The sequence below is a fragment of the Xenopus tropicalis genome, chromosome 9 (assembly GCF_000004195.4).
Source record: "Xenopus tropicalis strain Nigerian chromosome 9, UCB_Xtro_10.0, whole genome shotgun sequence".
Lineage (NCBI taxonomy): Eukaryota > Metazoa > Chordata > Amphibia > Anura > Pipidae > Xenopus > Xenopus tropicalis.
In genome coordinates this window covers 2037183-2106349 of record NC_030685.2, presented here as the reverse complement: position 1 = coordinate 2106349, position 69167 = coordinate 2037183, and the positions used below count along the sequence as shown (strand labels likewise).

Here is a 69167-nt window from a genome sequence, read left to right as displayed (position 1 = left end):
GAATTCTGGGAAATTTAACCTCTGGAAATTGTACATTTAGAAATCTTTTTTTTTTTTTCTTGAATTCTTCGTTTTGGGTTCAGTTCATAAATTTCAAAAACATTCAACTTTTACCCATAGAGAAATGAACTGATTTATCTTTTTTTGAAAAAAACTGAATCAAAAAGAGACTAAATGAATTTTTGTGAGAACTTACCCTTTATATATAAGCAAAAATTGCACTAGTTTAATATAACTGTCAAAAAATGATGAATTTGCCATTAGCGCTATGTAAATATGGGGCTATTTATCCAATAAATCATTTTTTCATGACGTCTCACAAAGGAAGGAACCACTTCTATGAATCTTCGAGTCTTTAGAGGCAGGTTTCCATGGCAACTGTGTTGGAGTCGATAAAACTCAGTTTTACAGTCGTATCCAAAGAGATAAATACAGATTTATCAGATTCATTCATTCCATAGTTGAACCAATCGGAAACAATCAGAAGCGCAGGTCAACCAATTAGAAGTGTAGGCAGAATGTCGTCGACGTATTGCTCCAACCTCTTAGGTTGTTTACAAACAATTTACATTAAGGAATCTTCCAAGGCCTAAACCATAAGTGCACTAGTGATCACCATTGGGTCCTTTGGGAATGACCCCGCCCACACAGGTTCTGATGACCAAGGGGTGCTGTGGAGATTGTTCTGTCCATCTGCATAGTGGTCCATTTGTGCTGTTGGGGAGTTGTCCTTAAAATGGACCATTGGAAGACCCCCAAGGACAAGCTGAAAGCAACTCTTTTTAGGGAGCAGTCAGTACCTCACTCTGTGTCATGGGCAACTCTTCTAAGTCTTCTTCAAGTCATTGCTTTGGCTTCTTCTTCAGTAGGCGATTCTGAAGTTCTTGCATCATCTGGGGATGCGGGACCCCAAATCTATTGGCAATAGAAAAAAAAGCTATAATACCATATCTATCACATGCAATATTATCCCTTCAGTCTATTATTCTGTCTTACCCAGCATGCCTTGGCATCACTTTCTTGGGCTGCACGGCTAATCCCTCTGTGGGAGGCTTCTCTTCTTTATGGACTTCAGCAGGAGGTGGTGTAGGTTTTGGGTGTAAAGGGGCAATGATTGGAAGCTTCACTGGGAAAACTGGCACTCCCATTGCTAATGGCCTGAAGACGGGAGGAGGAGGTTGCTCGATGGTCTCAGGGTCAGGAAGGGTCTGCCGTGGTCGCTTGCGAATCGAGGTTTTCCTACGTAAAATTACCCTGCTCTTCTGTGCACTCAGGTCCAATGTGTTGTGGGGAAGCTATGCAGGGACACACAGGGGCAAATAGTTAGATTTATGAAGTCACTGAGGGGTTCTGCAACCATTTAAAGGCACAAGCCAACTGGCTGAGTGGTTTCATATGGTCATGGATCTAAGAGGTGACTTCTAATATACTCATGACAGACGTTTTAACGAATCATACGACACTACGACTACGACGGCTTACGACTAAGCACCATTTATAATTTACAGAAAACTCGTGCCTCTCTCTCTGTATATATATATATATATGGAGGCTAGTGCTACAATTGTATGATTATAAATGTACGTACAATAATAATTCTAGGAATACAGATCAGTCGCTTACCAGTGTGCCCTCTTCTTGATCACTGAGTGTCTCCTTTGCCTTCAGATCTCCCCCAACCTCTGACAAGAGGTCGGGATTAGCTACAAGAGACTTTTCAGGGACTGATAAAATTGCTGCTTCCAGATGCTCTCCTTTCTGATTAGTGGACATATGGACAACATCATTACCATCAATGGCATCTTCCTCTGAAGAACATTTCATTTCTGACGAGTTCTTGTCTTCTGAACTCTCGTGATCTGTTGTGATAACAATTCCGACCAACGGTGAGACACTCATGATTCCCAGAGTATCCTTTGTGGCTCTTTCAGAACCACCTCCTCTTGAGAGACTGTCTGGATTGTCCAGTTCAATGGGCTTTACATCTGGTATTAAGATAAATTCAGCTTTAGGTAAGAGATCACTTACACTAACTTCTCCCTCTTCTACTGGTGCATCTTGATCTTCGATATAACCTTTGAAGGAGTGTGTTTGTTCCATGGCAATGGCTTCCATGATGGGTTCTCCCCAATCATGTGACTTCCAAGCAATTACATCTTCTGCTGTGTGACTCTGAGTAACGTTTGTATGAACATCTGATACCACGTATAGTTCTTTCTCTGAGATATTATCATCTAATTTAAGAACATTTCTTTCCTCCTGTGAAGTTTGCTCAGTTTGATCATAAAGCCTTTCTTTTTCATTATCAATAACAAGAGAATTAGCCACTGGGAGAAATAATTCTTCTGATAGGTCCATGAAAATTTCACCTGGTATCACTATGGTTTTTGTTTCTTCTAAGTTATCACTGGGCTGAAGGTTCTCTTCAACTTGTATCTCAGAGTCTCTTTCAATAACTGTTGGTTGATCTTCTGAAGTTGATTTATCTGTCTCTTCAGAAATATTTTCCTCTGAAACACATGGTTGTGACTGGCCTTCTGGTTCTTCTTCCAAAGTAGCCTGTTCCACATAAGTTTCCTTACAATGCTCTGCTGGATAATTTGTAGCAATGTTTGGTAGCACATCTGACAAAAGATTCAATTCTTTCTGTGATCCATGGAAATCTGTTAAGTTATCCGCTGGTGTGATAATGTCTTTCTCTTCTTCTGGGGGATGCTCAATAATGTCTTCTGTTTCATCTTCAATTTGAGAACTAATTGAATTAAGATGTAATTCTTTTGATGGGTCAATAAAATGATCATTTGAAATCTCAATAGATTCCATTGCTTCGGTGGTATTAAGGGTCTTGTCCTCTTGTGTTGAGTTTGTTAGGATTTCTCTTTCATTGACTTCTGTGGGTTGATCTGTTGGTAGACTCTTCTCTTCTAAAATATCTTCTTCTCCAACGAGTGATTGTTCTGATGTGCTTAACGATTGAACTTCTTCTAAAGTGGGCGGCTCTTCATTAACTCTGTTGGACAACATATCCAGCTCATTCTCTGATTCGCTGATGTCTCTTAGGTTGTCCTCTGGTTCGATACTCCCTCCCTTGGGTTCTGATGGTTCTGTGCAATGAGCGTTTATGTAATGATTTTCTTCCTTTTGTAAAATATCTTCTTCTCCAACAAGTTGCTGTGACTGGCCGGGTATAGTAAAATATTGGCTTCCCTCCCCAGTGGTTTCCCTGACATCTTCTGAATGATTCACAGTCATCTCTGTCTGAACATTCAATAACATGTTTATTTCTTTCAGGGATTCCTCCAGGTCTTTTATGTTACTCTCTGTTTCATCTTCCATTGGAGAAATATTTAATTCCATGACATTTTCATCTGATATCACAACGTGTTTTGTTTCTTCCAAGTGATGAGTTGTGTGAAGGGTTTCTTTGTCTTGCACCTCTTTTATTGATTTTAATAGGATGTCCATTTTGCTGATTTCAGTTTGAGGTTCTTTTGAAAATGCTGCAGCTTTCTCTCCATCTTGTTCTTCTTTTCCAACTTGTAATTGGTTTGTCATGGTAAAAATTTGACTTTCTTCTAAAGTAGCCAGTTTATTGGCATCATCTAGTGAGTGAGTCTGAGTAATCTCTGGTTCCACATCTGATAACTCACCCATGACTTTCATTGACTCTCTGAGATCATCAGCTGGTTTGATAATATTAATCTCTTTATGTAAGGGCTGCATAACCCCAACAAGATCACTACCTCTTTCTGTTTCTTCATCACTGAATGGAGACCTGGCTGAACTGAGATGTGATAGGACTCCAACGTTTTCCTTTGATATCACAATGAATTCAGCAGAGGTCTTACAAGTTTCTTCATCTTGTGTTGGAGAAACTGATTTTGGTAAGGTCTCTATTTCTTCTGATGGTTCACCTGTTGAAGCTGTGAAATCAGTTTCTTCTTGAATATGTTCCTCCCCCAGTCGATCTGATGTGATGTTAGATCTATCTTCTTCAGAAAAAGCCACTTCATTACCACTGTTCATAAAATCAAGGTCAACATATGTGTTAAGTAGTTGAGGTTTTGGAATCCAATGTAATTCTTGATGAGTTTCACTAGATCCTGTTGTGTTGGGTAACTTGGCGGTGCACCTTTCTTCTGTATATTCTGCATTTTCTCCAGAAAATGTTGACTGAATTTGACTTGTAAATGTATCTTGTGTTGAGATATCATATGTTCCCCGGCTTTGTTCAACTTTATTGCTATGGTCTATTTGTTCAAAGGATTCTTCCCTCTTACTATCCCTATAAAAATCTACCATTGTCTGAAAATGTATGTCTTCTTCAAAGGTTTGTGACTGAAACTTTTCTACAAGGGAAGAATCATGTAATTCTGTTGCAAGATGTGATATATGTTTGTATATTTCCCCAGCAGAGCCTTCCTCATTCTGTGTTTTGTAAAGTATCTGATCTTTTTCACCTTTACCACTTGTTAAATCCTCCTTTGGAGTAAATGTTTCTTCATTTAATGGGTATGCCTGTAGGTCCTCATCTTCTAGTTGTGGTAAGCTTTGCTCCTTTACAAATATCTCTGTCAAGAAACGGTTTGGCTCTTCAGACTGAGCTACATTTCTTGGTTGGTCTAGTGACAATTTTTGTTGCAACAATTCCATTGACTCTTCATCATTTGATATCACAATGAATTCAGCAGAGATCTTACAAGTCTCTTCATCTTGTGTTGGAGAAACTGATTTTGGTAAGGTCTCTATTTCTTCTGATGGTTCACCTGTTGAAGCTGCAAAATCAGTTTCTTCTTGAATATGTTCTTCTCCATCTGATGTGATGTTAGCTCTATCTTCTTTAGAGAAAGCCACTTCGTTGCCACTGTTCATAAAATCAAGGTCAACATATGTGTTAAGTAGTTGAGGTTTTGGAATCCAATGTAATTCTTGATGAGTTTCACTAGATCCTGTTGTGTTGGGTAACTTGGCGGTGCACCTTTCTTCTGTATATTCTGCATTTTCTCCAGAAAGTATCTGATCTTTTTCACCTTTACCACTTGTTAAATCCTCCTTTGAAGTAAATGCTTCTTCATTTAATGGGTATGCCTGTAGGTCCTCATCTTCTAGTTGTGGCAAGCTTTGCTCCTTTACACATATCTCTGTCAAGAAACGGTTTGCCTCTTCAGACTGAGCTACATTTCTTGGTTGGTCTAGTGACAATTCTTGTTGCAACAATTCCATTGACTCTTCATCATTTGTTTGATCATTGTTCAGTTCAGTCTTTTGTAACTGATCTCTAAGATTCAAACATTCTACCTCCTGAACATTATTTGGCTCATCTTGATTAAGGCTTTTTTCTGCTTCTCTAACTAATATTTCCTCTTCTGTAGGTCCCACTGCTGATAAACTTTCTCTTTCTACTGGCAACTCCTTTGCTTCTTCTATAGAAGGATCACTTTTTTCATTATATATAACATGGGTTAGTTGGTCATTTTCTCCAACACTGGACTCTGCAGGCAACAACGATGTTTGATGTTGACCAGCCAAACATAAGCCTTGCAAGACATCTTTAATAAGATTAGCTGAGAAGGCAATTAGTTGTTCTTCATCTTGTAATTGTTCATTTAGTTTCTGTAATGTGTCAGTGTTTTGCTCCTTAGTTTCCTGCATAGACTCTGTTGTTAACTGAGATGTATCTTCTGGGGTTTGAAGGTCCTTATCATTACCTACTTCCATCTCATATTTATCATACCATATGGTTTGCTTTGATTCTTCTAAGCCTTCTCTTATGTCATCCTGTAATGACCTAGGGATGTAATTGGAATTTCCTTCAATTATTCCATCAATTGGTTCCAACTTTATTTCTCCATAAATCATAGGATGGCCTGCTTGCATCTGAAATGCACCTACATTTAGTTCTTGACATTCATTAGCATGATGGTCACCCATATCAATCCTTGGTTGTTCTGTCTCCAGTCTTTCCAGTCCAGACTCTGCCATCAAGTGACCACTGCCTTTTTCATCTGCAAATTGTCCTTTAGTTTCCAAAGTACAGTCTTCTCCTAACATATCTACCAAACTTAAAACCACGGTTTCTTCTGATAAAGATAAAACTGGAACTTCCAGAGATATGTCTTCAGAGGAAGCAATTTTAAATCTACTGGCCTCTTCATAAGACTCCTCAGCTCCTAAATCTTCCAGGGTAAACAAATTTGTTTTTTCATCATGTAGATGTTCTCCCACTTCAAACATTTCTTTTTGAGCCAAATTAGATTCTGGGGTACTTTGTGAAGTCCACACTGAGGTTATGGGCTCATCTTTTATATCTTCCTCTGGATCATTTTGAAAGGTTCCCTCCGTTAATTTGGTTTCTTTCTTTATATAATCATGGCTGGGGTCTTGCTTATTTGTCCCAGTGTCTGGGCTCTCTGTATATATCATAGAATGGGTAACAAGAATGGATAAATCATCTTTGGGCTCAGTAGTTGACAGAATGTCCACCTCAGCTAATTCTGCATCTGATGGAACTTCTTGGTGGTCTTCCTCCAGACTTAGTCCTTCTCTCTGTGCCGTTACTGCACATTCAGAATCTACTGATGACCCCTCGTATGCGTTACATGAAATGCTTTCCAGACCACTCGTTTCTACATTTCCAGAATTCAGTTCCCGTTTATTGGAGATTTTTTGAGGAGTTGGATCCTCGCTCAGTTCTTCCTTGTTAGTTGCTTTGCCAAGTTGGTATTTGTCATTTGAGAAAAACTCCACTTTTTTTTCCTTGTGTTGATCATATTCTGAGAAAGTGACGCATTTTCTTATCTTTTTGGCTTTAAAATGATCATATTTCATCCCCATGGGCTTTCCATAAGGGCTGAATTCTTCTCTGGGCAGACAAAGATCTCTGATTGGTCCTTCATCATAAGCTTCATTCTCCAAGCCGCTCTTTGCTCTGTTTCGAAGCTCCATCTTAATATTTCGCTCTTCTGTGACTCCTGTAATAGAGAAAAGCCAAAACATATAAATATATATTAATAATCATGTATTTTGTCTTAGATCCATGACTTCCTCAGTAAATTATTTACATTTTATTCCCTGGATGCCCTGGCAACAACTCCAGCTATGTTTATTTCTTGCAAAAATATTTCTCTTGCTGCTTAGTATAAAGTATAAAGGGTAACTAAGAATTTGTAAACTTACATAAAATATGGAGCCAGTTCTATTGAAATCGATTCATAGGAGGGCTCATTTACACCCGCAAATACTGTGACCAAAGTGCAATTTCACTTACTATTGCCCCAGACACAAGTGCAAAACTATTAATGATAGTAACTATTCCTCTTTATGCTTATGTACATAGTCAAGGCTAGGAATATTACAAATCAAGGAAAATGAAGGCCAGTTGGAAACAAAGTCTGTCAGAATAAGCAACATCCTCACCTGCATGAACTGCGTCTGTTTGTTCAGAGTCCCTCTCAGGAGAGGGGTCCCCTTCCTCTGATCCTGATGGTGGATCCCTTTCCTGTAGTCCTGATGGGAGGTCCCTTTCCTCTAGTCCTGATTGTGGATCCTCTTCCTCTAGTCCTGATGGTGGGTCCCTTTCTTCTAGTCCTGATGGTGGGTCCCTTTCTTCTAGTCCTGATGGTGGGTCCCTTTCTTCTAGTACTGATGGTGGGTCCCTTTCCTCTAGTCCTGATGGTGGATCCCTTTCCTCTAGTCCTGATAGTGGAACCAAAACTGTGTTGTCTTCAAGGGGTGTGAGGTGTTCATTTATCTAAAAGCAGAGGCCCAGTGGCACATCATTAAGGTGCAAAATGGCAGCAGATGTTGTCTAAGTCTAAGGACGGTTGGAGAACCATTCACCAGATTACTAGTAATGAAGTAGAGTACAGGGAAGAGCGACTAAGCTGATAAAGGGAATGGGCTCAGTTATGGGGAAAGGCTGGCCCAGTTGGGATTGGTTACACTGGGGGGCAGTTAAGGGGGGGTCACTATATATAAATATATAAGGGGGGGCAGTAATGAAATAGAGAAAGTACAGGGAAGAGCGACTAAGCTGATAAAGGGAATGGGCTCAGTTATGGGGAAAGGCTGGCCCAGTTGGGATTGGTTACACTGGGGGGCAGTTAAGGGGGGGTCACTATATATAAATATATAAGGGGGGGCAGTAATGAAATAGAGAAAGTACAGGGAAGAGCGACTAAGCTGATAAAGGGAATGGGCTCAGTTATGGGGAAAGGCTGGCCCAGTTGGGATTGGTTACACTGGGGAAGGGGCAGTTAAGGGGGGGGGGGTCACTATATATAAATATATAAGGGGGGGCAGTAATGAAATAGAGAAAGTACAGGGAAGAGCGACTAAGCTGATAAAGGGAATGGGCTCAGTTATGGGGAAAGGCTGGCCCAGTTGGGATTGGTTACACTGGGGGCAGTTAAGGGGGGGTCACTATATATAAATATATAAGGGGGGGCAGTAATGAAATAGAGAAAGTACAGGGAAGAGCGACTAAGCTGATAAAGGGAATGGGCTCAGTTATGGGGAAAGGCTGGCCCAGTTGGGATTGGTTACACTGGGGGGCAGTTAAGGGGGGGTCACTATATATAAATATATAAGGGGGGGCAGTAATGAAATAGAGAAAGTACAGGGAAGAGCGACTAAGCTGATAAAGGGAATGGGCTCAGTTATGGGGAAAGGCTGGCCCAGTTGGGATTGGTTACACTGGGGAAGGGGCAGTTAAGGGGGGGGTCACTATATATAAATATATAAGGGGGGGCAGTAATGAAATAGAGAAAGTACAGGGAAGAGCGACTAAGCTGATAAAGGGAATGGGCTCAGTTATGGGGAAAGGCTGGCCCAGTTGGGATTGGTTACACTGGGGAAGGGGCAGTTAAGGGGGGGGGGTCACTATATATAAATATATAAGGGGGGGCAGTAATGAAATAGAGAAAGTACAGGGAAGAGCAACTAAGCTGATAAAGGGAATGGGCTCAGTTATGGGGAAAGGCTGGCCCAGTTGGGATTGGTTACACTGGGGGGGGGGGGGGCAGTTAAGGGGGGGTCACTATATATAAATATATAAGGGGGGGCAGTAATGAAATAGAGAAAGTACAGGGAAGAGCGACTAAGCTGATAAAGGGAATGGGCTCAGTTATGGGGAAAGGCTGGCCCAGTTGGGATTGGTTACACTGGGGGGGGGGGGGGCAGTTAAGGGGGGGTCACTATATATAAATATATAAGGGGGGGCAGTAATGAAATAGAGAAAGTACAGGGAAGAGCGACTAAGCTGATAAAGGGAATGGGCTCAGTTATGGGGAAAGGCTGGCCCAGTTGGGATTGGTTACACTGGGGGGGGGGGGCAGTTAAGGGGGGGTCACTATAAATATATAAGGGGGGGCAAGTTGGGATTGGTTAAGCTGGAGGAATGGTGCTTAAAGGAGAAGCTAAATGTACAATTTACCCAAGAGAAAGCTAATAGGAATGAATAACACAGTTCCCTAATACACAGTATGTACCATTGGTAGAGAGTCACAGTTGGCATTTACCTTGGTGCCGTGGGTATCGGCCCCTTGCCCATTAGTCGGCGCAGGGGTCTCGGAGCTGTGGGTCGGCTGGGGTGGAGCGGTGCCGAGGGCCACGTGCCTCTGGGCATTCCTTTCATGCTGACGACTTGGTGGGGGGGCTCCAAATATCTGTGCAGTTACAGTTCCCAGGTAATTCTGTGGGGGGGGGGGAAACAGAACTCTAGGGTCACTTCCCTTCAGTATCTCCTGGGTGGCACCCCACCCTATGCCCTACTGAGTGGCACCCCGCCCTATGCACTACTGAGTGGCACCCCGCCCTATGCACTACTGAGTGGCACCCCGCCCTATGCCCTACTGAGTGGCACCCCATCCTATGCCCTACTGAGTGGCACCCCACCCTATGCACTACTGAGTGGCACCCCGCCCTATGCACTACTGAGTGGCACCCCGCCCTATGCACTACTGAGTGGCACCCGCCCTATGCACTACTGAGTGGCACCCCACCCAATGCACTACTGAGTGGCACCCCGCCCTATGCACTACTGAGTGGCACCCCGCCCTATGCACTACTGAGTGGCACCCCACCCAATGCACTACTGAGTGGCACCCCGCCCTATGCACTACTGAGTGGCACCCCGCCCTATGCACTACTGAGTGGCACCCCACCCAATGCACTACTGAGTGGCACCCCACCCTATGCACTACTGAGTGGCACCCAGGGGGGCCCCGGGGAGGAGGAGACCTGCTCCTATGTAAATATATATAATAACGTCACAATACTGATATCAGCCAGTAAATGTCTCTTGTTGCAAATATTCCTGTCCAGCCGGCTACATGTTCCATCAAGCTTTGTTATTGGTGGGTTTCATGTCTGTATCCCCCTCTATCCCTGACTGTACCTCCCTGTATCCCCCTCTATTCCTGACTGTACCTCCCTGTATCCCCCTCTATTCCTGACTGTACCTCCCTGTATCCCCCTGTATTCCTGACTGTACCTCCCTGTATCCCCCTCTATTCCTGACTGTACCTCCCTGTATCCCCCTCTATTCCTGACTGTACCTCCCTGTATCCCCCTCTATTCCTGACTGTACCGCCCTGTATCCCCCTCTATTCCTGACTGTACCTCCCTGTATCCCCCTCTATTCCTGACTGTACCTCCCTGTATCCCCCTCTATTCCTGACTGTACCTCCCTGTATCCCCCTCTATTCCTGACTGTACCTCCCTGTATCCCCCTCTATTCCTGACTGTACCTCCCTGTATCCCCCTCTATTCCTGACTGTACCTCCCTGTATCCCCCTCTATTCCTGACTGTACCTCCCTGTATCCCCCTCTATTCCTGACTGTACCTCCCTGTATCCCCCTCTATCCCTGACTGTACCTCCCTGTATCCCCCTCTATCCCTGACTGTACCTCCCTGTATCCCCCTCTATTCCTGACTGTACCTCCCTGTATCCCCCTCTATTCCTGACTGTAGCTCCCTGTATCCCCCTCTATTCCTGACTGTACCTCCCTGTATCCCCCTCTATTCCTGACTGTAGCTCCCTCTATTCCTGACTGTACCTCCCTGTATCCCCCTCTATTCCTGGCTGTAACTCCCTCTATCCCTGACTGTACCTCCCTGTATCCCCCTGTATTCCTGACTGTACCTCCCTGTATCCCCCTCTATTCCTGACTGTACCTCCCTGTATCCCCCTCTATTCCTGACTGTACCTCCCTGTATCCCCTCTATTCCTGACTGCACCTCCCTGTATCCCCTCTATTCCTGACTGTACCTCCCTGTATCCCCCTCTATCCCTGACTGTACCTCCCTGTATCCCCCTCTATTCCTGACTGTACCTCCCTGTATCCCCCTCTATTCCTGACTGTACCTCCCTGTATCCCCCTCTATTCCTGACTGTACCTCCCTGTATCCCCCTCTATTCCTGACTGTACCTCCCTGTATCCCCCTCTATTCCTGACTGTACCTCCCTGTATCCCCCTCTATTCCTGACTGTACCTCCCTGTATCCCCCTCTATTCCTGACTGTACCTCCCTCTATTCCTGACTGTACCTCCCTGTATCCCCTCTATTCCTGACTGTATCCCCCTCTATTCCTGACTGTACCTCCCTGTATCCCCTCTATTCCTGACTGTACCTCCCTGTATCCCCCTCTATTCCTGACTGTACCTCCCTGTATCCCCCTCTATCCCTGACTGTACCTCCCTGTATCCCCCTCTATCCCTGACTGTACCTCCCTGTATCCCCCTCTATTCCTGACTGTACCTCCCTGTATCCCCCTCTATTCCTGACTGTAGCTCCCTGTATCCCCCTCTGTTCCTGACTGTACCTCCCTGTATCCCCCTCTATTCCTGACTGTAACTCCCTCTATCCCTGACTGTACCTCCCTGTATCCCCCTGTATTCCTGACTGTACCTCCCTGTATCCCCTCTATTCCTGACTGTACCTCCCTGTATCCCCCTCTATTCCTGACTGTACCTCCCTGTATCCCCCTCTATTCCTGACTGCACCTCCCTGTATCCCCCTCTATTCCTGACTGTACCTCCCTGTATCCCCCTCTATCCCTGACTGTACCTCCCTGTATCCCCCTCTATTCCTGACTGTACCTCCCTGTATCCCCCTCTATTCCTGACTGACAAAGAAAATGATCATTGGTGTATGTTATAAACCACCCCGTATAGATGAGGGGGATGAGGCCCAGCTATTGTTGCAAATGGAGGAGGCTTCAAAACTGGGTCAAGTTGTTGTTATGGGGGACTTTAATTATCCGGACATTGACTGGAGTAATGGGGTGGCTAAGTCAGAAAAAGCTAGTAGGTTTGTAAATATGCTAAATGGCAACTTTTTATTTCAGGCGGTTCAAGAACCCACTAGGAATGACGCTATTTTGGACCTGGTGATTTCTAATAATAATGAACTTATCTCTAACATTTGTGTGGGTGAGCATTTGGGGAACAGTGATCCCAACATGGTCTCCTTTGAGATAATGCTGCAGAGACAGCTCTATAAGGGGGTAACTAAACGCTCAGACGTGCAGCCTGTGCCAGTATAAGGGCATCTCTGCAATGTGTCAACTGGGAAAGGCTTTTCATGGGGTTAGGCACAGAAGGAAAATGGAACATCTTTAAAACATTGCTTTGTAGGTATACGCAACAGTATATCCCCCTTGTAAGCAAGGAGAGGCATCGCAAAGCAAAACCTTTATGGCTGAATAAAAGTGTTATTGTCGAGGTTGGTAAGAAAAAACGTGCTTTTAGGGCATTCAAGTTAGCTGGGACAGCGGAAACTTTCATCAGGTACAAGGAAGCAAATAAAGCAGCAAAAAAGCTATCAGGCAGCTAAAATAGAGATGGAAAGGGATATTGCAGCTAGGAGTAAAAAGAATCCAAAATTATTTTTTAATTATGTGAATAGTAAAAAAATGAAGCAAGAAGGGGTGGGAACTTTATTATCACGGGGGGGTACGTTGGTTGATGAGAACGGGGAAAAAGCTGAAATTTTGAACTCTTATTTTTCATCTGTCTATACATCTGAGGAGCCAGATAATGAAGGCTTCCCTTGTAATATGCCCAGTTCTAGTAATTTAGCTACTGGCGCATGGGTCACTCGGGAGGAAATTCAAAAGAGACTTGAACATGTAAAGGTAAACAAAGGTCCAGGGCCGGATGGGATTCATCCCAGGGTATTAAATGAGCTGAGCGCTGTGATTGCCAAACCTCTTCACTTAATTTTTCAGGATTCATTGAGGTCTGGCATGGTGCCAAGAGACTGGCGGATTGCTAATGTGGTGCCGTTATTTAAAAAGGGATCCCGTTCTCAGCCTGAAAACTATAGGCCTGTTAGTCTGACATCAGTAGTAGGAAAACTTTTGGAAGGGGTAATAAGGGATAGGGTACTTGAATACATTGCAGTTCACAATACTATTAGTTTGTGCCGCATGGTTTTATGGGTAACAGATCTTGCCAGACTAATTTAGTTGCCTTTTATGAGGAGGTGAGTAGGAACCTTGATGCTGGAATGGCAGTGGATGGGATCTACTTGGACTTTGCTAAAGCGTTTGATACAGTACCTCACAGAAGGTTAATGATCAAATTAAGGAATATTGGCCTAGAACATAATATTTGTAATTGGATAAAGAACTGGCTGAAGGATAGAGTACAAAGAGTGGGGGGAAATGGAACATTTTCTAATTGGACCAGTGTGGTTAGTGGAGTACCGCAGGGGTCAGTCCTTGGGCCTTTGCTTTTTAACTTGTTTATTAATGACCTGGAGGGGGGCATAGACAGTACTGTTTCTATTTTTGCTGATGACACTAAATTGTGCAAAACTATAAGTTCCATGCAGGATGTGCCGCTTTGCAGAGCGATTTGACTGGGAAACTGGGCAGCAAACTGGGAAATGAGGTTCAATGTTGATAAGTGCAAAGTTATGCACTTTGGTAGAAATAATATAAACGCAAACTATCTACTGAATGGGAGTGTGTTGGGGGTTTCCTTAATGGAGAAGGATCTAGGGGTTTTTGTTGATAACAAGTTGTCTAATTCCAGGCAGTGTCATTCTGTGGCTACTAAAGCAAATAAAGTGCTGTCTTGTATAAAAAAGGGCATTGACTCAAGGGATGAGAACATAATTTTGCCCCTTTATAGGTCCCTGGTAAGGCCTCACCTTGAGTATGCAGTGCAGTTTTGGGCTCCAGTCCTTAAGAAGGATATTAATGAGCTGGAGAGAGTGCAGAGACTGCAACTAAACTGGTTAAGGGGATGGAAGGGTTAAACTATGAGGTGAGACTGTCAGGGTTGGGGTTGTTCTCTCTGGAAAAGAGGTGCTTGCGAGGGGACATGATTACTCTGTACAAGTACATTAGAGGGGATTATAGGCAGTTGGGGGATGTTCTTTTTTCCCATAAAAACAATCAACGCACCAGAGGTCACCCCTTTAGATTAGAGGAACGGAGCTTCCATTTGAAGCAGCGTAGGGGGTTCCTCAGGGTGAGGGCAGTGAGGTTGGGGAATGCCCTTCCTAGAGATGGGGTAATGGCAGATTCTGTTAATGCCTTTAAGAGGGGCCTGGATGAGTTCTTGATCAATCAGAATATCCAAGGCTATTGTGATACTAATATCTACAGTTAGTACTAGTGGTTGTATTTATAGTTTATGTATGTGAGTGTATAGATTGGTAGGTGGGGGTTAGGTGTGCTGGGTTTACTTGGATGGGTTGAACTTGATGGACACAGGTCTTTTTTCAACCCTATGTAACTATGTAACTATGTAACTATGTACCTCCCTGTATCCCCCTCTATTCCTGACTGTACCTCCCTGTATCCCCCTCTATTCCTGACTGTACCTCCCTGTATCCCCCTCTATTCCTGACTGTACCTCCCTGTATCCCCCTCTATTCCTGACTGTAGCTCCCTCTATTCCTGACTGTACCTCCCTGTATCCCCCTCTATTCCTGACTGTAACTCCCTCTATCCCTGACTGTACCTCCCTGTATCCCCCTCGATCCCTGACTGTACCTCCCTGTATTCCCCTCGATCCCTGACTGTACCTCCCTGTATTCCCCTCGATCCCTGACTGTACCGCCCTGTATCCCCCTCTATCCCTGACTGTACCTCCCTGTATCCCCCTCTATCCCTGACTGTACCTCCCTGTATCCCCCTCTATCCCTGACTGTACCTCCCTGTATCCCCCTCTATCCCTGACTGTACCTCCCTGTATCCCCCTCTATCCCTGACTGTACCTCCCTGTATCCCCCTCTATCCCTGACTGTACCTCCCTGTATCCTCCTCTATTCCTGACTGTACCTCCCTGTATCCCCCTCTATCCCTGACTGTACCTCCCTGTATCCCCCTCTATCCCTGACTGTACCTCCCTGTATCCCCCTCTATCCCTGACTGTACCTCCCTGTATCCCCCTCTATTCCTGACTGTACCTCCCTGTATCCCCCTCTATCCCTGACTGTACCGCCCTGTATCCCCCTTTCTCCCTGACTGTACCTCCCTGTATCCCCCTCTATCCCTGACTGTACCTCCCTGTATCCCCCTCTATTCCTGACTGTACCTCCCTGTATCCCCCTCAATTCCTGACTGTACCGCCCTGTATCCCCCTCTATCCCTGACTGTACCTCCCTGTATCCCCCTCTATCCCTGACTGTACCTCCCTGTATCCCCTCTATCCCTGACTGTACCTCCCTGTATCCCCCTCTATCCCTGACTGTACCTCCCTGTATCCTCCTCTATTCCTGACTGTACCTCCCTGTATCCCCCTCTATCCCTGACTGTACCTCCCTGTATCCCCCTCTATCCCTGACTGTACCTCCCTGTATCCCCCTCTATCCCTGACTGTACCTCCCTGTATCCCCCTCTATTCCTGACTGTACCTCCCTGTATCCCCCTCTATCCCTGACTGTACCTCCCTGTATCCCCCTCTATCCCTGACTGTGCCTCCCTGTATCCCCCTCTATCCCTGACTGTACCTCCCTGTATCCCCCTCTATCCCTGACTGTACCTCCCTGTATCCCACTCTATTCCTGACTGTACCTCCCTGTATCCCCCTCTATCCCTGACTGTACCGCCCTGTATCCCCCTTTCTCCCTGACTGTACCGCCCTGTATCCCCCTCTATCCCTGACTGTACCTCCCTGTATCCCACTCTATTCCTGACTGTACCTCCCTGTATCCCCCTCTATCCCTGACTGTACCGCCCTGTATCCCCCTTTCTCCCTGACTGTACCTCCCTGTATCCCACTCTATTCCTGACTGTACCTCCCTGTATCCCACTCTATTCCTGACTGTACCTCCCTGTATCCCACTCTATCCCTGACTGTACCTCCCTGTATCCCACTCTATTCCTGACTGTACCTCCCTGTATCCCACTCTATCCCTGACTGTACCTCCCTGTATCCCACTCTATTCCTGACTGTACCTCCCTGTATCCCACTCTATCCCTGACTGTACCTCCCTGTATCCCACTCTATTCCTGACTGTACCTCCCTGTATCCCCCTTTCTCCCTGACTGTACCGCCCTGTATCCCCCTCTATCCCTGACTGTACCTCCCTGTATCCCACTCTATTCCTGACTGTACCTCCCTGTATCCCCCTCTATCCCTGACTGTACCGCCCTGTATCCCCCTTTCTCCCTGACTGTACCGCCCTGTATCCCCCTCTATCCCTGACTGTACCTCCCTGTATCCCACTCTATTCCTGACTGTACCTCCCTGTATCCCCCTCTATCCCTGACTGTACCGCCCTGTATCCCCCTTTCTCCCTGACTGTACCTCCCTGTATCCCACTCTATTCCTGACTGTACCTCCCTGTATCCCCCTCTATCCCTGACTGTACCGCCCTGTATCCCCCTTTCTCCCTGACTGTACCGCCCTGTATCCCCCTCTATTCCTGACTGTACCTCCCTGTATCCCCCTCTATCCCTGACTGTACCGCCCTGTATCCCCCTTTCTCCCTGACTGTACCGCCCTGTATCCCCCTCTATTCCTGACTGTACCTCCCTGTATCCCCCTCTATTCCTGACTGTACCTCCCTGTATCCCCCTCTATTCCTGACTGTACCTCCCTGTATCCCCCTCTATCCCTGACTGTACCGCCCTGTATCCCCCTTTCTCCCTGACTGTACCTCCCTGTATCCCCCTCTATTCCCACAGGGGGTACATTTAGAGCCCTGCCTGGTATTTCCCCGTTGGTACAATTGCTTGCTCTCCTGCCCCCCCCCCTTACTGGGGGTCCCACACACAGGACCATTGCCCTTTGGGAGTGTTATTCCTGCACTCTGGCACTCTCTCCCCCTACTCTCTCTGCTCCCTGACCAGGTTGTGGCTCTATTTCTGACCCCCTTTCAGTCCCAGTAACTTCCCCCGCGCCCCCATATTGGGGGTCAGACTCACCAGAGCGCTCTGCAGCGCCTCGTACACCCGGGGGAGATGTCTCTGTAAGAGCTCCATGTCTCTCTGAGCTCCGTCGCTGCCGTCTCTCTCTGTCTCTCTGCTTCTCCTTCCACTCAAGCTGTCACGGGAAGTGGCCCAAACCCACAAGCTGTGTGACAGAGCGGTACCGAGTATCCCCAATGTGTGCAACAAAACTTCCTCTTCTGTGTAACCCCTTCCCTTCCAGTCAATCCTGCCGCTCTCGCAGGGTATAATATCCAGTTATAGGAAGAGACCCCTGTGAGACCCCCAGGTCCAACTCTAACGTGACACTCGCAGGAACAGACGCACAAGAGTGAAGCAAAAGTCTATGACCAACTGCAACGTCGCTTGGGTGAATTCCACCTGCAAAGTCCTAACTGACTATAAGGCGCCCTCCCCACAAGGGGTTAAGTCCGCAGCGAGTCTGTAGCTGCTATTTCTGCCTTTCCATTCGCTGTACCGGAATCTTCTGCGCTTCTCTAGCGGATATATTGGGAAGCGGATCAATAGCAATTACTGACCCACTCAGAACCCTCCCTTGGTATCACTCAGCCTGTGGTTCCGCCCAGCAGGGAGAGCGGCGGTGCTGCCATACTGACTGACCCCATAGGAAACCCATTAACCCACTCAGTTCCAATGCAATGGGTCGGTTCTCTCTGTTGTTGCCTCGGGTTAAATACCCATGATGCTTTGCCTTCTGTTTGGTTTGTTCGTTACAGGAAGCGGTTAAATGGTCCGGCCTCTGTTGCTGTAAAAAATATTATGTTTAGATCTGACCACAAACCCGAAAGAACTTGCCCCATAGTTGCAATGTACTGAGCATTCTGATTGGCCAGCCCTGATCTGCTGCATGGGGGGGGCAGATGGAAAATGGGAGGTTCCGTGGCAGGATGGGTGATATTTAGGGGCACATCTGTATATACCCCTGATGGGTAACTAGCTATCAGGGTGCTGGCTGCAGGCTCTATGGCTTTCTATGCTGCCATGCAGCGGAGGTTTATTTATTTAGTTCAAGCTTCAATCTTTTGCTGAACTTTGTAAAGGGGAATAAATGATACAGAGCTGCCTGCAGTACTTACCTGTGTCCTGCCCCCACCTACCTACTCTACTTCCTAGGTCTGGGCAGCCCATAACTAGCGGGTCAGTACATTGATGCCCGGAGATGCCCGGAGTCCCCCTACTGGACAGTGAATAGGCCACTTCTACTAGGAGTCACTTCAAAACTCATATTATATATAGAGATCCTGGCAAAGGGGCTGCCGTATGCAGCAGAGACAGATGTAAAGTATTTCCCCATAAAGTGTTTCCTCAGCAGGAAGTCACTGCCTCTTCCTCATTTACCTTTAGTTCTGTTCATAAACTCTGCTTCTCAGTGACTGCTAATATCCTTATCATTTACAGTAGGGGGTACATTATCCCTTATAATACATGAGTGATACTCAGAGTTCCCTGTATAACTCAGCCTGCAGCCTTGTGCCTTTATATGGGGGGCACAGAACCCCTCAGTGACTGCTAATATCCTTATCATTTACAGTAGGGGGTACATTATCCCTTATAATACATGAGTGATACTCAGAGTTCCCTGTATAACTCAGCCTGCAGCCTTGTGCCTTTATATGGGGGGCACAGAACCCCTCAGTGACTGCTAATATCCTTATCATTTACAGTAGGGGGTACATTATCCCTTATAATACATGAGTGATACTCAGAGTTCCCTGTATAACTCAGCCTGCAGCCTTGTGCCTTTATATGGGGGGCACAGAACCCCTCAGTGACTGCTAATATCCTTATCATTTACAGTAGGGGGTACATTATCCCTTATAATACATGAGTGATACTCAGAGTTCCCTGTATAACTCAGCCTGCAGCCTTGTGCCTTTATATGGGGGGCACAGAACCCCTCAGTGACTGCTAATATCCTTATCATTTACAGTAGGGGGTACATTATCCCTTATAATACATGAGTGATACTCAGAGTTCCCTGTATAACTCAGCCTGCAGCCTTGTGCCTTTATATGGGGGGCACAGAACCCCTCAGTGACTGCTAATATCCTTATCATTTACAGTAGGGGGTACATTATCCCTTATAATACATGAGTGATACTCAGAGTTCCCTGTATAACTCAGCCTGCAGCCTTGTGCCTTTATATGGGGGGCACAGAACCCCTCAGTGACTGCTAATATCCTTATCATTTACAGTAGGGGGTACATTATCCCTTATAATACATGAGTGATACTCAGAGTTCCCTGTATAACTCAGCCTGCAGCCTTGTGCCTTTATATGGGGGGCACAGAACCCCTCAGTGACTGCTAATATCCTTATCATTTACAGTAGGGGGTACATTATCCCTTATAATACATGAGTGATACTCAGAGTTCCCTGTATAACTCAGCCTGCAGCCTTGTGCCTTTATATGGGGGGCACAGAACCCCTCAGTGACTGCTAATATCCTTATCATTTACAGTAGGGGGTACATTATCCCTTATAATACATGAGTGATACTCAGAGTTCCCTGTATAACTCAGCCTGCAGCCTTGTGCCTTTATATGGGGGGCACAGAACCCCTCAGTGACTGCTAATATCCTTATCATTTACAGTAGGGGGTACATTATCCCTTATAATACATGAGTGATACTCAGAGTTCCCTGTATAACTCAGCCTGCAGCCTTGTGCCTTTATATGGGGGGCACAGAACCCCTCAGTGACTGCTAATATCCTTATCATTTACAGTAGGGGGTACATTATCCCTTATAATACATGAGTGATACTCAGAGTTCCCTGTATAACTCAGCCTGCAGCCTTGTGCCTTTATATGGGGGGCACAGAACCCCTCAGTGACTGCTAATATCCTTATCATTTACAGTAGGGGGTACATTATCCCTTATAATACATGAGTGATACTCAGAGTTCCCTGTATAACTCAGCCTGCAGCCTTGTGCCTTTATATGGGGGGCACAGAACCCCTCAGTGACTGCTAATATCCTTATCATTTACAGTAGGGGTACATTATCCCTTATAATACATGAGTGATACTCAGAGTTCCCTGTATAACTCAGCCTGCAGCCTTGTGCCTTTATATGGGGGGCACAGAACCCCTCAGTGACTGCTAATATCCTTATCATTTACAGTAGGGGGTACATTATCCCTTATAATACATGAGTGATACTCAGAGTTCCCTGTATAACTCAGCCTGCAGCCTTGTGCCTTTATATGGGGGGCACAGAACCCCTCAGTGACTGCTAATATCCTTATCATTTACAGTAGGGGGTACATTATCCCTTATAATACATGAGTGATACTCAGAGTTCCCTGTATAACTCAGCCTGCAGCCTTGTGCCTTTATATGGGCACAGAACCCCTCAGTGACTGCTAATATCCTTATCATTTACAGTAGGGGGTACATTACCCCTTATAATACATGAGTGATACTCAGAGTTCCCTGTATAACTCAGCCTGCAGCCTTGTGCCTTTATATGGGCACAGAACCCCTCAGTGACTGCTAATATCCTTATCATTTACAGTAGGGGGTACATTATCCCTTATAATACATGAGTGATACTCAGAGTTCCCTGTATAACTCAGCCTGCAGCCTTGTGCCTTTATATGGGGGGCACAGAACCCCTCAGTGACTGCTAATATCCTGATCATTTACAGTAGGGGGTACATTATCCCTTATAATACATGAGTGATACTCAGAGTTCCCTGTATAACTCAGCCTGCAGCCTTGTGCCTTTATATGGGGGGCACAGAACCCCTCAGTGACTGCTAATATCCTTATCATTTACAGTAGGGGGTACATTATCCCTTATAATACATGAGTGATACTCAGAGTTCCCTGTATAACTCAGCCTGCAGCCTTGTGCCTTTATATGGGCACAGAACCCCTCAGTGACTGCTAATATCCTTATCATTTACAGTAGGGGGTACAGTATCCCTTATAATACATGAGTGATACTCAGAGTTCCCTGTATAACTCAGCCTGCAGCCTTGTGCCTTTATATGGGGGGCACAGAACCCCTCAGTGACTGCTAATATCCTTATCATTTACAGTAGGGGGTACATTATCCCTTATAATACATGAGTGATACTCAGAGTTCCCTGTATAACTCAGCCTGCAGCCTTGTGCCTTTATATGGGGGGCACAGAACCCTCAGTGACTGCTAATATCCTTATCATTTACAGTAGGGGGTACATTATCCCTTATAATACATGAGTGATACTCAGAGTTCCCTGTATAACTCAGCCTGCAGCCTTGTGCCTTTATATGGGGGGCACAGAACCCCTCAGTGACTGCTAATATCCTTATCATTTACAGTAGGGGGTACATTATCCCTTATAATACATGAGTGATACTCAGAGTTCCCTGTATAACTCAGCCTGCAGCCTTGTGCCTTTATATGGGCACAGAACCCCTCAGTGACTGCTAATATCCTTATCATTTACAGTAGGGGGTACATTATCCCTTATAATACATGAGTGATACTCAGAGTTCCCTGTATAACTCAGCCTGCAGCCTTGTGCCTTTATATGGGGGGCACAGAACCCCTCAGTGACTGCTAATATCCTTATCATTTACAGTAGGGGGTACATTATCCCTTATAATACATGAGTGATACTCAGAGTTCCCTGTATAACTCAGCCTGCAGCCTTGTGCCTTTATATGGGCACAGAACCCCTCAGTGACTGCTAATATCCTTATCATTTACAGTAGGGGGTACATTACCCCTTATAATACATGAGTGATACTCAGAGTTCCCTGTATAACTCAGCCTGCAGCCTTGTGCCTTTATTTGGGCACAGAACCCCTCAGTGACTGCTAATATCCTTATCATTTACAGTAGGGGGTACATTATCCCTTATAATACATGAGTGATACTCAGAGTTCCCTGTATAACTCAGCCTGCAGCCTTGTGCCTTTATATGGGGGGCACAGAACCCCTCAGTGACTGCTAATATCCTTATCATTTACAGTAGGGGGTACATTATCCCTTATAATACATGAGTGATACTCAGAGTTCCCTGTATAACTCAGCCTGCAGCCTTGTGCCTTTATATGGGGGGCACAGAACCCTCAGTGACTGCTAATATCCTTATCATTTACAGTAGGGGGTACATTATCCCTTATAATACATGAGTGATACTCAGAGTTCCCTGTATAACTCAGCCTGCAGCCTTGTGCCTTTATATGGGGGGCACAGAACCCCTCAGTGACTGCTAATATCCTTATCATTTACAGTAGGGGGTACATTATCCCTTATAATACATGAGTGATACTCAGAGTTCCCTGTATAACTCAGCCTGCAGCCTTGTGCCTTTATATGGGGGGCACAGAACCCCTCAGTGACTGCTAATATCCTTATCATTTACAGTAGGGGGTACATTATCCCTTATAATACATGAGTGATACTCAGAGTTCCCTGTATAACTCAGCCTGCAGCCTTGTGCCTTTATATGGGGGGCACAGAACCCCTCAGTGACTGCTAATATCCTTATCATTTACAGTAGGGGGTACATTATCCCTTATAATACATGAGTGATACTCAGAGTTCCCTGTATAACTCAGCCTGCAGCCTTGTGCCTTTATATGGGGGGCACAGAACCCCTCAGTGACTGCTAATATCCTTATCATTTACAGTAGGGGGTACATTATCCCTTATAATACATGAGTGATACTCAGAGTTCCCTGTATAACTCAGCCTGCAGCCTTGTGCCTTTATATGGGGGGCACAGAACCCCTCAGTGACTGCTAATATCCTTATCATTTACAGTAGGGGGTACATTATCCCTTATAATACATGAGTGATACTCAGAGTTCCCTGTATAACTCAGCCTGCAGCCTTGTGCCTTTATATGGGGGGCACAGAACCCCTCAGTGACTGCTAATATCCTTATCATTTACAGTAGGGGGTACATTATCCCTTATAATACATGAGTGATACTCAGAGTTCCCTGTATAACTCAGCCTGCAGCCTTGTGCCTTTATATGGGGGGCACAGAACCCCTCAGTGACTGCTAATATCCTTATCATTTACAGTAGGGGGTACATTATCCCTTATAATACATGAGTGATACTCAGAGTTCCCTGTATAACTCAGCCTGCAGCCTTGTGCCTTTATATGGGGGGCACAGAACCCCTCAGTGACTGCTAATATCCTTATCATTTACAGTAGGGGGTACATTATCCCTTATAATACATGAGTGATACTCAGAGTTCCCTGTATAACTCAGCCTGCAGCCTTGTGCCTTTATATGGGCACAGAACCCCTCAGTGACTGCTAATATCCTTATCATTTACAGTAGGGGGTACATTACCCCTTATAATACATGAGTGATACTCAGAGTTCCCTGTATAACTCAGCCTGCAGCCTTGTGCCTTTATATGGGCACAGAACCCCTCAGTGACTGCTAATATCCTTATCATTTACAGTAGGGGGTACATTATCCCTTATAATACATGAGTGATACTCAGAGTTCCCTGTATAACTCAGCCTGCAGCCTTGTGCCTTTATATGGGGGGCACAGAACCCCTCAGTGACTGCTAATATCCTTATCATTTACAGTAGGGGGTACATTATCCCTTATAATACATGAGTGATACTCAGAGTTCCCTGTATAACTCAGCCTGCAGCCTTGTGCCTTTATATGGGGGGCACAGAACCCCTCAGTGACTGCTAATATCCTTATCATTTACAGTAGGGGGTACATTATCCCTTATAATACATGAGTGATACTCAGAGTTCCCTGTATAACTCAGCCTGCAGCCTTGTGCCTTTATATGGGCACAGAACCCCTCAGTGACTGCTAATATCCTTATCATTTACAGTAGGGGGTACAGTATCCCTTATAATACATGAGTGATACTCAGAGTTCCCTGTATAACTCAGCCTGCAGCCTTGTGCCTTTATATGGGGGGCACAGAACCCCTCAGTGACTGCTAATATCCTTATCATTTACAGTAGGGGGTACATTATCCCTTATAATACATGAGTGATACTCAGAGTTCCCTGTATAACTCAGCCTGCAGCCTTGTGCCTTTATATGGGGGGCACAGAACCCCTCAGTGACTGCTAATATCCTTATCATTTACAGTAGGGGGTACATTATCCCTTATAATACATGAGTGATACTCAGAGTTCCCTGTATAACTCAGCCTGCAGCCTTGTGCCTTTATATGGGGGGCACAGAACCCCTCAGTGACTGCTAATATCCTTATCATTTACAGTAGGGGGTACATTATCCCTTATAATACATGAGTGATACTCAGAGTTCCCTGTATAACTCAGCCTGCAGCCTTGTGCCTTTATATGGGGGGCACAGAACCCCTCAGTGACTGCTAATATCCTTATCATTTACAGTAGGGGGTACATTATCCCTTATAATACATGAGTGATACTCAGAGTTCCCTGTATAACTCAGCCTGCAGCCTTGTGCCTTTATATGGGGGGCACAGAACCCCTCAGTGACTGCTAATATCCTTATCATTTACAGTAGGGGGTACATTATCCCTTATAATACATGAGTGATACTCAGAGTTCCCTGTATAACTCAGCCTGCAGCCTTGTGCCTTTATATGGGGGGCACAGAACCCCTCAGTGACTGCTAATATCCTTATCATTTACAGTAGGGGGTACATTATCCCTTATAATACATGAGTGATACTCAGAGTTCCCTGTATAACTCAGCCTGCAGCCTTGTGCCTTTATATGGGGGGCACAGAACCCCCCAGTGACTGCTAATATCCTTATCATTTACAGTATGGGGTACATTATCCCTTATAATACATGAGTAATACTCAGTTTATAATGCTACTTTCCCATAGTAGTCGATTCCCTGTAATAATAACCCCTCTCTTTGCCCTGTAGGACACCTAGTGGCCTGTTCGGGAATGGCAGCGCTGAGCACGTTGCTCTTTTGGCAGCTTCTCTGTACATTTCTCGTGAATCCGGCGTCCAGCGCGTCTGTTCTTCATTGTGTTGTGATTAATTCATTGCTACATGTCTTCGGAGTGATTATTTGACCTTTCTTCCTATATATTTGTGTATTTTGAAGTGACCTTATCTCACTGTTATTTCCTGTACAGATACATGTTATTAATAATAATAATACAGAAGGTGTATTGTATATATACTGTATATATAGAAATGATGAGGATTGTATATTGTCTCCCAGACATGTAATAAACTAAGAATTTGATCTGTATTATTTCGGGGGGCAAATATTCCCACATTCTGCTCTCTCTAGTGCAGAGAAATGGTGGAGCCAATGGGTCATAAATACCCAATACAGATATTAAAGGGCCAGTATGAAATACCCAATGTGAACATTTTTCATTTCATACAGATGGAGCACCTCAGGGTGATGGGATCCCTATAAACGCTCATACAGATGGAGCACCTCAGGGTGATGGGATCCCTATAAACGCTCATACAGATGGAGCACCTCAGGGTAATGGGATCCCTATAAACACTCATACAGATGGAGCACCTCAGGGTTAGGGGATCCCTATAAACACTCATACAGATGGAGCACCTCAGGGTTAGGGGATCCCTATAAACGCTCATACAGATGGAGCACCTCAGGGTGATGGGATCCCTATAAATGCTCATACAGATGGAGCACCTCAGGGTGATGGGATCCCTATAAATGCTCATACAGATGGAGCACCTCAGGGTAATGGGATCCCTATAAACGCTCATACAGATGGAGCACCTCAGGGTGATGGGATCCCTATAAACGCTCATACAGATGGAGCACCTCAGGGTTAGGGGATCCCTATAAACGCTCATACAGATGGAGCACCTCAGGGTGATGGGATCCCTATAAATGCTCATACAGATGGAGCACCTCAGGGTGATGGGATCCCTATAAATGCTCATACAGATGGAGCACCTCAGGGTAATGGGATCCCTATAAACGCTCATACAGATGGAGCACCTCAGGGTGATGGGATCCCTATAAACGCTCATACAGATGGAGCACCTCAGGGTTAGGGGATCCCTATAAACACTCATACAGATGGAGCACCTCAGGGTGATGGGATCCCTATAAACGCTCATACAGATGGAGCACCTCAGGGTGATGGGATCCCTATAAACGCTCATACAGATGGAGCACCTCAGGGTTAGGGGAACCCTATAAACGCTCATACAGATGGAGCACCTCAGGGTGATGGGATCCCTATAAACACTCATACAGATGGAGCACCTCAGGGTTAGGGGATCCCTATAAACGCTCATACAGATGGAGCACCTCAGGGTGATGGGATCCCTATAAAAGCTCATACAGATGGAGCACCTCAGGGTGATGGGATCCCTATAAACGCTCATACAGATGGAGCACCTCAGGGTTAGGGGATCCCTATAAACGCTCATACAGATGGAGCACCTCAGGGTTAGGGGATCCCTATAAACGGTCATACAGATGGAGCACCTCAGGGTTAGGGGATCCCTATAAACGCTCATACAGATGGAGCACCTCAGGGTGATGGGATCCCTATAAACGCTCATACAGATGGAGCACCTCAGGGTGATGGGATCCCTATAAATGCTCATACAGATGGTGCACCTCAGGGTGATGGGATCCCTATAAATGCTCATACAGATGGAGCACCTCAGGGTGATGGGATCCCTATAAACGCTCATACAGATGGAGCACCTCAGGGTAATGGGATCCCTATAAACGCTCATACAGATGGAGCACCTCAGGGTTAGGGGATCCCTATAAAGGCTCATACAGATGGAGCACCTCAGGGTTAGGGGATCCCTATAAACGGTCATACAGATGGAGCACCTCAGGGTTAGGGGATCCCTATAAACGCTCATACAGATGGAGCACCTCAGGGTGATGGGATCCCTATAAACGCTCATACAGATGGAGCACCTCAGGGTGATGGGATCCCTATAAATGCTCATACAGATGGAGCACCTCAGGGTGATGGGATCCCTATAAACGCTCATACAGATGGAGCACCTCAGGGTGATGGGATCCCTATAAACGCTCATACAGATGGAGCACCTCAGGGTAATGGGATCCCTATAAACGCTCATACAGATGGAGCACCTCAGGGTTAGGGGATCCCTATAAACCCTCATACAGATGGAGCACCTCAGGGTTAGGGGATCCCTATAAACGCTCATACAGATGGAGCACCTCAGGGTTAGGGGATCCCTATAAACGCTCATACAGATGGAGCACCTCAGGGTGATGGGATCCCTATAAACGCTCATACAGATGGAGCACCTCAGGGTGATGGGATCCCTATAAATGCTCATACAGATGGAGCACCTCAGGGTAATGGGATCCCTATAAACGCTCATACAGATGGAGCACCTCAGGGTGATGGGATCCCTATAAACGCTCATACAGATGGAGCACCTCAGGGTTAGGGGATCCCTATAAACCCTCATACAGATGGAGCACCTCAGGGTTAGGGGATCCCTATAAACGCTCATACAGATGGAGCACCTCAGGGTGATGGGATCTCTATAAACGCTCATACAGATGGAGCACCTCATGGTTAGGGGATCCCTATAAACGCTCATACAGATGGAGCACCTCAGGGTTAGGGGATCCCTATAAATGCTCATACAGATGGAGCACCTCAGGGTGATGGGATCCCTATAAACGCTCATACAGATGGAGCACCTCAGGGTGATGGGATCCCTATGAACGCTCATACAGATGGAGCACCTCAGGGTAATGGGATCCCTATAAACGCTCATACAGATGGAGCACCTCAGGGTTAGGGGATCCCTATAAACGCTCATACAGATGGAGCACCTCAGGGTTAGGGGATCCCTATAAACGCTCGTACAGATGGAGCACCTCAGGGTAATGGGATCTCTATAAACGCTCATACAGATGGAGCACCTCAGGGTAATGGGATCCCTATAAACGCTCATACAGATGGAGCACCTCAGGGTTAGGGGATCCCTATAAACGCTCATACAGATGGAGCACCTCAGGGTAATGGGATCCCTATAAACGCTCATACAGATGGAGCACCTCAGGGTGAGGGGATCCCTATAAACGCTCATACAGATGGAGCACCTCAGGGTGATGGGATCCCTATAAACGCTCATACAGATGGAGCACCTCAGGGTGATGGGATCCCTATAAACGCTCATACAGATGGAGCACCTCAGGGTGAGGGGATCCCTATAAACGCTCATACAGATGGAGCACCTCAGGGTGATGTGATCCCTATAAACGCTCATACAGATGGAGCACCTCAGGGTGATGGGATCCCTATAAACGCTCATACAGATGGAGCACCTCAGGGTAATGGGATCCCTATAAACGCTCATACAGATGGAGCACCTCTGGGTTAGGGGATCCCTATAAACGCTCATACAGATGGAGCACCTCAGGGTTAGGGGATCCCTATAAACGCTCATACAGATGGAGCACCTCAGGGTGATGGGCTCCCTATAAACGCTCATACAGATGGAGCACCTCAGGGTTAGGGGATCCCTATAAACGCTCATACAGATGGAGCACCTCAGGGTTAGGGGATCCCTATAAACGCTCATACAGATGGAGCACCTCAGGGTGATGGGCTCCCTATAAACGCTCATACAGATGGAGCACCTCTGGGTTAGGGGATCCCTATAAACGCTCATACAGATGGAGCACCTCAGGGTTAGGGGATCCCTATAAACGCTCATACAGATGGAGCACCTCAGGGTTAGGGGATCCCTATAAACGCTCATACAGATGGAGCACCTCAGGGTGATGGGATCCCTATAAACGCTCATACAGATGGAGCACCTCAGGGTTAGGGGATCCCTATAAACGCTCATACAGATGGAGCACCTCAGGGTTAGGGGATCCCTATAAACGCTCATACAGATGGAGCACCTCAGGGTTAGGGGATCCCTATAAACGCTCATACAGATGGAGCACCTCAGGGTTAGGGGATCCCTATAAACGCTCATACAGATGGAGCACCTCAGGGTGATGGGATCCCTATAAACGCTCATACAGATGGAGCACCTCAGGGTGAGGGGATCCCTATAAACGCTCATACAGATGGAGCACCTCAGGGTTAGGGGATCCCTATAAACGCTCATACAGATGGAGTACCTCAGGGTTAGGGGATCCCTATAAACGCTCATACAGATGGAGCACCTCAGGGTTAGGGGATCCCTATAAACGCTCATACAGATGGAGCACCTCAGGGTTAGGGGATCCCTATAAACGCTCATACAGATGGAGCACCTCAGGGTGAGGGGATCCCTATAAACGCTCATACAGATGGAGTACCTCAGGGTGATGGGATCCCTATAAACGCTCATACAGATGGAGCACCTCAGGGTTAGGGGATCCCTATAAACGCTCATACAGATGGAGCACCTCTGGGTTAGGGGATCCCTATAAACGCTCATACAGATGGAGCACCTCAGGGTTAGGGGATCCCTATAAACGCTCATACAGATGGAGCACCTCAGGGTGATGGGATCCCTATAAACGCTCATACAGATGGAGCACCTCAGGGTGATGGGATCCCTATAAACGCTCATACAGATGGAGCACCTCAGGGTTAGGGGATCCCTATAAACGCTCATACAGATGGAGCAGCATTGAAGCCAGTGTAGGGACCCATAGGGTTAAGCCCCCCTGTGGCTGTAATACCTACCTCTTCACATTTGCACTGTTACTGGGCAAAACTCTCTGTATCAGTTTACAGTTATACCTTATCCTTTATTGGCCCATGTGGTTGTTCACGCCCCTTGCAGCCTCATATAGTGTCTAGCAAGGAGGTGTGGCTTCCTCTTTAGCTGCCTTCTCTCCACTGAGCCTGGGAGCAGAATAGGCCCCAGCAAGCCATCAGCCCAGAGTTTAAAGGGGACATATAGGATAAACAAACCCCTACCCTGTAGGCAATTATGAATAATATCCGGTGCTGGTTTCCCTTTGGGCTAAACATTAACCCTATCTGTAACAATGGCCCCTTTATTGGAGCTCCCTATAGATCCTCTCAGGTCCCTGTCTGGGTTTCACATGAGGGGTGGGCGTGTCCTAACGGTCCCTGCCAGAAGCACAGTAGGAGGGGGAGAGCCAATCACAGCCCTGCACTCACACAAGCGCAGACAGGCTTCAGTTCCCTATCAGGTCAGCCTAGCTGCTGATTGGTTCCTATCCTACAGTGCCGCCGGCACATCCAGAGAACTCAGCCAGCAGGAAGTGGAACAGATGGGCGGGGCCAGTGGGGTTTGGGGGAAAGGAGGCAGCAGGAAGTGGAACAGATGGGTGGGGCTAGTGGGGTTTGGGGGAAAGGAGGCAGCAGGAAGTGGAACAGATGGGCGGGGCTAGTGGGGTTTGGGGGAAAGGAGGCAGCAGAAAGTGGAACAGATGGGCGGGGCTAGTGGGGTTTGGGGGAAAGGAGGCAGCAGGAAGTGGCACAGATGGGCGGGGCTAGTGGGGTTTGGGGGAAAGGAGGCAGCAGGAAGTGGAACAGATGGGCGGGGCTAGTGGGGTTTGGGGGAAAGGAGGCAGCAGGAAGTGGAACAGATGGGCGGGGCTAGTGGGGTTTGGGGGAAAGGAGGCAGCAGGAAGTGGAACAGATGGGCGGGGCTAGTGGGCTTTGGGGGAAAGGAGGCAGCAGGAAGTGGAACAGATGGGTGGGGCTAGTGGGGTTTGGGGGAAAGGAGGCAGCAGGAAGTGGAACAGATGGGCGGGGCTAGTGGGGTTTTGGGGAAAGGAGGCAGCAGGAAGTGGCACAGATGGGCGGGGCTAGTGGGGTTTGGGGGAAAGGAGGCAGCAGGAAGTGGAACAGATGGGCGGGGCTAGTGGGGTTTGGGGGAAAGGAGGCAGCAGGAAGTGGCACAGATGGGCGGGGCTAGTGGGGTTTGGGGGAAAGGAGGCAGCAGGAAGTGGAACAGATGGGCGGGGCTAGTGGGGTTTGGGGGAAAGGAGGCAGCAGGAAGTGGCCCAGGTGGGCAGGGCTAGTGGGGTTTTGGGGAAAGGAGGCAGCAGGAAGTGGCACAGATGGGCGGGGCTAGTGGGGTTTGGGGGAAAGGAGGCAGCAGGAAGTGGCACAGATGGGCGGGGCCAGTGGGGTTTGGGGGAAAGGAGGCAGTAGGAAGTGGAACAGATGGGCAGGGCTAGTGGGGTTTGGGGGAAAGGAGGCAGCAGGAAGTGGCCCAGATGGGCGGGGCTAGTGGGGTTTGGGGGAAAGGAGGCAGCAGGAAGTGGCACAGATGGGCGGGGCTAGTGGGGTTTGGGGGAAAGGAGGCAGCAGGAAGTGGAACAGATGGGCGGGGCTAGTGGGGTTTGGGGGAAAGGAGGCAGCAGGAAGTGGCACAGATGGGCGGGGCCAGTGGGGTTTGGGGGAAAGGAGGCAGCAGGAAGTGGCACAGATGGGCGGGGCTAGTGGGGTTTTGGGGGAATTTCTCAATAAATCAGTCAGAAACACAACTTTAAGCCCACCCCTTCTGTATCTAGGGGAGTATACTGTTAGTTTCTATAGGAAACGTCTCCTTTAAGCCTCACTCTGGGGAAGTCGGGGGATGGGCCGGGAGTGGGGAGAAGCCGCACAGCAGACACTGCACCTATAGGAGTTCCCTCCAGCCGCCATGTTGCCTCAGCGCCACGGGGCAGGGATAGGCCCGATCCTACGCACCCGGGGGCTCCCAGCGAGGGGTTATTAACCTGGGGTATCTACCCTGTGTCCTATGGGGGGCGCCAAGCTGACAGGGGCACTTACCCCCCCAGACTCTAAAGGAGGTGGGATAAACCCTCTCTTATTGTCCCCACAGTACCGCTACCGGCTACCATATCTGCTGTATTGTGACTATAACCCAGTACTATAGTGCAACTGCAAGAACCTTCCGGCAGCCATCTTACTGTAATCTGAGCAGTGGGAGTTGTAGTTCAACAACAACACCCAGCTATTTCATATAACACATTCTCTCACCCGCCCGGGTCTGACCAATTATAGACAAACAACTGTTACACCAGGAAATGTAAAAACCTTTGACGTTTTTTTTAGTTTTAGTGACTTTTTCATGGTTACTGGGTGTGAGGCCCCGCCCCCTGCACTTCCTCACGTTACATCACTTCCGCCAGTGCCTGTCTCTTTAAAGCGTCTCTGCCCTAGCGACTGTAACCAGGGCGGGGCGGGGCCAGGCAGAAGCCGGAAGTAGGTCGGGTAGCGGAAGCAGTGAGGGCTGCTGATCAGCTGATGGGACAGGGAGCGGGAAGGGGCCGGGATGGAGCGGGTTAACTCGGGGAGCAGCTCTGACTGGGAAGGTGAGGATTAACCCCTTAGTATCCATGGCAGGGAAGGGGCACTCAGCGGGGCAATGTCTCCAACTGGCACTGGGGCTGGCACTCACAGCTAAACGGCAACTGTAAGCTCCGGGGGCAGTAACACATGGAGGGGCCTGTGGGGGGCAGTAACACATGGAGGGGCCTGTGGGGGGCAGTTCCAGCTCAGGAGGGGCCTGTGGGGGGCAGTTCCAGCTCAGGAGGGGCCTGTGGGGGGCAGTTCCAGCTCAGGAGGGGCCTGTGGGGGGCAGTTCCAGTTCAGGAGGGGCCTGTGGGGGGCAGTTCCAGCTCAGGAGGGGCATGTGGGGGCAGTTCCAGTTCAGGAGGGGCCTGTGGGGGGCAGTTCCAGTTCAGGAGGGGCCTGTGGGGGCAGTTCCAGCTCAGGAGGGGCCTGTGGGGGGCAGTTCCAGCTCAGGAGGGGCATGTGGGGGGCAGTTCCAGTTCAGGAGGGGCCTGTGGGGGGCAGTTCCAGCTCAGGAGGGGCATGTGGGGGGCAGTTCCAGCTCAGGAGGGGCATGTGGGGGGCAGTTCCAGCTCAGGAGGGGCATGTGGGGGGCAGTTCCAGCTCAGGAGGGGCCTGTGGGGGGCAGTTCCAGCTCAGGAGGGGCCTGTGGGGGGCAGTTCCAGCTCAGGAGGGGCATGTGGGGGGCAGTTCCAGCTCAGGAGGGGCCTGTGGGGGGCAGTTCCAGCTCAGGAGGGGCCTGTGGGGGGCAGTTCCAGCTCAGGAGGGGCATGTGGGGGGCAGTTCCAGCTCAGGAGGGGCATGTGGGGGGCAGTTCCAGCTCAGGAGGGGCATGTGGGGGGCAGTTCCAGCTCAGGAGGGGCATGTGGGGGGCAGTTCCAGCTCAGGAGGGGCATGTGGGGGGCAGTTCCAGCTCAGGAGGGGCATGTGGGGGGCAGTTCCAGCTCAGGAGGGGCCTGTGGGGGGCAGTTCCAGCTCAGGAGGGGCATGTGGGGGGCAGTTCCAGCTCAGGAGGGGCCTGTGGGGGGCAGTTCCAGCTCAGGAGGGGCCTGTGGGGGGCAGTTCCAGCTCAGGAGGGGCATGTGGGGGGCAGTTCCAGCTCAGGAGGGGCCTGTGGGGGGCAGTTCCAGCTCAGGAGGGGCCTGTGGGGGGCAGTTCCAGCTCAGGAGGGGCCTGTGGGGGGCAGTTACATGGGAACAGACTGGGGTCTCACTGGATATTTGTTGTTTCTGCCCCAGAGGAGGCGGAGTCTGGGCCGGGTACAGAACCCCAATGTCCCCCACAGGATTCGGGGCCCCGGAGGAATCTGGCAGCTTTCTGGTAAGGGGGGGGGGGGTCTTGTTTCTTGGGGAGCAGTCTCTGTGGCCCCTGTGTTCTCTCTGCGCTCTCTCTGCCTGATGTGTGTCTCCCAGTCAGTCACTGTCTCTTTATCTGCTCATATTGTGCTGCTCTCTCCCCAGCTGCAGTCTCTCTCTCACACAGCCTCACTCTCTCTCACACAGCCTCACTCTCTCTCACACAGCCTCACTCTCTCTCACACAGCCTCACTCTCTCTCACACAGCCTCACTGCCTGTCTCATAGCCTCTCTCTCTCTCACAGCCTCACTCTCTCTCACACAGCCTCACTCTCTCTCACACAGCCTCACTGCCTGTCTCATAGCCTCTCTCTCTCACAGCCTCACTGCCTGTCTCATAGCCTCTCTCTCTCTCACAGCCTCACTGCCTGTCTCATAGCCTCTCTCTCTCTCACAGCCTCACTGCCTGTCTCATAGGCTCTCTCTCTTTCTCTCTCTCTCTGCAGCCTCCCTAACTGTCTCTCTAGCTGTTAGTCGTGCAGTCTCGGCCCCAGTCTCTCTCACACACACAGCCTCACAGTCTCTCTCACAGCCTCCCTAACTGTCTCTCTAGCTGTTAGTCGTGCAGTCTCGGCCCCAGTCTCTCTCACACACACAGCCTCACAGTCTCTCTCACAGCCTCCCTAACTGTCTCTCTAGCTGTTAGTCGTGCAGTCTCGGCCCCAGTCTCTCTCACACACACAGCCTCACAGTCTCTCTCACAGCCTCCCTAACTGTCTCTCTAGCTGTTAGTCGTGCAGTCTCGGCCCCAGTCTCTCTCACACACACAGCCTCACAGTCTCTCTCACAGCCTCCCTAACTGTCTCTCTAGCTGTTAGTCGTGCAGTCTCGGCCCCAGTCTCTCTCACACACACAGCCTCACAGTCTCTCTCACAGCCTCCCTAACTGTCTCTCTAGCTGTTAGTCGTGCAGTCTCGGCCCCAGTCTCTCTCACGCTGTCTCTCCCCAGGTTGCTGGGTCTGTGCAATAACTTTGCGTACGTTGTGATGCTCAGCGCTGCCCACGACATCCTCAGGACTCAGAGCAACGAGACCGCTACGGTGAGAGACACGCCATCTCGGGGACATAGGGCAGGTAGGGGATAGAGAGACTGCAGAGAGACTGACGCTCTATGTTCCCCCAGGTGACTGTCTCCAACTCCTCCAGCCAATACGACTGCAACCAGATCTCCACTGCTGTAAGTCCCGCCCCTTCCTCTTCCTCCTTCCACTCTCTGTCTGGGTGGCGCCCTGGGTCACTGCTGCCCTGGCATTGAGTGTGAGTGTTGGCGAGTGTGTTGGCGAGTGTGTTGGCGAGTGTGAGTATGAGTGTGTTGGCGAGTGTGAGTATGAGTGTGTTGGCGAGTGTGAGTATGAGTGTGTTGGCGAGTGTGAGTGTGAGTGTGAGTGTGAGTGAGCTGAGTAACCGTATCCCTCCCCGGTGCTGCAGGCAGTGCTCCTGGCCGACATCCTACCGACATTACTCATCAAGTTCACTGCTCCCTTCTACATCCACCTCGTCCCCTACAAGTAAGTGTCTCTCAGGTACAGGGTGTCTCTCAGGTACAGGGTGTCTCTCAGGTACAGGGTGTCTCTCAGGTACAGGGTGTCTCTCAGGTACAGGGTGTCTCTCAGGTACAGGGTGTCTCTCAGGTACAGGGTGTCTCTCAGGTACAGGGTGTCTCTCAGGTACAGGGTGTCTCTCAGGTACAGGGTGTCTCTCAGGTACAGGGTGTCTCTCAGGTACAGGGTGTCTCTCAGGTACAGGGTGCCTCTCTCAGTTACAGGGTGTCTCTGTCTCTCAGTTACAGTATGTCTCTCAGGTACAGGGTGTCTCTGTCTCTCAGTTACAGGGTGTCTCTCAGTTACAAGGTGTCTCTCTCAGTTACAGGGCGTCTCTCTCAGTTACAGGGCGTCTCTCTCAGTTACAGGGCGTCTCTCTCAGGTACAGGGCGTCTCTCTCAGTTACAAGGCGTCTCTCTCAGGTACAGGGCGTCTCTCTCAGGTACAGGGCGTCTCTCTCAGGTACAGGGCGTCTCTCTCAGGTACAGGGCGTCTCTCTCAGGTACAGGGCGTCTCTCTCAGGTACAGGGCGTCTCTCTCAGGTACAGGGCGTCTCTCTCAGTTACAGGGCGTCTCTCTCAGTTACAGGGCGTCTCTCTCAGGTACAGGGCGTCTCTCTCAGGTACAGGGCGTCTCTCTCAGGTACAGGGCGTCTCTCTCAGGTACAGGGCGTCTCTCTCAGGTACAGGGCGTCTCTCTCAGGTACAGGGCGTCTCTCTCAGGTACAGGGCGTCTCTCTCAGGTACAGGGCGTCTCTCTCAGGTACAGGGCGTCTCTCTCAGGTACAGGGCGTCTCAGTTACAATATGTCTCTGTCTCTCTCAGTTACAGGGTGTCTCTGTTAGTTACAGGGTGTCTCTCTCAGTTACAGGGTGTCTCTGTTAGTTACAGGGTGTCTCTCTCAGGTACAGGGCGTCTCTCTCAGGTACAGGGCGTCTCTCTCAGGTACAGGGCGTCTCTCTCAGGTACAGGGCGTCTCTCTCAGGTACAGGGCGTCTCTCTCAGGTACAGGGCGTCTCTCTCAGGTACAGGGCGTCTCTCTCAGGTACAGGGCGTCTCTCTCAGGTACAGGGCGTCTCAGTTACAATATGTCTCTGTCTCTCTCAGTTACAGGGTGTCTCTGTTAGTTACAGGGTGTCTCTCTCAGTTACAGGGTGTCTCTGTTAGTTACAGGGTGTCTCTCTCAGTTACAGGGTGTCTCTCTCAGTTACAGGGTGTCTCTCTCAGTTACAGGGTGTCTCTCTCAGTTACAGGGTGTCTCTCTCAGTTACAGGGTGTCTCTCTCAGTTACAGGATGTCTCTCTCAGTTACAGGGTGTCTCTGTGCATTCTCACAGCCGCTGGCAGTTTTCTCATTGTGTCCTACTCCACTCAGATTGCAGTCAGTCTCCTGGGTGAGTCTCGCTCTGATACTGAGTGCACACTCACCTATACAGATACACAGACACACTGTGGCCAATACTCAGCTCATACTCTGATACTGAGTGCACACTCACCTATACAGTAGCCAATACTCAGCTCATACTCTGATACTGAGTGCACACTCATCTATACAGTAGCCAATACTCAGCTCATACTCTGATACTGAGTGCACACTCACCTATACAGACACACAGTAGCCAATACTCAGCTCATACTCTGATACTGAGTGCACACTCACCTATACAGTAGCCAATACTCAGCTCATACACTGATACTGAGTGCACACTCACCTATACAAACACACAGTAGCCAATACTCAGCTCATACTCTGATACTGAGTGCACACTCACCTATACAGTAGCCAATACTCAGCTGATCACTGTCTGTTCCGGTGCAGGAGTCGTATTCGCCAGTGTATCGTCGGGATTGGGAGAAGTGACCTTCCTCAGCCTCACTGCCTTCTTCCCCAGGTACCGGCCCCCGGGGGGTTCCCTGCATGTGCCCCAGAGCCTTGCTATACTGGCCCCAGTGCCCCCTTGTGTGTGCGGGCCCAGTACCCCCCTGTGTGTGCGGCCCCAGTGCCCCTCTGTGTGTGCGGCCCCAGTGCCCCCCTGTGTGTGCGGCCCCAGTGCCCCCCTGTGTGTGCGGCCCCAGTGCCCCCCTGTGTGTGCGGCCCCAGTGCCCCCTGTGTGTGCGGCCCCAGTGCCCCCCTGTGTGTGCGGCCCCAGTGCCCCCCTGTGTGTGCGGCCCCAGTGCCCCCCTGTGTGTGCGGCCCAGTGCCCCCCTGTGTGTGCGGCCCAGTGCCCCCTGTGTGTGCGGCCCCAGTGCCCCCCTGTGTGCGCGGCCCCAGTGCCCCCTCTGTGTGCGCGGCCCCAGTGCCCCCTCTGTGTGCGCGGCCCAGTGCCCCTCTGTGTGCGCGGCCCCAGTGCCCCCTCTGTGTGCGCGGCCCCAGTGCCCCCTCTGTGTGCGCGGCCCCAGTGCCCCCTCTGTGTGCGCGGCCCCAGTGCCCCCTCTGTGTGCGCGGCCCCAGTGCCCCCTCTGTGTGCGCGGCCCCAGTGCCCCCTCTGTGTGCGCGGCCCCAGTGCCCCCTCTGTGTGCGCGGCCCCAGTGCCCCCTCTGTGTGCGCGGCCCCAGTGCCCCCTCTGTGTGCGGCCCAGGCCCCTGTGGCGGCCCAGTGCCCCCTCTGTGTGCGCGGCCCCAGTGCCCCCTCTGTGTGCGCGGCCCCAGTGCCCCCTCTGTGTGCGCGGCCCCAGTGCCCCCTCTGTGTGCGCGGCCCCAGTGCCCCCTCTGTGTGCGCGGCCCCAGTGCCCCCTCTGTGTGCGCGGCCCCAGTGCCCCCTCTGTGTGCGCGGCCCCAGTGCCCCCTCTGTGTGCGCGGCCCCAGTGCCCCCTCTGTGTGCGCGGCCCCAGTGCCCCCTCTGTGTGCGCGGCCCCAGTGCCCCCTCTGTGTGCGCGGCCCCAGTGCCCCCTCTGTGTGCGCGGCCCCAGTGCCCCCTCTGTGTGCGCGGCCCCAGTGCCCCCTCTGTGTGCGCGGCCCCAGTGCCCCCCTGTGTGCGCGGCCCCAGTGCCCCCCTGTGTGCGCGGCCCCAGTGCCCCCCTGTGTGCGCGGCCCCAGTGCCCCCTCTGTGTGCGCGGCCCCAGTGCCCCCTCTGTGTGTGTGGCCCCTGATGCCAGAGCCCAGTGCATCGCTCAGTTCTGGGGATGGGGAGTCAGATGTCACTAATACCCCATCACCTCTCTCTCCCCCCTGCCCCAGCAATGTGGTCTCCTATTGGTCGTCTGGCACCGGAGGGGCCGGGATCCTAGGGGCCCTCTCCTATTTGGGTCTGACAGAGCTTGGCCTCTCCCCTCGGAACTCCCTGCTGGTTATGCTCACTATCCCCGCCCTGCTGTTAGTAAGGTGAGTGATGTGGGGCAAACACAGGGTTAATGCAAACGTTCTGGGGCTTTATATTCCTATAATTACACAGGGAATGTGCTGAGAAACGTAGTTTTTCAGACTGATTTATTGAGAAATTCCCCCAAAACCCCACTAGCCCCGCCCATCTGTGCCACTTCCTGCTGCCTCCTTTCCCAGGCTGTGCAGGGGGGCCGGCGGCACTGTAGGATAGGAACCAATCAGCAGCTAGGCTGACCTGATAGGGAACTGAAGCCTGTCTGTGCTTGTGTGAGTGCAAGGCTGTGATTGGCTATACCCCTCCTACAGGGACCGTTAGGACACGCCCACCCCTCATATGAAACCCAGACAGGGACCTGAGAGGATCTATAGGGAGCTCCAATAAAGGGGCCATTGTTACAGATAGGGTTAATGTTTAGCCCAAAGGGAAACCAGCACCGGATATTATTCATAATTGCCTACAGGGTTAGGGGGTGGGGGGTTGGGGGGGCGGGGTTAGTGATGCTTTATGTCTCTTTTAAAGGGGAAATAATACCCAGTTTAAAGCGTGTGGTGTTATCTTTTCTCTATATAATCTGAATATAATCTGTGATTCTCTGGGGGCCGCCATATTGCTTGTTTATCCCCTAGGGAGGGGGCAGCAGCAGGGGCTAGAGGTCATGGTACCAAGTCTGTTCCATTCATGGTTCCTCCTCTTCCTCCCAGTTATTTCTTCCTCCTGCTCCCCCCGCCCTCCCTGCCCCGTTGGACCCCCCCCAGCAGCACCAGCAGCCCCCGGGCGCCGGACCGACAGCCTCTTGTAGCCGGACAGTCACATGACAGTACAGGTACGGCCCAGCCAATCCCCACCTGTGGGAGGGGCTGAATATAATCAGTGATTCTCTGGCCCATTGGCAGGTTTAACCCTTTCCTCTCCCCATGGCAGGTGGAGTCGTCATTCTGGGACTCTCTGAGAAGTGGAAGATTATTAAGGTCGGGCACAAAAGGGTTAAAGATCTGTTGGTTTTTATAACATGTATAATGTGCAGTCTACGGTCTCGCACACTCAGTCTCTCTCGCACGCCCACGGTCTCTCTCGCGCACTCACGGTCTCCCACCCACACCCACGGTCTCCCACCCACACCCACGGTCTCTCCCTCGCACACCCACGGTCTCTCCCTCGCACACCCACGGTCTCTCTCTCGCACACCCACGGTCTCTCCCTCGCACACCCACGGTCTCTCCCTCGCACACCCACGGTCTCTCCCTCGCACACCCACGGTCTCTCCCTCGCACACCCACGGTCTCTCCCTCGCACACCCACGGTCTCTCCCTCGCACACCCACGGTCTCTCCCTCGCACACCCACGGTCTCTCCCTCGCACACCCACGGTCTCTCCCTCGCACACCCACGGTCTCGCACACCCACGGTCTCTCCCTCGCACACTCACTTGTTCACCCTTACACGTCAGTGGGACTCATACAGACACACGTGCCAGTCTCACAATGACTGTCTCACTCTCACTGTCTCTCTCCCCACAGTCTCTCCTGAGATACATGATCCCTCTCTCCTTAGTCTACTTCGCAGAGTATTTCATTAACCAGGGCCTGGTAAGTCTGCCCAGTGTATGGGGGTCCCAGGATGCACCTCTCTCTGTGTGCTTGGCCCAGAATGCACTGCTCTGTATGTGTCCCAGGATGCACCTCTCTCTATGTGCTTGGCCCAGAATGCACTGCTCTGTATGGTGCTGTATGAATGTCCCAGGATGCACCTCTCTATGTGCTTGGCCCAGAATGCACTGCTCTGTATGATGCTGTATGGATGTCCCAGGATGCACCTCTCTTTATGTGCTTGGCCCAGAATGCACTGCTCTGTATGTGTCCCACAATGCACCTCTCTATGTGCTTGGCCCAGAATGCACTGCTCTGTATGGTGCTGTATGTGTGTCCCAGGATGCACCTCTCTCTATGTGCTTGGCCCAGAATGCACTGCTCTGTATGATGCTGTATGAATGTCCCAGGATGCACCTCTCTATGTGCTTGGCCCAGAATGCACTGCTCTGTATGGTGCTGTATGTGTGTCCCAGGATGCACCTCTCTCTATGTGCTTGGCCCAGAATGCACTGCTCTGTATGGTGCTGTATGTGTGTCCCAGGATGCACCTCTCTCTATGTGCTTGGCCCAGAATGCACTGCTCTGTATGGTGCTGTATGGATGTCCCAGGATGCACCTCTCTATTTGTTCCTTTCCCAGAATGCACTGCTCTGTATGGTGCTGTATGGATGTCCCAGGATGCACCTATTTGTTCCTTTCCCAGAATGCACTGCTCTGTATGATGCTGTAGGTCTCCCACAATGCACTGCTTTGTACGTAGCCCACAATGCACCTTTCTATGTGCCTGTCCCAGGATGCACCACTGCACGTATGGGGGGCTCAGTGTGGCTGTGTCCCAGCATGCACCTCTGCACTCAATATTTAACCCTTCCTCCTCCTCACCTTTGCAGTTTGAGCTGATCTATTTCCCAGACATCTCAATGAGCCACTCGGAGCAGTACCGCTGGTAAGTTTGGCACCGGCAGCAGAACCTCGTGGCCCTTATGTGGCATCATTTTGCCCCTGTTTGTGCCCCTGATCCAGCGTTGCATCATTTTGCCCCTGTTTGTGCCCCTGCAGGTACCAGATGCTGTACCAGGCCGGGGTATTTGTGTCCCGTTCCTCCCTGCGCTGCGTCTCCATCAGGAGAATCTGGATCCTCTCCGTCCTGCAGGTATTGCCCTGTGCTGCCCCCCGGTGTGTGTATATCTGCCCCTAACCTTGTGCCTTTACCCCTCCCAGATGTGCAACGCCATCTTCCTCCTGGTGGGGGTCTCGTACCTCTTCCTCCCCAGTCTGGGGCTGCCCGTCATCTTCCTCGTTATCATATTTGAGGGGCTCCTGGGAGGAGCTGCCTACGTGAACACCTTCAATAACATCTCAGTGGAGGTGAGTGTGGCCCCCTAGAGGCAGTGCCAAGTATTGCAGCTGATACAGAGCTGGACAAACAGAGGGCAATGCCCCCTAGAGGCAGTGCCAAGTATTGCAGCTGATACAGAGCTGGTGGAACAGAGGGCAATGCCCCCTAGAGGCAGTGCCAAGTATTGCAGCTGATACAGATCTGGTGGAACGTTCCCTGGGGGGGCAGTGAGACCCTCCTTACGTCAGTGGCTGGGGGGCTGCTTCTCTGGGTCAGTGGCTGGGGGGCTGCTTCTCACGATCTGTTCATTTCCCGCAGAGTAAGGCGGAGCATAAAGAGTTTGCAATGGCGGCTGCCTGCGTCTCCGACACACTGGGAATCTCTCTCTCCGGGGCCATCGCTATTCCTGTTCACAACTACTTCTGTGGTCTCCACTGACTCCGCCTCCCGGTGTCCCCGGTGGGTTCTGACCCAACTGTAACTGCGCCTTGGGAGCCATAGTACGGCCAATCAGAGGAGCAGCACCCTGAAATGGACTGAGCTCTAGAACTGCCGATTGTTTCCCAGAAGGCTTTGCTTCCCAGTGTTTGACTGACGCTGCTGTGGGATACGTTGTTTTTAATGTTTACAAATCCCTATGTAAATACACTTGATTTTCTACCGTATTGGCCGGTGCTGTTATTTCCTGTCCTGTTTTACACGGATTTGTACAATTATGGGATATGGGAGAGAAAAGCTGGGCGTTATTATTGTGTTTAAAGGGAAACTAAACCCTGCGGCACAGCACGGCTCAACCAAACATTACTCAGCTGTTGCTGGACTACAAATCCCAGAATAATGTAACATATAATGAAGGGTGAGGCATGCTGGGAGCTGTAGTCCAGCAACATCAGGGTTGTATTCTTAAAGCAATATTGCCCCCTTGACTCAGGTGGGAGCTGCCATACTGGGCTACATGTTCAGTCTGATCCACAGACTCCAGTAAACCAGTGGCCGACTGAAAAAAACAAGAACAAAATGATATTAAACTCCCCATTAATGTTTATTCTTTAACCATTTCAGAGCTGTCAGACCATGATTCTATTGTCAGTAAATGTGAATTATCCCAGGCGCCCCCCTTATCTTTCAGTGTCCCTAAAGGGGGGAGGGGGCAATGGTGTCAACCAATTCCATTGCGGCTGAACCATTTGGTACTGTGGGGGGTGCAAGTTTGGTACAAACACCCCTTACAGTATCAGTCCCACCCATCCTGCTTAAAGGAACAGAGCCACAATCTATATGTATTTAATATTCTAAGGTGGGCCCCATTACTGGCCGAAGCCCCTGCTTGTTACGCAGAACCCCAAGTGGGTCAGAACAAGCGTCAGGCAGTTTGGGGTCCCCAATGCTCACAGTATCCCTGCTGAATGTAAAGTCTGTACAGCAAAGAGTTAAATGGTTACCATGGCGCCACAATTAAAGGGCAAGTATAATACTAAAAACAGGAGTCATTATAGAATGTGAACCCTTCTTATTAAAAATCCCTTCCCTATAAACCCCCAGACAAGGTCCCACCAGGTCCGTTTTACAGGAAATACATTATATTGAGCATCTCCGATACCCCAATGCCCCCGTGTGCAGGTACCGACCGCACAAAGATGCCCCTGGCGGGTGCAATATCCTGTAGCCACGAGTAAATCTATTTGCACGAGAAGTGTCAGCCCGGCCTGAATCAAGTACAAGTTCCATTAAAAAGCAAATAAATATAATACAGAGCGCCCCCTAGGGCACAGAGAGTACAGTCACAGCCTTGGATCTGGCAGAGAGCAAGGGGGGCTGCGGTACTGGGGGGGGCGGGAAGCAGCAGCCACAGGCCCATCAGGACAGGCAGTGCCCCCGATAAACAGCACGTCCTTAGCAAGTCCCGTCAGCGCCAGGTCCGTTATCCTTGTTCCCTTTGTACTCCCAGAAGCGAGTTCTGTGGTTCTGTTGGGCCCCTCTCAGATGAGAACACTGGACACCGGCACTTTTGTGGACCGACCTCGTTTGGGGACCACAATGCGCTCTGCGTCCGTTTCATCAGCAGGAAGCAAGCCTGGAACAGCCCAGAAGGGGAGGGGTTAATAAGCAGGCACCGGAGAAGGGGAGGGGTTAATAAGTACATACCAGAGAAGGGGAGGGGTTAATAAGTACATACCAGAGAAGGGGAGGGGTTAATAAGCACATACCAGAGAAGGGGAGGGGTTATTAAGTAGACACCTGAGAAGGGGAGGGGTTAATAAGCACATACCTGAGAAGGGGAGGGGTTAATAAGCACATACCTGCTCTGGGAACAGGACAGGGGCAGGGGCCGGGCACAAAGCACTCACCTTGGGAGAACAACTCCGCCCTCTTGCGGTCCTTCTCTATGAAGAGTGCGGTGGCGAGGAAGAAGCCCCCTCCGATCACCCCCACGAAGGCGCAGATCATGAGCGCGTACTCCAGGCTGCGCATCTGGATCAGGAAGGAGGGCGCTTTCCCCTTCTGGATCTGATCCGATATCTGAGGAGTGGGGAGAGGGCTCAGCTCGAGTGGCAATGACACGGGGCTGCTAACCTACCCTACAGCTGGGGGGCCCCTACTTACCACCCCAATGAGGTACGGACTCCCCGCATCTCCCAGCAAGTGGGACACGACGATCTGCAAGGCTTCTGCCGTGGAACGGCGCGTGGGGATCACCACGTACTGGGGAGGGGAAAGCATAATCATTACTATTTCCCACTGCTGCCTTGTTGCTAGTGTCGGTTACCCTAGCAACCATACAGCTGCTGACATTTCTGACAAACCCAACCCTTTAGAAGCACACAGACGCCACATTAGGCCCTGGGGAAAGAGATTACCAGCAAGATGTCGGCTACGAGCGCCCAGTTCAGGGACAAGAGGGTCTCGCCGATGAAGATGAAGGCCTGGGGGGGGAGATGTGTGTCAGAACGATAAAGCAGCAGTGATTGGTCCCCCCCCATCACATGATACTCACATAGGTAGCCACGAGGCTAGTGTCGGCGAAGGCCAAGGAGAGGTAGAGGAAGGGGGCGGAGCTGATCATTCCCACGGCGCACACCAGTGGATCCGCCCGGGGGTTAGTTTTGCGGTAGCGCTTGCTGATCTCCACGCCGGTCAGGACCCCCAGGACGCCAGTGACGCAAGTGATCCCCCCAAAGATCATACTGGGAATGGCAAGTGGGAATGAGAGAGGGCACCAGTGTATAAACCCATCCCTACAGGAGGAGAGCGCCGCCATTTACCTGTCGTCATAGTTACAGATCCCTCCCTGGCACGGCTCGGTCTTGTATATGACTCTGCGCGATCTCATCAGGTAGGTGGGGCCCCACAGGGCCAGGGCTCCGGTCACGAAAGCCACAGTGGTGAAGCCGAAGGTGGAGAGGATGAAGCTGGGACTGGGGGGGGGGTGGAAGAGAGAGAGAAATGAAACTCCCGTAGGGTTTGCTTCCCCTTTCCCCAGAACTGAGACTCCGCCCCTCCGGCTAAAGGGAAACACTCACTTCTTCAGCAGAGCCTTCACGTCTGAGAACCAGGAAGTGTTGGTCAGGGGTCTGTCAGACTTCCTCTCTAGCGCCCCCCGGGGGGGCTCCTTGGCCACAAAGATCAGTAACAGCACGGCCACCAAGCCAAGCCCTGGGGTCACCTGGATCCCAACAGAGGAATCTGTCAGTCACCCCAAGTTAACTGAGGCGACCCAATAAATAATTGCCCCCAACGCGGCTCACTTACCCTCAGTGCCCAGTGCCAGTCCCCCGCAGTGCTGGTCACTTTGGAACCCGCGATGTAGCCGAGGCCGCTGTAAGAGGGAGGGACATTCAGCGCATTGCACAGCGAGTCCGGCTGCCCAATCAAAGCTCAGGACTTACCATCCCACAGGGGTAGCAAAGTAGAAGAAGGACAACATGCGGCTGCGCTGGTCGGCCAGGAAGAGATCGGCTATGATGGTGGGGGCAATTGTCGAGTAACTGGCCTCCCCCACACCCACTAGCCCCCGCGTCAGCAGGAACAGCCAGAAGTACTGAGGGGGCAGAGGGAAAGCTGAGTGAAACAAGTAGCTGGAAGGAACCACAGTCAGGGGCAGTTACAGGAGCAATATCTGCCCCCGGGGGGGCTTATAAGTACATTACCTGTTTGGAGACAAAGGAGCTGAGCAAAGTGACCAATGACCAGAAGGAGATCCCGATGCACATGATCAACTTCCTGTTGTATCGATCCCCCAGGTACCCGAACACGGGGGCCAGGAACATGTAGCTGCAGATGAACACTGCGGGGAGGGGGGGGGAACATGTCAGGGACCCCCAGAGGCACCGGCACTACTACACACCTACCCATCCGCCCCAGGGGTGGGCCGCCTGCCTGTCCGCCCCAGGGATGGGCCGCCTACCCGTCCGCCCCAGGGATGGGCCGCCTACCCGTCCGCCCCAGGGATGGCCCGCCTACCCGTCCGCCCCAGGGATGGCCCGCCTACCCGTCCGCCCCAGGGATGGCCCGCCTACCCGTCCGCCCCAGGGATGGGCCGCCTACCTGTCTGGACCAATCCGGAGTTGCTGTCTGAGATGTGGTAATCTTCCTTAATGTCCGACAGCACGCCTGCAGAGAGAGTAAAGGGCACAGTGGGTACAAGGGCACAGCGGGTACAAGGGCACAGCGGGTACAAGGGCACAGCGGGTACAAGGGCACAGCGGGTACAAGGGCACAGCGGGTACAAGGGCACAGCGGGTACAAGGGCACAGCGGGTACAAGGGCACAGTGGGTACAAGGGAGCGTGGCCCCTGGGGGACCAATCGAAGCTCTGCCAGGGCCCCAGTTCTAGTTACCCCGCCCCCCCTGTACCTGCCACAGTGAAACGGTCCATGTAGTTGAGCAGGTTGATGTAGAAGAGGATGATGACGATGGTGACAGAGTGTCGGTAGGAGATGCCGGTGAGTAAATGCGCCTCCTTCCCATGATCCTTCCCTTCCTCCTCTTCCTCATCAGACGAGTGGCCCCCTGGATCTGGGGCCCCTTCCTCCTCCGTGTTATCGGCCTGAGTAAGGAAGGGGGCGGCGTCTCCTTGGCTGCGCCGTGATGTCATCGTTACGCTCTTCTACAAGCAACGACTGTATTGGGGGGACAGAGGGGCATCAGTGCATGTAGGGGGGCAGGGAAGGGGCATTATCTGCAGGTGGGGCATCAGTGCATGTAGGGGGGCAGGGAAGGGGCATTATCTGCAGGTGGGGCATCAGTGCATGTAGGGGGGCAGGGAAGGGGCATTACCTGCAGGTGGGGCATCAGTGCATGTAGGGGGGCAGGGAAGGGGCATTATCTGCAGGTGGGGCATCAGTGCATGTAGGGGGGCAGGGAAGGGGCATTATCTGCAGGTGGGGCATCAGTGCATGTAGGGGGGCAGGGAAGGGGCATTATCTGCAGGTGGGGCATCAGTGCATGTAGGGGGGCAGGGAAGGGGCATTACCTGCAGGTGGGGCATCAGTGCATGTAGGGGGGCAGGGAAGGGGCATTATCTGCAGGTGGGGCATCAGTGCATGTAGGGGGGCAGGGAAGGGGCATTATCTGCAGGTGGGGCATCAGTGCATGTAGGGGGGCAGGGAAGGGGCATTATCTGCAGGTGGGGCATCAGTGCATGTAGGGGGGCAGGGAAGGGGCATTACCTGCAGGTGGGGCATCAGTGCATGTAGGGGGGCAGGGAAGGGGCATTAGCTGCAGGTGGGGCATCTCTATAGGGCAGCTCCGGCTCCCAGGCTCTCTATGCCCCACAGATGCACCACAACAACATTGCGCAATGGCCGACACAGACTCTGCACCCTGAGCTCACAGGTCACATGGGGAGGGGCGGAGTCAGGAGCAGAGCGTTTGCCTTACTACTCACACTGTAGGGTCATGTGACCTCCCTACGCTCACAGCGGGGCAATTAGGGTCCACCCCTGGGGCAGCACAGCTTGGAAATGGTTAATGGGTGGGATTCGACATTCATAATGCAGTGGGCACTCACCATAGAGTCAGTACTCAGTGAGGGGACACTCACCATAGAGTCAGTACTCAGTGAGGGGGCACTCACCATAGAGTCAGTACTCAGTGAGGGGGCACTCACCATAGAGTCAGTACTCAGTGAGGGGACACTCACCATAGAGTCAGTACTCAGTGAGGGGACACTCACCATAGTCAGTACTCAGTGAGGGGACACTCACCATAGAGTCGGTACTCAGTGAGGGGACACTCACCATAGAGTCAGTACTCAGTGAGGGGACACTCACCATAGAGTCAGTACTCAGTGAGGGGACACTCACCATAGAGTCAGTACTCAGTGAGGGGACACTCACCATAGAGTCAGTACTCAGTGAGGGGACACTCACCATAGTCAGTACTCAGTGAGGGGACACTCACCATAGAGTCAGTACTCAGTGAGGGGGCACTCACCATAGAGTAAGCACTCAGTGAGGGGACACTCACCATAGAGTCAGTACTCAGTGAGGGGACACTCACCATAGAGTCAGTACTCAGTGAGGGGACACTCACCATAGAGTCAGTACTCAGTGAGGGGACACTCACCATAGAGTCAGTACTCAGTGAGGGGACACTCACCATAGAGTCAGTACTCAGTGAGGGGACACTCACCATAGAGTCCGTACTCAGTGAGGGGGCACTCACCATAGAGTAAGCACTCAGTGAGGGGACACTCACCATAGAGTCAGTACTCAGTGAGGGGACACTCACCATAGAGTCAGTACTCAGTGAGGGGACACTCACCATAGAGTCAGTACTCAGTGAGGGGACACTCACCATAGAGTCAGTACTCAGTGAGGGGACACTCACCATAGAGTCAGTACTCAGTGAGGGGACACTCACCATAGAGCCAGTACTCAGTGAGGGGACACTCACCATAGAGCCAGTACTCAGTGAGGGGACACTCACCATAGAGTCGGTACTCAGTGAGGGGACACTCACCATAGAGTCGGTACTCAGTGAGGGGACACTCACCATAGAGTCAGTACTCAGTGAGGGGACACTCACCATAGAGTCAGTACTCAGTGAGGGGACACTCACCATAGAGTCAGTACTCAGTGAGGGGACACTCACCATAGAGTCGGTACTCAGTGAGGGGACACTCACCATAGAGTCGGTACTCAGTGAGGGGACACTCACCATAGAGTCGGTACTCAGTGAGGGGACACTCACCATAGAGTCGGTACTCAGTGAGGGGACACTCACCATAGAGTCAGTACTCAGTGAGGGGACACTCACCATAGAGCCAGTACTCAGTGAGGGGACACTCACCACAGACGCAGCTCCCAGACAAGTCGCACACACACAGTGCAGCCTCAGTAGCAGTCGGCAGTATCCGCCAGGGTCCCGGTCTCAGCGCCTCCGACAGCAATTAGTGGGCCTCAGCTGGAAGTGCCCCGGGCCCCTAGTAACCGCCCCTAGTAACAGCCCCTAGCAACCGCCCCTCAGAGACCGACCGGCTCCGTCTCCCTCAGCCGCAAACAAGCTCTCCGTCACACTTCCGCTATCGCCATCTCAGTCTGTGCGCAGGTCATGTGACAGCACCGAACCATGTGACCCACGCACTGAGCGCAATTCCTGTTGATATTCTGCGAGCCAATCAAATCCGAGGACCCGACATAATCCCCGCCCTCATGGGGCGGCGCCTCAGGTGGGTTGAATTCGCTTGTGTCAAATGTCACAGAGTTTGCGCCGCTTTCTGCCTTTATTCAGTCTGTGTGAGGGGAAATGTCCTGAGCCCCCAGTCTCCTACTCACTCCTACACATATATACAAACATTGGGGTAACAGTCACCCCACTATAGTTCCAGGGGTACCTAGGGCACAAATAAGCACTCACCCCAAATCTCCCCCTAACTGGCCTTCAGGCTGGGCCCCCTTAGCCCATAACAAGGTTACAGATATATAGAAACATTGGGGTAACAGTCACCCCGCTATAGTTCCAGGGGTACCCAGGGCACAAATAAGCACTCACCCCAAATCCCCCCCTAACTGGCCTTCAGGCTGGGCCCCCTTAGCCCATAACAAGGTTACAGATATATAGAAACATTGGGGTAACAGTCACCCCGCTATAGTTCCAGGGGTACCCAGGGCACAAATAAGCACTCACCCCAAATCCCCCCCTAACTGGCCTTCAGGCTGGGCCCCCTTAGCCCATAACAAGGTTACAGATATATAGAAACATTGGGGTAACAGTCACCCTGCTATAGTTCCAGGGGTACCCAGGGCACAAATAAGCACTCACCCCAAATCCCCCCCTAACTGGCCTTCAGGCTGGGCCCCCTTAGCCCATAACAAGGTTACAGATATATAGAAACATTGGGGTAACAGTCACCCCGCTATAGTTCCAGGGGTACCCAGGGCACAAATAAGCTCTCACCCCAAATCCCCCCTAACTGGCCTTCAGGCTGGGCCCCCTTAGCCCATAACAAGGTTACAGATATATAGAAACATTGGGGTAACAGTCACCCCGCTATAGTTCCAGGGGTACCCAGGGCACAAATAAGCACTCACCCCAAATCCCCCCCTAACTGGCCTTCAGGCTGGGCCCCCTTAGCCCATAACAAGGTTACAGATATATAGAAACATTGGGGTAACAGTCACCCCGCTATAGTTCCAGGGGTACCCAGGGCACAAATAAGCACTCACCCCAAATCCCCCCCTAACTGGCCTTCAGGCTGGGCCCCCTTAGCCCATAACAAGGTTACAGATATATAGAAACATTGGGGTAACAGTCACCCCACTATAGTTCCAGGGGTACCTAGGGCACAAATAAGCACTCACCCCAAATCCCCCCCTAACTGGCCTTCAGGCTGGGCCCCCTTAGCCCATAACAAGGTTACAGATATATAGAAACATTGGGGTAACAGTCACCCCGCTATAGTTCCAGGGGTACCCAGGGCACAAATAAGCACTCACCCCAAATCCCCCCCTAACTGGCCTTCAGGCTGGGCCCCCTTAGCCCATAACAAGGTTACAGATATATAGAAACATTGGGGTAACAGTCACCCCGCTATAGTTCCAGGGGTACCCAGGGCACAAATAAGCCCCCAAATCCCCCCTAACTGGCCTTCAGGCTGGGCCCCCTTAGCCCATAACAAGGTTACAGATATATAGAAACATTGGGGTAACAGTCACCCCGCTATAGTTCCAGGGGTACCCAGGGCACAAATAAGCACTCACCCCAAATCCCCCCCTAACTGGCCTTCAGGCTGGGCCCCCTTAGCCCATAACAAGGTTACAGATATATAGAAACATTGGGGTAACAGTCACCCCCCTATAGTTCCAGGGGTACCCAGGGCACAAATAAGCACTCACCCCAAATCCCCCCCTAACTGGCCTTCAGGCTGGGCCCCCTTAGCCCATAACAAGGTTACAGATATATAGAAACATTGGGGTAACAGTCACCCCGCTATAGTTCCAGGGGTACCCAGGGCACAAATAAGCACTCACCCCAAATCCCCCCCTAACTGGCCTTCAGGCTGGGCCCCCTTAGCCCATAACAAGGTTACAGATATATAGAAACATTGGGGTAACAGTCACCCCGCTATAGTTCCAGGGGTACCCAGGGCACAAATAAGCCCCCAAATCCCCCCTAACTGGCCTTCAGGCTGGGCCCCCTTAGCCCATAACAAGGTTACAGATATATAGAAACATTGGGGTAACAGTCTCCCCGCTATAGTTCCAGGGGTACCCAGGGCACAAATAAGCACTCACCCCAAATCCCCCCCTAACTGGCCTTCAGGCTGGGCCCCCTTAGCCCATAACAAGGTTACAGATATATAGAAACATTGGGGTAACAGTCACCCCGCTATAGTTCCAGGGGTACCCAGGGCACAAATAAGCCCCCAAATCCCCCCTAACTGGCCTTCAGGCTGGGCCCCCTTAGCCCATAACAAGGTTACAGATATATAGAAACATTGGGGTAACAGTCACCCCGCTATAGTTCCAGGGGTACCCAGGGCACAAATAAGCACTCACCCCAAATCCCCCCCTAACTGGCCTTCAGGCTGGGCCCCCTTAGCCCATAACAAGGTTACAGATATATAGAAACATTGGGGTAACAGTCACCCTGCTATAGTTCCAGGGGTACCCAGGGCACAAATAAGCCCCCAAATCCCCCCCTAACTGGCCTTCAGGCTGGGCCCCCTTAGCCCATAACAAGGTTACAGATATATAGAAACATTGGGGTAACAGTCACCCCGCTATAGTTCCAGGGGTACCCAGGGCACAAATAAGCACTCACCCCAAATCCCCCCCTAACTGGCCTTCAGGCTGGGCCCCCTTAGCCCATAACAAGGTTACAGATATATAGAAACATTGGGGTCCCCCTGCTATAGAGCCGTGGGATTGGCCACGTGTGGGGCCCCCAGGCAGTGTTTACACTGAGGTGTTTGTTGGTGGAATTTGCTGAATTTCCAGTTTTCTGGGGCAATAAAAGACAACTGAAACCCTTAAAGGGGCAGTTCACCTTAAAATGAACTTTTAATATGTTATAGAACATCCTATTCCTCGAAACTTTGCAGTTGGTCTTCGTTATTTATTTTTCCACAGTTTTAGAAATATTTGCCTTTCTCTTCTGCCACTTTCCAGCAGTCACATGGGGGTCAGGGGATTGTGGGATTGGGAGGCTGAAGGCTGGGGACAGGCGACTACGCTTATTACAAAGTAGTTCCGGCAGATCCGCAGGGGGCGGGGCTTAGGGAATTGTTCCAAAACATCTGATTACATTAAAAATGCTAAAATGGCTGCATATATAATTGATGTTTATTGCAAAGTTGTTTGTAATTATGTTGACTTTGTTGTGTTTGGGTGGAGTTGCCCTTTAATCTCAGGTTATGGGCTCTATAGGAGAGGGAGGAGTCAGCCGCCTCATTCACATATAGAATTGGATAATTACTGCCCAGCTGCCACTTTACTCAGACACTCGTCTCACGTGGCATTTAGGGGTTAAAAGTGTAAGCACAAGCTCCGCCCCCGCAGTTTGAACCTGTAGCTTCGGGTCTTGCCTGTTGCTAAATGGGTCACTTCTACCGTTTGTGGTTCTGATCTGACTCTGCCCCCAGGCACCTACAGGGTTAACCAGGAAGCGTTGCCTCCGCAGGCAACTTGGCAGCTCTGCCCCCGACTGTAAGTTTCGTTTCTCCTGCCGTTTGGCCGGAATGGCTTCGGCTGCGGATCTGAGAGACCAGCTCACTTGCCCCGTCTGCCGGGGCATTTATACCGATCCTGTGATGCTGCCCTGTGGGCACAATTTCTGCCGGGGCTGCACTGGGGGGGCGCTGGGAGCCCCGGGGGGATCTGGGGGTTATTCCTGCCCAGAATGCAGAGCGGAGTATGAGGGACCCCCGGACCTACCCCGGAACCGGACTCTGGGGAACATAGCGGGGTGGTTCCGTGCAGCCCAGCCAGACCCGGGGGAGAATGGGATTCCCTGCACCTACTGTATCTGCTATCCTGTACCCGCTGCCCAGTCGTGCCTGCAGTGCCAGGCGTCTCTCTGCGGGGCCCATCTGCAGATACACAACAGGGCGCTGGAACATTCCCTAATCCGACCCATAGCCTCCTTTCAGAGCAGAAAATGTTCCGTCCATAACAAACTGCTGGAGTATTATTGCCCCCGGGATGGAGCCTGTATGTGTTCCTCCTGCTGCCTGGCTCCAGAGCACCGGGGCCACAAGGTGGAGCCACTGAGCGAGGCCTCGGAGAAGAAGAAAGAGAAACTGAGGAAAGTTCTGGAGAAACTGAGCCCAGAGAGAGAGGAGACCGAGGGGCAAATCCAGAACCTTCAGGAGCGCAGGAGAGAAGTGCAAGAAAAGGCAGCCGGTGTAACAGAGCAGATTAACGCTCTCTTTAGAGACATCAGGGAACGACTCAGTCTTCTAGAAGAACAACTTCACATTCAGCTCTCCATGCAGAAAGTTATAGTTTCACTCCAACTCGGGGATCTGATCCGGGAGCTGGAGATAAAGAAGGACGAGATGTCCAGGAAGATCCGGCACATTGAGGAGCTGTGCAACATGGCAGATCCACTCGCTGTCCTACAGGAACAACGGGAATCTGAGGGGGCAGATACTGGGGGCAGAGAAGAAGGGGATACTGAGGGGGCAGATAATGAGGGCAGAGTGGGAGGGGATACTGGGGGGGCAGATAATGAGGGCAGAGTGGAAGGTGATACTGAGGGGGCAGATAATGAGGGCAGAGTGGAAGGGGATACTGAGTGGGCAGATAATGAGGGCAGAGTGGAAGGGGATACTGAGGGGGCAGATACTGAGGGCAGAGTGGAAGGGGATACTGAGGGGGCAGATACTGAGGGCAGAGTGGAAGGGGATACTGAGGGGGCAGATAATGAGAGCAGAGTGGGAGGGGATACTGAGGGGGCAGATAATGAGGGCAGAGTGGAAGGGGATACTGAGGGGGCAGATAATGAGGGCAGAGTGGAAGGGGATACTGAGGGGGCAGATAATGAGGGCAGAGTGGAAGGGGATACTGAGGGGGCAGATAATGAGGGCAGAGTGGAAGGGGATACTGAGGGGGCATATAATGAGAGCAGAGTGGAAGGGGATACTGAGGGGGCAGATAATGAGGGCAGAGTGGAAGGGGATACTGAGGGGGCAGATAATGAGAGCAGAGTGGAAGGGGATACTGAGGGGGCAGATAATGAGGGCAGAGTGGAAGGGGATACTGAGGGGGCAGATAATGACAGCAGAGTGGTAGATACTGAGGGGGCAGATAATGTGGGCAGAGTGGTAGATACTGAGGGGGCAGATAACAGGGGCAGGGAGAGGGATGACATGAAGGTCCCAGTTGCAGTGGGGGATGTGGACGTGGAACAGATCTCCGAGACGTTGCTCACAGGCTTAGCTGGGATTGTGACTTGGGTGAGGAGATGGTGGATCTCTGGGGAGGAGGCTACAGACCTGGTACTGGATCCAATCACTGCAGCCAATGATGTGTCGGTATCAGAGGACAGGAAATACGTATGTTCTTCTGAGACGACCCAGTTTCACCCAGTAGGACCCGGGAGATTTGAGTCGTATCAGGTTTTGAGCACCAGGAGTTTCTCCTCGGGGCGACATTACTGGGATATGGACGTGAGCGAACTGTGGGGCTGGTTTGTGGGGGTGGCCTATCCCAGTATAGACAGGGGGGGAGACCAGTCCATTATTGGGAATAACAAGAAGTCCTGGCATTTAGGGTTAGACCTAATGGATGATAACTATTCAGTGCGACATGACTGGGTAGATACAGAGTTGCCCTACAGCCCTTCCTGTTGGAGAATTCGAGTCTTTTTGGACTATGAGGCCGGACGCCTGTCCTTCTATGAGCTGAGTGAGCCAATCAGGCACTTACACACCTTCTCCGCCTCCTTCACTGAGCCCCTCCATGCCGCATTCTGTATAGGGAGGGGGTGGGTCAGAATCATAAGTTAGTCCCTCGGCCCTAGTATGGGTCCAATGGGCCATGGAACGTGTGGGGTAATACAGGTTCCAGTCTGGGCCAGTACTGTACTCAGAACTCAATCATTTGCCTACATTATATTTTTCCGCAATTCAAGGAAATCATGGCAAAAAAAAAAAAATATGAAAATATGAATTTGAATATTTTCAGGTTTGAATTTTCTGAAGTCAAATTTATAAAATTGATGTCAGTGGGAGGCGGAGTCTCTATTTTGTTTTTCTTTTTTTTAAATAAATAATCTGATTTTCATTGCGATCAAGTTTCTTTCCCGCGACTTAACGCAAATGATTTTTTTTCTATTACAATTTATGAGAAATGTGTTAGAGATCAAATTTACTGGGGATCAGCAGAAGATGGGGGGCTAATGGGGCATCTCCGGGATCTCAGATCACCCCAGCTAAGGGTTTGGGGCTGTTGGGCTGGTACCAAAGCTGCTACCCAATGCCTGTTTCCCCTCTCCCCCAAGAGACAGTCCCAGAGGCCAAATAAACATATAAATATCTCTTCCCACAATAAAATAGACTTCATTGGAATTTTAACTCACTGCTAATAAAATTTATATTATAGCCTACCTGCCTGTATAGGGCAATGTAGGGCCCTGCCATGGCAACAAAGCACAATTACAGCCCTGGGAGGGTGCGGTTGGGAGGCAGGAACATTGCTCTGTGCATTAAAGGGACACTAAAGCCTAAAAAAGAATATGGGTAGAAATGTTTAGCTGTGTGTTTGAGCCCCTGTACCAGCCCAACATCCCCAAAGCTCTATAGAAATAAAGCCCCATGCCCCTGAAGATGCCCACAGTAGCTCTCCATCTTTTGCCCAACTACTGCACATGCTCAGTCTGCTCTTGGCTGATGTCACTGAGCTTAGGGAGCGACTCCCAATATTCTTCTTTCCCTGCCTGCTTGCTCTAGTCTCTGCCTGTTCCCTACATGCATACAGGCCAACCAATCACAGTCCTGTCTGGCTGCTCCCTAAATAACTGAAGTCCTGCTCTGGCACTTTGAGCTTGGGGCGAGACTTTAGCTGAATCCTTATTGTGGGACTTTTCTTTCCCCCTTGTAATGATCCCAAATACTGAGCTGTGTAACAAATATAAGTTACAAATGATGGAAACAGAGGCAGAACTTAGAGAAACTGAACTCAGTACAATTATTTAAAAGCATTATATTCTTAATTACACAAATAAATAGGTTGATTCTATCACTTATATACCATAGAGTGAAAAGTTTCAGTTGTTTTGCTTATATAAAACAATCTATCTGGAAATAAATTACCCATCACAACTGTTTATATGTAATAGATTGATTTGCATATCATGATCTCTCCCATATTGAAAGCATTGAGCACTATTCACTTTAGCCGTGGAGATATAATCAAACAGCATCTCTCAAAGTGTTTATGAAGCAGTTGCATGGGGGTGTGTGTGCATTACACACGGGGAGAGGCCAAACTGTGCCAGTAGGTGTATAGGCAGAACAACATGTACAGGGGAACCTCTGCACAAACACTATGTTCCTTCCCAGGATGCAAAGTGACTGACACTGAGCTCAGAGTTTGTGTCTCACTATTATAAACAGGCTGTGTATGGGCCCCCCCAGTCTGTATGGCACCCCCCCCAGGCTGTGTATGGCACCCCCCGGCTGCTCAGCAACCCTTTGCTTTGGTCAGTGTAATGTGAGTGTCATTTGTAGAAGGAGAGAGAGAGAGTCATTTGTAGAAGGAGAGAATTCAGAATGTGTTTTGGTTGGAAAAAGCCCCAATTATCTCCTGAGCTGATATTTTGGGGGATGGGGATATGGGAATATTTGGGAGTCTGTTGTAAACAAGTTATGTCTAAATACTGAGCTAAAGCTTGTTTGTATTGATATCCTGTAATAAACTGTGTATAATAGGGCGGCGCTAGTTTATATGTACCTGTACCCATGATGCACCTGTGTCTCTGTGCCAATGGGATCATTTGGCCGGGATCATTTATGAATTAATGTTTAGACTCCCCCTAGTTTCTACGGAGGCTCAAAAAAAATATATACACAAGAGAATTGTCCAATAGGCTCCATTTCAAAGCACAGAAACCTGTGCCGATAAATACAGTGCTGCCGCTATTTGGGCTTAGTGCCCCTTTAACCCATCCTCTGCCAACCCACGTTACGTGCATACTGTACATGGGCAGTTTCACCACAGCAGATAAGTGACTATTGTAAGGGACAGTGTTGCCACGCAGATGGTGCAATTAATGTTACACATTACTGCAATTCAGTTCAGTTAATACATTCCAGGCAGTGCTAAATAACTCAGTACATTGAATCCTGGAGGTTTATGGCTCGCAGTAAAGGAGTTAATGTGCAAACGACTAGATTATTGCCCTCCTCTACAAAAAAAACGGTCAAAAATATTAACATTTTGTTCCTGCTTCCAGCAATGGCGGCCGCAGATCTGAGAGAAGAGCTAAACTGCTCCATCTGTTGGGACATTTATACAGATCCCGTAACCCTACCGTGTGGCCATAGCTTCTGCCAGGGCTGCATTGGGAGAACGTGGGATGGTCAGAAGGAGATAGGCGAAACCCCTTCTTGCCCTGAATGCAGGCAGAGATACCGAAGGCAACCGGAACTGAAAAGGAACCTGAGGCTGCGGAACATAGCGGAGCGACTCCTTTCTGCTCTCCCAAAGTCCAATGGAACTGGGGTCCTTTGTACTTACTGTGTTCATGCTCCTGTACCCGCCGCTAAATCCTGTCTCCTGTGTGAGACCTCCCTGTGTGGCGCCCATATAACTGCCCACATCAAATCTCTGGAACACGTCTTAATTAAACCCACCACTTCCTTCAGCAACAGAAAATGCTCCCGCCACAAAAAGCTCCTGGAGTATTACTGCTGCTATGATGGTGCCTGTATCTGTGCCTCCTGCTGCCTGGCCGGGGGGCACTGGGGCCACTGTTTGCGAGCACTGAAAGAGGCCTCTGAGAAGAAGAAAAAGAAACTGAGGAAAGTTCTGGAGAAACTGAGCCCAAAGATAAAGGAGACTGAGAGAGAAGTCCAGAGGCTGCAGGAGCGAAGCAGAGACATGGAAGAAAGAGCAGCCGGTGAGACAGAGAGAGTCACTGACCTGTTTAAAAACATCAGGTATCGTCTGGAAGCCCTGGAGAAGAGAGTCCTGAGTGAGGTCTCCAGACAGAAAGAGGAGCTCTCACTCACATTCACTAGTTTGATTCGGGAGCTGGAGATAAAGAAGGACGAGATGTCCAGGATGATCCGGCACATTGAGGAGCTGTGCAACATGGCAGATCCACTTGCTGTCCTACAGGAACATCGGGAATCCCATGGAGCTGCCTTTTGTGGTCTTCTGGAGGAGAAAGTGGCCCAAGAATATAATAATGAGAAGAAGTGGGAGAACACCAAATATTTATATGAAAATGTAAAGGAAAACAAACCGCACAGTCCCCCATTCCCAGCCTTGGATATGCACCTAGTAGATCTGGACATTTCAGAGACGTTAGTCACAGGCTTAGCTGGGATTGTGACCAGGATAAAGGGAAGGATCTGGGGGCAGAAGACTATGGACCTGGTGCTGGACACAAACTCGGCGGCTAATAATGTATCAGTATCAGGGGACAGGAAATGTGCCTCCTTCTCACGGACAGACCAGCGTCACCCACTAACCCCGGACAGATTTGAATCTTCTCAGGTTTTAAGCACCAAGAGTTTCCCCTCAGGGCGATGTTACTGGGAAATGGAGGTCAGTGAATCAATGGGCTGGGGGGTAGGGGTGGCCTATCCCAGTATAGAGAGGCACGTAGTTCAGTCTTTGATTGGAAATAATAACAAGTCCTGGCGTTTGTATAAAACATTGAATAAATATGCAGTGAAACATGACAATATAGTTACACAGTTACCCCACGTACCTTCCTGTTGGAGAATTAGGATCTCATTGGACTATGAGGCCGGACGCCTGTCCTTCTATGAGCTGAGTGAGCCAATCAGGCACCTACACACCTTCACTGCCAAATTCACTGAGCCCCTTCATGCTGCGTTCTCTGTGTGGCGCAAAAATGCCTGGGTGAGAATCATTAGCTGATCCCGCTGATCCTGCTGATCCCGCTGATTCTGCTGATTCAACTGATCCCGCTGATCCCGCTGTAATGAGTAATGACTGGAGGGACCCAAGTTGGATGAGTTGTATACACCCACATTGTGGCATGGTTCATTCTGACTAGGGTTTTTATTCATTTGGGCCCCCTTTCTACTAAATTGGATAGTCCCACCCCCAAGGAACCTGGGTGGGTAAAGAGCTAATAATGCAGAACCCCAAGGGAGGGGAGGGGGCCCTTATACCTAATAGTATTGGGCCCATGATTTGTGATGGTGGATATGGGCCCTTGGATACGGGTAGTTAATACTGGAGAGATCCCTGGGGGTGGGTGAAGCTCCTATTGGTTCCCTGCACAAAATACATAAATATAAATATTTCTCAGCATTTCTCTGATATAAATGTTGCTTTTACCTTTATTATCTCTGTACCAGAACTGATATGTGCATTTGTATTGCTCAACTACACACAAAGCTGAGTTGTTTCATTTGGTATGTGACTTGCAATTGGTTTATACTTTTATTGTTTTCCATTGGCCCTTTGATGTTTTCAATAATTACTAACGTTAAACCTGCAAAACTCCCCAGCAATTAAAGGTCAAGGAAAGTCATATTTATTCGGTATAAACCACACGGGACTGGGGTGCTCTCCATCTGGGCACCATGCCGCCATCTTGTTTCCTTTTCCCAGGGGTCACTTGTGCTTGTCCTGTATAGCAGATAATGTGCTACATGGGGCCATCACAAGTGATACCTGGGATAAGGAAACAAGATGGCGGCATGGTGCCAGGCTGGCACTCAGATCCCCTCCTCCATCATGGTCATTGAGCTCCTGATCACTTAATGGATTGGTCCTTCCAAGGGGATCCAAGATGATATTAAAGGGGAACTAAAGTCTAAAATTAGAAATCAGTAGAAATGCTGTATTTTGTATTCTGAACATAAACATAAACATTCTGAACTTACTGCACAAGCCCAGAGGTTGAGAAGCCTAATTACAGTAATGATTTATGCTTTCAAAGTTGTCCAGAGGGGGCCGCCATCTTGTTACTTTGTTAGACCATCTTCTATAAGATCTGGCTCCTGCACATGCTCAGTTTGCTCTGGGCTGCTGTTGGGAGGCGGAGCTTAGGGAACGTAGTAAATTATCAAAACAGCACGTCAGGTAATATCTGCCATAGAAGCTGATTAATAATAAGAATCATAATATGCAGCCTGCACTGGTTCCTGTGTTGCCCTGTAATGTAATGTGGGGTTTAGTGTTTTTGTTTAATGAAACTTTCCCAGCTCTCCAGAGCCAGTGGCTGCATAAATATGCAAAAGAATCCTCCAATGAGAATCCCAGCTGATGTGAGTAAATCCGGCTCCCTGTTCTCTGTTCCTGCAATTGGAGTTGGGAGCAATAAGCACAGTTTCCCAGCACTGAACAAGTCTGTCCCTTTATCCCCATGTCTGATTCCTGTGCCATATAATGACGGGAAAATGCCATCATTATCTCTATATGTAAGGTACCAGCAAGGGGCCTGACACAGGGAATCAGCATTCTCATTGGTCACTGCTCTTGTGTATATATTTTTTTCCTTCAACCTCCATAGAGAACTAGGTGGAAGCTACAAATGATCCCATTGGCACAGAGACACAGGTGCATCATGGGTACAGGTACATATAAACTAGCGCTGCCCTATTATACACAGTTTATTACAGGATATCAATACAAACAAGCTTTAGCTCAGTATTTAGACATAACTTGTTTACAACAGACTCCCAAATATTCCCATATCCCCATCCCCCAAAATATCAGCTCAGGAGATAATTGGGGCTTTTTCCAACCAAAACACATTCTGAATTCTCTCCTTCTACAAATGACTCTCTCTAACACTCACATTACACTGACCAAAGCAAAGGGTTGCTGAGCAGCCTGGGGGTGCCATACAGACCGGGGGCGCCACACGCAGCCTGGGGGTGCCACACGCAGCCTGGGGGTGCCACACGCAGCCTGGGGGTGCCATACACAGCCTGTTTATAATAGTGAGACACAAACTCTGAGCTCAGTGTCAGTCACTTTGCATCCTGGGAAGGAACATAGTGTTTGTGCAGAGGTTCCCCTGTACATGTTGTTCTGCCTATACACCTACTGGCACAGTTTGGCCTCTCCCCGTGTGTAATGCACACACACCCCCATGCAACTGCTTCATAAACACTTTGACACAAGTTATTGGGCTGTGTGTGTGTGTGTATATAAAAGCCCCAGTGCTAAAGCTAGTAATATTCTGTACCTTAGCCCTGGGGGGGAGTGTAAGGGGCAGATACAGTCACTGTGTTACATACAGAGAAACCTTTCCAATGGGGCAGTTTATTCCCAGAGGGGCTGTTTGTAACAGCAAAGTGACTGGAACTTTTGTCACAGCTTCTGCCTCTGTTTCCAACCTTTGTAACTTATATTTGTTACACAGCTCAGTATTTGGGATCATTACAAGGGGGAAAGAAAAGTCCCACAATAAGGATTCAGCTAAAGTCTCGCCCCAAGCTCAAAGTGCCAGAGCAGGACTTCAGTTATTTAGGGAGCAGCCAGACAGGACTGTGATTGGTTGGCCTGTATGCATGTAGGGAACAGGCAGAGACTAGAGCAAGCAGGCAGGGGAAAGAAGAATATTGGGAGTCGCTCCCTAAGCTCAGTGACATCAGCCAAGAGCAGACTGAGCATGTGCAGTAGTTGGGCAAAAGATGGAGAGCTACTGTGGGCATCTTCAGGGGCATGGGGCTTTATTTCTATAGAGCTTTGGGGATGTTGGGCTGGTACAGGGGCTCAAACACACAGATAAACATTTCTAGCCATATTCATTTTTAGGCTTTAGTTGTCCTTTAAAGTGGGTGAAACAGAAAACAATGAGGGGATTAACTTCTCCTTGAAATTATGTCAAGGATAGGCTGTCACATTTTTTTTGGCGAAAAATAAGTTAAGTAAACCTTAAAATAAATCACGAATTTTGGGAGTTATTTTTGGAAAACTCGAATTTTTCTGGACAATTTTCAGAAAAGCTTGAACTTTTCCAGAAACAATATCAGAAAAATCGAGTAGCATTTTCTCAAAATTGCTTAGTAAATGTGCCCCTAATTGTACAGCTTTGTGTGTGTGAGTGGCAGGCCCCCATTACTTTGGGACAGATAATATGCCCAGTCCTATACCTTTTAAACCAAAAAGTGCCTACGAACCCCCCCCCCCCAGGGGTCCTTACAGGTTTTTACTTGGCTCCTGATTGGTGAATCACAAAAATTCAAGGGGTGACAGTCAGTACATTGTCTAATGACCCCCCCACTGCAATCCGTCCGGCTAATAAGGGTGGGTCTATGGGGATTGGGGATTACACTGACTATACACAAGAGCTTGCTGATATATAGACTGATACCTGCACCCCCGGGTACAAGAGGCCCCCACTTACCGGTTACTTTCTACACAAGCTCAGACTACATTTCCCAACACCCACTGGGAAACTGTAAAATTTACAATGATGGTATTGCATATGGCACCCACTTACTGTTCTAGAACTAAGGGGGGGGGACATCTGGGGACATTGTAAATAACCCCCCGTGGATTCATAAGCCAGAAACTGAGCTTTTAGCAGATTTTATTCTCATAAAGGGTCCACAAATAGCAGATTACAGACATTTGTGCGGTGCCTATAGGGATAATACACGGATTATACAGCCCTGTGTGCATTCCTATAATGAGATATATATATACACAGGGCTGCCGTATTCTCACTGAGTAAGAACAACCCCAAGACATTCTATACATTTATCAGCAGCAAATAAAGTGCATGTTTTTATTGGGTGTGGGGGGGGGGTGGATATATCACGGGGGGAGGGAAAGATTAAATAGAGGAGGGGGGTGAGGAGGCGAATGAATAAAAGGACTCATTAAAGGGATAAGAATGGGGGTATTTGTATTATGAAATCAAGCTGAATTATTAGATCCAGGAACCTGTGAATGGTCTTATAAAATAACACAAGTAAGTCCAGAGCCAAGTACAGAAACACTTGGATTGGGTCCAACTCTAATCCCGGTGCCTAAGATTTTTGCCTCAATCCCATCTGCCCCCACCTGCACCCCAGTATCCACCCCAAGGCCAAGAGTGGCTTTAACAGGCCCGGCAGCGGCAGAAACACTTCCCACCTCCGCTCTGACCATTGCCCCAGCTCTGTAGGCATTGGCTTCTGCTCCAGCTGAGGCATTGGGGCCTTTGGCTTCTGCCCCAAATACACTATATTCAGCCTTGGCCTCCCCCACCCCAGCGGCAGCGTAGGCTCCGGCCTTGGGGACCCGTTTCCCAGGTTTATTTTGTCCCCCCCCATGGGCGTAGGAACCTGTCTCAGCATAGCAACCAACTGTAGAAGCCTCGGCTGGTCTGTCGTACGTATCAATGATATCAAAAACCCCAGGCGGGCCTACTAGCGCTGTCCGTGCTGAACTGGACCCTTTATGTTTCTGAGCAGATTCATCATTCGCCGCTAAATCAAATCTACGGTTTTCAGGTCGTAACGTTGTCTCCAACTGTTCCATGTACTTTCTGGTATTTCCATTCTCCGACGCCATCTTGCACTTTCCTTCCTGTGAAACCATCAACACAAACATTATCTTTAGTCGGTGCCCCTGCCGTGCCCGTACCTACCCCTGGCATTGTGTACTGAGTGGCACCAGGCTGCCCAGGGGTGCAACCAAAAAGTACCAACCCCATATAATAAGCACTTACCCCCCTCCTACCCCCCTGCTAAACCCAACCTACCCCAGTATTTTGACTAATGTCGGGGAAACCCCCTAACCCTGTAGGCAATTATGAATAATATCCGGTGCTGGTTTCCCTTTGGGCTAAACATTAACCCTATCTGTAACAATGGCCCCTTTATTGGAGCTCCCTATAGATCCTCTCAGGTCCCTGTCTGGGTTTCACATGAGGGGTGGGCGTGTCCTAACGGTCCCTGTAGGAGGGGGAGAGCCAATCACAGCCCTGCAGTCACACAAGCACAGACAGGCTTCAGTTCCCTATCAGGTCAGCGTAGCTGCTGATTGGTTCCTATCCTACAGTGCCGCCGCCCCCCTTCACATCCAGAGAATTCAGCCAGCAGGAAGTGGCACAGATGGGCGGGGCTAGTGGGGTTTTTGCAGAAATTAAATAAATACAACATGTCCCCTTTAGGTTGCTGCAATTACACTAAAGGGGATATAAACCCAAAATATAATTTTGCCTTATAAAAGAAAATATAATTATATGTAGATGTAATTGTGTAAGAGCCATAAAGTTATTACCCAGCCCTCTAATCAAATGTGTGCGTTAGAATATGTGCAGCACTTACTTACAAACTGTTTCCTGTAAGACGGTGTTTTCCGGGGACACTTCCTGCTCTGCAACTGGGGAGGGAACCAATGGGCACAGCCGGGGGGGGAATGATTACCTGACGCGCAGAATGAAGGGAATCTTCCTGTTTGTCTCTCAGCTCCCTGCAATAAATACAATTAATTCTCTCTTTGCTCTCTGAATGTATTTATATGTGCAACATCCATCCAATGCTGTTATGTGCACTGCCGGCTCCGACTACACAAATAATGTAGCAGAAAGCAGCTCTTTTCCACCCAGACTCCATTTCCCGCTAAAGACTTCCCCGTACCCCGCAGCTGTAGCGCCAAGGGATTTAATCCCAGGGATTTATACCAAATAACATTTCCCCTTGTACCGACGGGAATGGGAAGCAGATATGGAAAGGGCAGAACCCTCAGCTGCCCAAACTGCCCCCGGGACCCTCTGCCCAGCGATGGGGTCCTGAGTGCCAGGGAGAAAGGGCAGATGGAAATAAGGGAGAGGGGTACTAAAGGGACTCCCCACCCACACTCCCAGGGGCTGCACTATACACAGCGGGGCATCAGAGTATATCATGTACCCAATGTGCCCCCAGTACCGCTGGTTTAATAGCCCAGATACAGCCATAAATTCCCTGCCCCGTACCCAACGTGCCCCCAACTGTGCCCCCAGTACCGCTGGTTTAATAGCCCAGATACAGCCATGAATTCCCTGCCCCGTACCCAACGTGCCCCCAACTGTGCCCCCAGTACCGCTGGTTTAATAGCCCAGATACAGCCATAAATTCCCTGCCCTGTACCCAACGTGCCCCCAACTGTGCCCCCAGTACCGCTGGTTTAATAGCCCAGATACAGCCATAAATTCCCTGCCCCGTACCCAACGTGCCCCCAACTGTGCCCCAGTACCGCTGGTTTAATAGCCCAGATACAGCCATAAATTCCCTGCCCCTGTACCCAACGTGCCCCCAACTGTGCCCCCAGTACCGCTGGTTTAATAGCCCAGATACAGCCATAAATTCCCTGCCCTGTACCCAACGGGCCCCCAACTGTGCCCCCAGTACCGCTGGTTTAATAGTACTGATACAGCCATAAATTCCCTGCCCCGTACCCAACGTGCCCCCAACTGTGCCCCCAGTACCGCTGGTTTAATAGCCCAGATACAGCCATAAATTCCCTGCCCTGTACCCAACGGGCCCCCAACTGTGCCCCCAGTACCGCTGGTTTAATAGTACTGATACAGCCATAAATTCCCTGCCCCGTACCCAACGTGCCCCCAACTGTGCCCCCAGTACCGCTGGTTTAATAGCCCAGATACAGCCATAAATTCCCTGCCCCGTACCCAACGTGCCCCCAACTGTGCCCCCAGTACCGCTGGTTTAATAGCCCAGATACAGCCATAAATTCCCTGCCCCGTACCCAACGTGCCCCCAACTGTGCCCCCAGTACCGCTGGTTTAATAGCCCAGATACAGCCATAAATTCCCTGCCTCGTACCCAACGTGCCCCCAACTGTGCCCCCCAGTACCGCTGGTTTAATAGCCCAGATACAGCCATATATTCCCTGCCCCGTACCCAACGTGCCCCCAACTGTGCCCCCAGTACCGCTGGTTTAATAGCCCAGATACAGCCATAAATTCCCTGCCCTGTACCCAACGTGCCCCCAACTGTGCCCCCAGTACCGCTGGTTTAATAGCCCGGATACAGCCATAATTCCCTGCCCCGTACCCAACGTGCCCCCAACTGTGCCCCCAGTACCGCTGGTTTAATAGCCCAGATACAGCCATAAATTCCCTGCCCTGTACCCAACGTGCCCCCAACTGTGCCCCCGGTACCGCTGGTTTAATAGCCCGCATACAGCCATAAATTCCCTGCCCCGTACCCAACTGTGCCCCCAGTACCGCTGGTTTAATAGCCCAGATACAGCCATAAATTCCCTGCCCCGTACCCAACGTGCCCCCAACTGTGCCCCCAGTACCGCTGGTTTAATAGCCCAGATACAGCCATAAATTCCCTGCCCCGTACCCAACGTGCCCCCAACTGTGCCCCCAGTACCGCTGGTTTAATAGCCCAGATACAGCCATAAATTCCCTGCCCTGTACCCAACATGCCCCCAACTGTGCCCCCAGTACCGCTGGTTTAATAGCCCAGATACAGCCATAAATTCCCTGCCCCGTACCCAACGTGCCCCCAACTGTGCCCCCAGTACCGCTGGTTTAATAGTACTGATACAGCCATAAATTCCCTGCCCCGTACCCAACGTGCCCCCAACTGTGCCCCCAGTACCGCTGGTTTAATAGCCCGGATACAGCCATAAATTCCCTGCCTCGTACCCAACGTGCCCCCAACTGTGCCCCCAGTACCGCTGGTTTAATAGCCCAGATACAGCCATAAATTCCCTGCCCTGTACCCAACGTGCCCCCAACCCAACTGAGTGCCAGGGAGAAAGGGCAGATGGAAATAAGGGAGAGGGGTACTAAAGGGACTCCCCACCCACACTCCCAGGGGCTGCACTATACACAGCGGGGCATCAGAGTATATCATGTACCCAATGTGCCCCCAGTACCGCTGGTTTAATAGCCCAGATACAGCCATAAATTCCCTGCCCTGTACCCAACGGGCCCCCAACTGTGCCCCCAGTACCGCTGGTTTAATAGTACTGATACAGCCATAAATTCCCTGCCCCGTACCCAACGTGCCCCCAACTGTGCCCCCAGTACCGCTGGTTTAATAGCCCAGATACAGCCATAAATTCCCTGCCCTGTACCCAACGGGCCCCCAACTGTGCCCCCAGTACCGCTGGTTTAATAGTACTGATACAGCCATAAATTCCCTGCCCCGTACCCAACGTGCCCCCAACTGTGCCCCCAGTACCGCTGGTTTAATAGCCCAGATACAGCCATAAATTCCCTGCCCCGTACCCAACGTGCCCCCAACTGTGCCCCCAGTACCGCTGGTTTAATAGCCCAGATACAGCCATAAATTCCCTGCCCCGTACCCAACGTGCCCCCAACTGTGCCCCCAGTACCGCTGGTTTAATAGCCCAGATACAGCCATAAATTCCCTGCCTCGTACCCAACGTGCCCCCAACTGTGCCCCCCAGTACCGCTGGTTTAATAGCCCAGATACAGCCATATATTCCCTGCCCCGTACCCAACGTGCCCCCAACTGTGCCCCCAGTACCGCTGGTTTAATAGCCCAGATACAGCCATAAATTCCCTGCCCTGTACCCAACGTGCCCCCAACTGTGCCCCCAGTACCGCTGGTTTAATAGCCCGGATACAGCCATAAATTCCCTGCCCCGTACCCAACGTGCCCCCAACTGTGCCCCCAGTACCGCTGGTTTAATAGCCCAGATACAGCCATAAATTCCCTGCCCTGTACCCAACGTGCCCCCAACTGTGCCCCCGGTACCGCTGGTTTAATAGCCCGCATACAGCCATAAATTCCCTGCCCCGTACCCAACTGTGCCCCCAGTACCGCTGGTTTAATAGCCCAGATACAGCCATAAATTCCCTGCCCCGTACCCAACGTGCCCCCAACTGTGCCCCCAGTACCGCTGGTTTAATAGCCCAGATACAGCCATAAATTCCCTGCCCCGTACCCAACGTGCCCCCAACTGTGCCCCCAGTACCGCTGGTTTAATAGCCCAGATACAGCCATAAATTCCCTGCCCTGTACCCAACATGCCCCCAACTGTGCCCCCAGTACCGCTGGTTTAATAGCCCAGATACAGCCATAAATTCCCTGCCCCGTACCCAACGTGCCCCCAACTGTGCCCCCAGTACCGCTGGTTTAATAGTACTGATACAGCCATAAATTCCCTGCCCCGTACCCAACGTGCCCCCAACTGTGCCCCCAGTACCGCTGGTTTAATAGCCCGGATACAGCCATAAATTCCCTGCCTCGTACCCAACGTGCCCCCAACTGTGCCCCCCAGTACCGCTGGTTTAATAGCCCAGATACAGCCATATATTCCCTGCCCCGTACCCAACGTGCCCCCAACTGTGCCCCCAGTACCGCTGGTTTAATAGCCCAGATACAGCCATAAATTCCCTGCCCCGTACCCAACGTGCCCCCAACTGTGCCCCCGGTACCGCTGGTTTAATAGCTCAGATACAGCCATGAATTCCCTGCCCCGTACCCAACGTGCCCCCAACTGTGCCCCCAGTACCGCTGGTTTAATAGCCCAGATACAGCCATAAATTCCCTGCCCCGTACCCAACGTGCCCCCAACTGTGCCCCCAGTACCGCTGGTTTAATAGCCCAGATACAGCCATAAATTCCCTGCCCCGTACCCAACGTGCCCCCAACTGTGCCCCCAGTACCGCTGGTTTAATAGCCCAGATACAGCCATAAATTCCCTGCCCCGTACCCAACGTGCCCCCAACTGTGCCCCCAGTACCGCTGGTTTAATAGCCCAGATACAGCCATAAATTCCCTGCCCCGTACCCAACGTGCCC

At 50.4% G+C, this 69167-nt stretch overlaps 6 protein-coding genes across 13 annotated transcripts; 3 read left to right on the top strand and 3 right to left on the bottom strand.

The window, feature by feature from the left end:
- Window positions 1-175: 175 nt before the first annotated feature.
- Window positions 176-5716, bottom strand: LOC101734336. The gene is made up of 3 exons (XM_004919770.3): window positions 1624-5716; window positions 997-1295; window positions 176-915 (listed from the first exon to the last, which is right to left on the bottom strand). Exons 1-3 carry the CDS (start codon window positions 5650-5652, stop codon window positions 843-845), a joined length of 4401 nt encoding a protein of 1466 aa, XP_004919827.3. The 5' UTR covers window positions 5653-5716; the 3' UTR covers window positions 176-842.
- LOC101734787 lies at window positions 5664-18220 on the bottom strand. The gene is made up of 5 exons (XM_031893305.1): window positions 17390-18220; window positions 9519-9692; window positions 7417-7750; window positions 5713-6971; window positions 5664-5681 (listed from the first exon to the last, which is right to left on the bottom strand). The coding sequence occupies exons 1-5, from the start codon at window positions 17444-17446 to the stop codon at window positions 5664-5666; spliced, it is 1842 nt and encodes a 613-aa protein (XP_031749165.1). The 5' UTR covers window positions 17447-18220.
- Window positions 18221-32513: 14293 nt separating this feature from the next.
- On the top strand, window positions 32514-42451 carry cln3 (ceroid-lipofuscinosis, neuronal 3). Of its 5 annotated transcripts, none has more exons than XM_012954402.3 (15): window positions 32524-32663; window positions 33882-33963; window positions 34948-35038; window positions 35122-35175; window positions 35427-35506; window positions 36846-36931; window positions 37357-37429; window positions 38715-38858; window positions 39486-39682; window positions 39781-39827; window positions 40376-40444; window positions 41338-41393; window positions 41507-41600; window positions 41669-41815; window positions 42105-42451. In XM_012954402.3, the coding sequence occupies exons 1-15, from the start codon at window positions 32624-32626 to the stop codon at window positions 42222-42224; spliced, it is 1380 nt and encodes a 459-aa protein (XP_012809856.1). In that variant the 5' UTR covers window positions 32524-32623; the 3' UTR covers window positions 42225-42451. The 5 variants fall into 5 exon arrangements, 4 of the variants coding, with proteins under 4 accessions (XP_031749199.1, XP_012809856.1, XP_002943037.3 ...); XM_004919769.4 differs by having other exon boundaries at window positions 32525-32663; window positions 39561-39682; XM_002942991.5 differs by lacking the exon at window positions 40376-40444.
- Window positions 42452-42804: 353 nt separating this feature from the next.
- spns1 (spinster homolog 1) lies at window positions 42805-49359 on the bottom strand. 4 transcript variants are annotated; one of them, XM_031892480.1, is made up of 13 exons: window positions 49047-49359; window positions 46641-46906; window positions 46332-46397; window positions 45935-46071; window positions 45674-45825; window positions 45537-45603; window positions 45308-45450; window positions 45050-45202; window positions 44782-44971; window positions 44645-44710; window positions 44391-44489; window positions 44135-44306; window positions 42805-43860 (listed from the first exon to the last, which is right to left on the bottom strand). In XM_031892480.1, exons 2-13 carry the CDS (start codon window positions 46879-46881, stop codon window positions 43766-43768), a joined length of 1581 nt encoding a protein of 526 aa, XP_031748340.1. In that variant the 5' UTR covers window positions 46882-46906; window positions 49047-49359; the 3' UTR covers window positions 42805-43765.
- A 4916-nt stretch (window positions 49360-54275) lies between these two features.
- On the top strand, window positions 54276-59266 carry LOC105946205 (tripartite motif-containing protein 14). Its single transcript, XM_031893705.1, has 2 exons — window positions 54276-55282; window positions 59228-59266. Exon 1 carries the CDS (start codon window positions 54601-54603, stop codon window positions 55237-55239), a length of 639 nt encoding a protein of 212 aa, XP_031749565.1. The 5' UTR covers window positions 54276-54600; the 3' UTR covers window positions 55240-55282; window positions 59228-59266.
- On the top strand, window positions 57608-59208 carry LOC101734612 (E3 ubiquitin/ISG15 ligase TRIM25-like). The gene is made up of 3 exons (XM_031893304.1): window positions 57608-58541; window positions 58722-59005; window positions 59191-59208. Exons 1-3 carry the CDS (start codon window positions 57689-57691, stop codon window positions 59206-59208), a joined length of 1155 nt encoding a protein of 384 aa, XP_031749164.1. The 5' UTR covers window positions 57608-57688.
- Window positions 59267-69167: the final 9901 nt, after the last annotated feature.

What these genes read in the sequence shown, in the direction of transcription:
- LOC101734336 (XM_004919770.3), bottom strand. Translation starts at nt 5,652, where the DNA reads ATGCAGGAAACTAAGGAGCAAAACACTGACACATTACAGAAACTAAAT. An exon ending in ATCAAGAAGAGGGCACACTG is followed by an intron (nt 1,296 to 1,623) that starts GTAAGCGACTGA and finishes GTCCCTGCATAG; the next exon opens with CTTCCCCACAACACATTGGA. An exon ending in GTGATGCCAAGGCATGCTGG is followed by an intron (nt 916 to 996) that starts GTAAGACAGAAT and finishes TATTGCCAATAG; the next exon opens with ATTTGGGGTCCCGCATCCCC.
- LOC101734787 (XM_031893305.1), bottom strand. Translation starts at nt 17,446, where the DNA reads ATGGAGCTCTTACAGAGACATCTCCCCCGGGTGTACGAGGCGCTGCAG. An exon ending in CCGATACCCACGGCACCAAG is followed by an intron (nt 7,751 to 9,518) that starts GTAAATGCCAAC and finishes CTCTGCTTTTAG; the next exon opens with ATAAATGAACACCTCACACC. An exon ending in AACAGACGCAGTTCATGCAG is followed by an intron (nt 6,972 to 7,416) that starts GTGAGGATGTTG and finishes TCTCTATTACAG; the next exon opens with GAGTCACAGAAGAGCGAAAT.
- cln3 (XM_012954402.3), top strand. Translation starts at nt 32,624, where the DNA reads ATGGAGCGGGTTAACTCGGGGAGCAGCTCTGACTGGGAAG. An exon ending in GGATCCTCTCCGTCCTGCAG is followed by an intron (nt 41,601 to 41,668) that starts GTATTGCCCTGT and finishes TACCCCTCCCAG; the next exon opens with ATGTGCAACGCCATCTTCCT. An exon ending in TCAATAACATCTCAGTGGAG is followed by an intron (nt 41,816 to 42,104) that starts GTGAGTGTGGCC and finishes CATTTCCCGCAG; the next exon opens with AGTAAGGCGGAGCATAAAGA.
- spns1 (XM_031892480.1), bottom strand. Translation starts at nt 46,881, where the DNA reads ATGACATCACGGCGCAGCCAAGGAGACGCCGCCCCCTTCCTTACTCAG. An exon ending in GGACCGTTTCACTGTGGCAG is followed by an intron (nt 46,398 to 46,640) that starts GTACAGGGGGGG and finishes CTCTCTCTGCAG; the next exon opens with GCGTGCTGTCGGACATTAAG. An exon ending in GGCGGAGTTGTTCTCCCAAG is followed by an intron (nt 43,861 to 44,134) that starts GTGAGTGCTTTG and finishes GGGCTGTTCCAG; the next exon opens with GCTTGCTTCCTGCTGATGAA.
- LOC105946205 (XM_031893705.1), top strand. Translation starts at nt 54,601, where the DNA reads ATGAAGGTCCCAGTTGCAGTGGGGGATGTGGACGTGGAACAGATCTCC.
- LOC101734612 (XM_031893304.1), top strand. Translation starts at nt 57,689, where the DNA reads ATGGCGGCCGCAGATCTGAGAGAAGAGCTAAACTGCTCCATCTGTTGG. An exon ending in CCGGCACATTGAGGAGCTGT is followed by an intron (nt 58,542 to 58,721) that starts GCAACATGGCAG and finishes CCCCATTCCCAG; the next exon opens with CCTTGGATATGCACCTAGTA.